The 72089-nt window shown below is 32.9% G+C and overlaps 3 pseudogenes; all 3 read right to left on the bottom strand.

The window, feature by feature from the left end:
- Nucleotides 1–4016: 4016 nt before the first annotated feature.
- LOC149565769 (putative ripening-related protein 4) lies at nucleotides 4017–4622 on the bottom strand (annotated as a pseudogene).
- Nucleotides 4623–24781: 20159 nt separating this feature from the next.
- Nucleotides 24782–45994, bottom strand: LOC149565768 (S-adenosylmethionine synthase 4-like; annotated as a pseudogene).
- Nucleotides 45995–51546: 5552 nt separating this feature from the next.
- Nucleotides 51547–52316, bottom strand: LOC149565767 (putative ripening-related protein 1; annotated as a pseudogene).
- Between the last annotated feature and the right edge of the window lie 19773 nt (nucleotides 52317–72089).

Here is a 72089-nt window from a genome sequence, read left to right as displayed (position 1 = left end):
TCGAAGTGCTAAAATCTCAATCTCCAACTCGTTCTAAACCAAATTTGGAGAATGTACTTGGCACGGAGGGCAGAGATGGAGATTGTAGCTATGCCACCAATTCTTTCATGTTAAATAAAACACACTTTAATTCCCGTGGAATATTGAATAATGGTCTTCTTTTAATGTCACAAAATATTGCAGTTTAAATGTGTGCCTAGTTACTATACTCTCTAATTATTATACTATACTAAATCTGGCATTGGAAGTTTTGTGGTCCAAATTTTGATACTTTATTACTCGACAATTGGTTTACATCACATATGCCAGAAGGGAAGCCAGTAAAGTCATGTTTGTTGAGAAGTTCGATGTTAGCCATAAAATTAGGGCATTCATTGTTTACTATTGGCCACTTATGGAATGGAGAAATAAAAGATCCAGTGGAATATGCAAATATTTTTTTTTTTGGCGGGGGAAATAAATGCATCTCAACGTGTAAAATGGTTTCCTCCTCAACATTTCCCAGGAAACTGATCCCATATCATATTAATGTTTTCTTATACATTTCTGTGTACCAATCGCTGGTTGCCAGCGTAAGACATATTTCCGGTAAGGGCTTTGTTGAATGATATTATAGCTTCCACGAACACTTGTGTCCTTACCTTGATGAGATCTGTTTCCTGGGTGTCATTATCAGGCTTTCAGCGTACACGTAGATCCTTTAGTTCTAGTGTCCAATAAGAACGATGAAAACATAGATTCTTTAGCCTTCACTTTCACTCTCTTTCACCCCTTCTTTAAATAATTCCAATTAAGACGGCGACTTAAACATTTTAATATAGTACTTTCAGAATTGAAAATTTTTTATTTCTTATTTCTTATTTCTTTGCGTTGATGCACCCTAAATTATCAAATTTTGTACGCTACTGTCTGCTCACTTATACTTTAGCTTAATCAGGTATGATTGGATTTATGTTTCTCATTCCTTTCATTTCAACAATTCCAATCAAATATCAAGATCATCAACTTACCAGCTAGTATACACACAGTATGACTCTCATGCATCTCGTGGGGGATTTGTTGGGTGATGTGACGCGCTCCCCTGCCCACAGGTGGTTAATTATGTGGTGTTCCATGTTCACTAATAGTCATGGCTTTTGGTGCAACGGCAAATGGGCCCTACAATTGGTATCGGAGCTTGGTTTTGACTTGGTCATGGGTTCAAATCTCCCCGGTGCCTTCCCGACCCGCATAAGCACCTAGTATGCGTGTCGAGGGGGAGATTGTTGGGTGATGCGATGCGCTCTCCTGCCTACAGGTGGTTAATTATGTGGTGTTCCATGTTCACTAACAGTCATGGCTTTTGGGGCAACGGCAAATGGGCCCTACAGCTTTCTCCCATGTGGAAGTTGGAAAAAATTGAATGAGGAAGGAGTATTGCTTGTTATTATGTTTCATAATGTGTAGTTATGATTTTCTTGTTTCCACTTTGTTTTATGATTCAAAGATTATTATATGATTTAAATTAGTTTTGAAGGTGAATTTTAAATTTTCAGACCTACATTTTTCTTATGAGCATCTTAGTATACATTCTATTTGTAGTTTTATGAACAATTTTTTTGTGATATAAGTTGATTAAAAGGTTTCTAATGGTGACTTGCTTGTATAATTGAAAATGAAAAAGAAATAAATGCAAATTCCTTCCAACCTTTTGTATATATGCTTTCAAAATTAAAATAAATTATAAGACATTTCTCAATTAAATTGATTGTTAATATAATTCATGAACTATGAAACTAGTTAATTCCTTGTGTTTGTGTATGATGTAGTTTCTATCTTATTATACCTTTGATTCTTCTATACAATAAGAAATATAGCTTTATCTTTCTCTTTTTTCCTTACTTATAAAGTCTGTATAAATAAATGATTCATACCTTACTGACAATTTCCAACAAAAAAATTGTAGTTTTACTCCTATCACACAAAAAAAAAATGTAAAGACTATTAGAATGATTGTTATCATTATTTTCATTTTTATTAGGAGAATGTGTAACAAAAAATTCAAAGAAGAGGGAAATTTAATATAATAGAAATGAGGTGTTTGTAGGGATCACAAGCCCTTCAATGGATGTAGTGTGATCTAAATTCTTGTTAATAAAAAATTTAATAAATTTGTTCAAGTTTTCTCTTGCACTAATAGTTTAATATTGGTTGATTAAATTTTTTAATTAATCAATATTTTGCTAGCTTTTTTGGAATATTTCAATATTAAATAGATTAGCAAAGTCAATACAAATTATATTATGGCTATAAACATAGAATAAATTAGAAAATATAATGTACCTCTATATAACATTTGAAAAAATATTAAGACATAAGAAAACTACTATAAGATCATTATATATAGTTTATATTGACAAATGATATACATAATACAATTTTTAAAAATAAATATTCAATAATTTTATACAGAGCTTAAAGATAATGATAGTTTGTTTGTGCTTATATAATATATGAATGAATAAAACCAAAAAATAAATGAACTTCTTTCTTACACTAGTTCTTTTTATCTACTTTCATTACATGAGTTTTGAACTTTATAACATGTACATCTTGATGTAATCTATTTTTTTAAGGTTCAGCCTCCTTTTCTACACTCTCCAATGTAACTAAATTGGTTCTTTTTGTTTTTGACCCCCTTATATTTAATATAAAAATAATTAACTAATTTTAAAATTATATAAATTTTTAATTGTTTAGTTAATACTTTTAACAAATATCATAATACTTGTGTTTTGATCTAGTGAATAAAGGACAACCTTGTCAAAATAAATGCATAAATTAAAATTAAAATGTAAAACATTAAATTCTTAAAATTATAATAGTAATTTTTTAAAATTAAATATAAAATATATGTATTATTAATAATTGAAACTAAAAGTTAATAGATATATTATTATACATAAAGTCAATATCTATACAACATTAAAAGTAAATTTTCTTTTAAATAACTTTAAACTAAATTGTGGATGAGAAAAGTAAATTTTTTCTTTTTTTAAGTTTATCAATTTTTAATCTATATTATGTTTCATACCATCCTTTTTAGAAATTATTACTACTATTAAACTACACTTTATACAACATAATGTTTACTAGGAACTATAATTGTGCAATTACAAATGATGCTTTAGAAATAGGACGAGCAAAAAAAATGAACATCATGATTCTATTAACTATTTGTTTATGTCAGAATGAATCATAGTGCATGGAGATTTTTATAAGCATCAAGTGACGAAACTAATGCAACCAAATATTTGAATATTAATAATGATGGATTTTGGAAGGGTTGTGAAGTTTGACTTTAGACCTAATCATTGTGTTTAGTTTTATATTTTCAAATTATATTTGGTCAAAAAAATATGTTTGTGCCTATATTATAATTATTGTATTTTATGAGACTGCAATAATTTATTCAACAATTATGGAAATGGAGAACTCAGAACGTCCATTAAACTATGCATATATTTACAAGGATCTAAAGTAGCACCAAAATGAAAGAACCTATGCATCCATTTACAAGGATCAAAAGTAGTACCAAAATAGAAATTTAAAGGAAGAAAGACAATTAGACTTGATTATCTGCTAAAAGTTTCATCATCATTGTAGTGGCATATGATTATGTGTACTTTATGAATTTGGATCTTATGAAAATATGAATGTTGATTAAAATGTCCTTATTTTGTTTTCAACGATTTTAGTAATCTTCTTCACATTTCTATAAGAATTGTAATAATCGTAGAATATTTTGATCAATTTTGAAGTTTATATGAAACATCATTATAATAATTTAAATTTGATTTTATTATAATATTCAACACAACGACACCATTAAAAATATATAAAACTATGGGCTGAACCTTGCACCTATAAAAGGTTCAAGTGCTAGTAGTATCAATATTGACAACATTATGGTCATAATCTTGGTAATGGGGCGAGCAGTAAAGGTTTCATCAATAACAAGGGAGAAGAGGGAGAAGTCAGGCTTGGGACCAGGTAATGGTCATCTGGCCAACGTCGTCAGGGTTGTGGACTCCGAGGGCCTTCCAGACGCTCGGGGAGGCATCGACGATGTTGTTGATGCAAGAGGGTCAGAAGTCGTTGTCCTCGTCGCAGCCAGACACGGAGTCGCACTCGTCCACCACCATGGCCCGCGTAGTTCGTCCACCGTATACCATCCAGTAGAGAGAGCGACCACCAGAGAGTTGTCATCGTGGTAGTCCTCGTCGCAGTCACAAGGCCCTCCTCCGTCTTCGCCCTTAGCGAAACCATTCAGTGTGAGCGTGGCTAGAGTTTTGCTTGTCACCGGGGGAGAACATTTGAACTGAGGGTATCTCTTCCCCGACTCGCAGCAATCCGAACCGTGCTCCCGATTGCACTACTACACGGCAGAGCTATTTAGGACGATAAATAAAGACAAACTTTTATTTTCGTCTAAAACATATTTCATATTTTAAATCATATTTTTTAAATTTTAATTGTTTTTGAATAAAGACAAAAACGCGTTTGAGTTTAATAAATTTATCATTATTATAATCTTCAACTCTTGAGCGCACTAAACTGTAGGTGTCGACGCTGGAACTCATCGTCTGCTACATCTCTAACGGCAAGGACTGAGGCTAGACGATCGCCTGATTTTATCACAGAGGCGGAAACGGGTCATCATGCAAGGCCGTGATCTTGTTATATGTAGGAGGATGCCATTTTTTATTTTCTATGCCCTAGTTGTATTCTTCCATGGTTCTGCGCTTGATTCACGACCAGGCAGAGGGGGCACAGAGTTAATCATATAAGGCAGAGTGAGGGGCACAGGGGTAACCAGGCCTTCCTTTTATGTAATGCGCCGGTGAATCAGACAGGTATAATATTTCCTTACGGACCTGTAAATCTCATGTGTTTTCATTTTGTAATGTTACATTTGCACATGTATTAAATTTATTATCAGGGTGAAACCCCTTTTTTTCATTTTACAGTAGGTAAGTCAGAACAGTGGAGCTATTCACCGTGGGAAATCATGATATTGTGGAAAGAAACAGAGTGTCGAGCAGTATACTCTGTGGGAACCGACTGTGGTCTATCTAAAGGTCAAACGCTGGCGATCACCTGTTCAGGAAGCTACATCTTTTCTTGGCACAGACATTTGAAAATCAGCGAGACATCTGCAATTGCTGGAAGATGGGTAATAGTAACCCTAGATTGGAAAAGGGCAAATAAACATCTATATCTAAAACAGGTCAGAACCGTAACCATTAAACTCTCGTTGAGACTTGATATCAATTTTTTCATTTGTAAGATGTCGGTAGCTGTTGACAGAGACTTTCCTTTGATTGAATCAAGAATTGGATGTTGGGTTTTTTGAAATACTACCTTAAGTGTTTTCTTCCTTCTGTATTTGGAGAACTGTGATCTGTTAAGATCTATACATAGTTCTTTAAATTTGTTTTGTACCCAACTTGACGACATATAATCATATAGAGAATTCATATTACTTAGTGTGGAACAAGGAGGCCCATTATAGAGTTCCAATTGTTTCTTTCCTTTGCCTTTGATTTGTATATATTTATATGTGTTATGAGAGTAGAAAACTAATGTGATTCTTGGTGAACTAGATTTGTGTCAAATTGCTCCACTTTAGTTACACACGTCTTATAAATAGGAATATATCTACATCAAGAAGGTTGTCCTCCTTGATCAAAGCATCAGCGTTTTGCATTTTTGGTACTCTGTTTTTGGTCTTCTGAATTATTTTTCTGTCTCCATTTGTGGTTCTAATATGGCTGAATAGCAGAAGAATGTATGAAAGCCAGAAATACTGCAGTGTAAAGTTGTGAACATAATTCTATAAGCATTGATTGTCTCATTTTCAAGGGACATCCTATTTATATGATTAGCTCTGTACAGGATGCTCATGTTGGCTCCTCTCATGCCAAATCACATGTTTAGTAATTCACAAGATTTTTTTTGAAGTTAAACAACTTCTATATGCCTTATTTGCCCGAGATTATCGTGATTACCTTACAATAAGTGCTATGTTTTGTAATTTATACCAAAACGTTGCTTCTTCCATGCAAGCCGTGTCACCTGTTTTCTGGATTATTGATATGGGTAGGGTGTGGAATGATTAAGGCTTGATCATTGGGTAACTGTTTATTTATCATCTCTAAGTTTTTTAATATATCCTACTTTTGAATTCTTTTTTGATGGGATATCACTTAAATATGGAATAGTGGGGTTGGGAGGGAGGCATGGGAAGATACCCGAGGAAAGCAATTGGACATAGCTCATGCTTTCGAAGGATTGTGAGTAGATGTAAAAACTGGGGTCTAGGCTAGTTCCCTTAGAATAGTAAGGTGTTTCAATGAAGTGGGTGAGGGTAAGGCTTCCTAATTTGGATCGATGGATGGCTGTATAGACAGGGCTCAATAGCATAAATTCCATACTGTGAGAGGGAGGCACATTGCTCGACTATTTCATATGCAACCCCCTATTATTCTATGGCAAGAAGGATATGCTACCCCTAAAAATTCTATGCAACCGCTAAAATATAGGAAATGCCACTTGAAGGTGTCGGAGAGAAAGATAACAGTCATATTCACTATGTACCCAACTCCAAGCATGCACTGTTTGTTGTATGGCAGTGCTACATTGGAAGGGTAGCCATTCACAAGAGTTGGGGATGTAAACTATGTAATAAGATATTCATGGAAATTCTTTCACAAAAAAGAGAAAAATATCTCTAGGAGGGATGTCCACAAGTACTTAATCCTGTCAAGGTGCTTGTGGACGTCCATCAAGTACTTGGTACTCTCAAGGAGCTAGAGGATGGCTGTGTCTTTCCCAGAAAAAGAAGGTAACTATTTGTAATAATAAATATTATTATTTTCTTTCTATGGCCCAGTCCATGAAGCTTTTCCAGATTTTTTTTCTAACCAAACAAAATTCCTATGTTTTGATATTTCTTTGTGTTTGGGGGTTGTGTCCCTTCTGTTGGTGATACTATTACCAGTAACATGAATTGTTTGGAAGGGGAGGGAGAGCGGTGGGGTTGACGGGGAACATACACTACTACAGAGTGGATGTACTTACGACAGTTGTTGGAGACAATATTTTATTTTTGTCTTTAACACATGTTTTTATTTAATGAATTTTTTTTAATTTTTTAAACGTGTTCCGTAAAGACAAAAGGAAAAGGGCACTATAGTTATGAGTATCAATAATAGCTTTCAAATAATAGCGGTGTCATTTCGCATTTTCCTCAGCTCACGGCGCCCAAACTCGACCTCTTCTCCTATGACAAATTCATGGAACTGTTGCTTCTTCTGGAATCAGCGGCAAGCACTGTGGGATCATCGATGCAGGGAATTAAGGGTCATCATACAGCTGGTAGTTGTTCAGATTTTTGATGTGAGCACGGATCAATACAATTTTTTCCTATGCCCTAGCCACGTTCACGACCGTTCTCAATGCAGGGGTCCTTCATGAAGTGGGTTTTCCTTGTAATCCTCTGACCGCGCACTTAACTGGTGGTTGCTGCCAGAGGAACTCATTGTCTGCAATTTTTTAATTTTAAATTAGCGGCAAGGTCCAAGGCAAGAATAGTGGCTGAATTTAGCGGCAAGGACTGAGACATAATCGATAGTGCGGCGGAGAGGATATTAATCATGCAGAGCCTTGATCTGGCTATATGTAGGAGCATTTCAGCTATAATTTTATATGCCCTAGCTATATTCTTACATGGGTGTACAGGTGATTCATGACCAGGAAGAGTGAGGGGCAAAGGCAGGGTAGGATCTAAAGTTGGGTATAGTCAAGGACTATGCCCTAGAAATCTAGATCTACACATCAAAGAGGTAATAAATTTTCTTACCCATCTGTAGATCTCATGGTTTTTTTTTTAATGTTGGTATTCTGTAAATGTTATTATGTTTTATCACTTGTTGCGTTCACTATATGGGTGAAGTAAGAAAAAAAAACCCTTTTATTTTCATTTTTAATATTTGAAACCCTTTAGCTTGTTTCCTTAGTTGATTACACTAGTTTTCCTTTAACACCGAAGTTGAAGAACTGTTATGTTATGTCTTTGCTTGGCTGCTCTGGCAGTAGTAAGATTTTTTTTATAGCTTCCTTATACGCACATTTGAGTGTGATCATCTTATTTGCTTCTAGTTTATTCTGAGACTCTTCAAATATTGAGGCACAATTGTAGATGCAGATTTCTAGAGTTCTGTTTAGCGGGTTTAAAAGAACCACTGTGCACCAGTTGAAATTTTTTGCATGCCCACAATAGTTTCTCCCCGACCATTGAATAACTCGTAAGCTCATTTGTCTTGAATGATTGGGTGTTACTTTTAGATGAAAATGTGTCCTTAGCAATTGCCATGCCATGTAAGACTTCTGATCCTCCCACTTCTCCATTTATCATAGCTGTCAGCTTCCCCAACTCTGGAAGGATGGAACCAGTCAAATTATTGTGGGAGATATCTAAAACATGGAGACTTGAAAGATTGCCTAATGTATGTGGAATCCATCCATGGAATTTGTTTGACCTCATAACAAGTATCATCAACTTGGAAAGCTTTCCTAACCAAAGAGACATGAACCCGAACAAGAAATTCCTGGCCACATCTAAAATCTGCAACTTCCAATAGTTTTGAATAGTAGATGGCAAGTTTCCCTCAAGCATGTTATCACTGAGATGAAGCTTTTCAGGTTGGCTCAAACTTCCCATATGTGATGGAATCTCTCCACTCAAATTATTGTTTGGCAGATTCAATCTTTTGAAAGTTGAGCAGTTGGTTATGCTTGATGGTATTTTTCCTTTTAAGTTATTTTCTAATAGATCCAAATCCTTAAGATTTTGCAAAAGAGCAAAGGAATTAGGGATACCACCTCCTAAATCATTTTGAGAGTATGATAAGAACTCCAGCATGGGAAGAAGCGAGCCAATCTCAGCTAGGATGATACCAGTGAATCTATTCGGGGATAGGTCCAACAGTTCCAAATCTGATGCATGCACAGAAGGAATGGGAAGATAACCCATCAACATATTATTATGCAAGTCTATCCCTATATAGTAGCTTTTATGAAAGCTGGAGGGAAGTTCACCTTGCAAGATATTGTTTGACACAAAGAACTCACAAATATTGAAGGTCCCCAAGCCAATGTAGAGTGTTTCCATAAAGACGGTTGTTGGAGAGATCCAAAAACCACAAACTCAATTGTTTTGAAAGGAATGTAGGAATGGGACCCCAATATTACAAGAACCCAATTTCAATCTCTTAAACTGCATTGGAGGTATCCATGTTGGTCAGCATGAACAGTCAATTTATTGTTCAAAAGAGGTAACTCAACAAGCCTCTTAGCATTATCAAATAAATGGAGAAAAAAGTGGCCTTCTAAACTATTGTTAGAGAGATTTATTCTATAAATCTGAGTCAGATGTCCAAGAGAAGTGGGTATGGTACCATTAAGCTGATTGTTATCTAGATAGAGCTCTTCCAAAGAGTGAATCATTTGTAACTCAGAAGGCACATTGTCAACATATTAGTAATAATACACCCTACTCTATTGTCAACATTGTCTAATATTGGACCTTACCTCAATGGACCCCATGGTTTTGACCAACTGGCCATGTCAGTCCAAAGATCCGCATTAAGCCATTGTATAGACTCAAACCCTAGACACTTCAGTTCCCCCATATAAAACACCTTTCAAAAAAACCAACAGGATGAACTTGGGACAAACCTGTGCATACCCGCGTAGATCCATGGCGAACCAAGGTAGATGGGCATGGAAAAAAAGTTTTTCTTTTTGGAAGTCATGAACCCTCTTTGCTGTTTCTGAATACCGTTTTGGTGGAATTCATGAGCACACCATTTAAATAAGATTTTATATATAAGTAGTTAGCAGACCTAGATCTACTTGAGCATCTTGAGAAAAAGCTCCATTGCTTTACAATGGAGCCTTATATTGTCATTATTTTCAGCTAACAATGAATTCTGTAGGAGACTACACCTTATCCACATTGATCATAGAATGTTTTAATAGTGCCAAAGAAATCAGAATAGTTTCTGATATAATTTTACCATCTCGTTGCTTCTTCCTTTACAAGAGGCATTAATTTTAACTATTTAATTTTTGATAAAGTTTACCCTGCTTAAGAACTATGAAGTATAGATGGTCAGATAATTAGTAAAAACTATACATGTGTTTAATATATCTATTTGAAAAATGCTAGAAGATATCAATCTAGGCTTTCTCTAATATTTTAGATAACTTATCAGAGTTTTCCCATTTATGATGTATAAATAACCATTCTACTTAACCCTTTTCTAATACCCTTGTTCAAGCATTATATATGATATTAACTCTGCTTCTCTTGTTAAATGGCCCAATATTTGAAGTAAATGATGCTACAATGGTACGAACATTAGCTATGATTACATGTTTGTTGTGTGTTGGTAGTTTACATGATAGTATGTGACATTCTAATCTTATTTCACACTTCTAGACAAATAAATATATAATTTTTAGATTTTTTTTTGTACGGACCTATATATTGTTTTTTGTACAAACCTACATCACACTTCAAAATTTAGCTATACCAGTGAATTGGTTCCTTGAACCCAAATCTGAACCTGAACCAGCAACTTAGGTTTTAGACAAGATGCTTGGACATTTTGCAATCTGAATTTGTAAGTGTTGACTTTAAAGTTCCAATTGGTAGTATTGCAGTTGCACTCTTGACCAAGTCACCATCATGACTGTAGTCTTTACTGTCTTTGTATTTCCATAAGTTATTTGTTCTATACTTGTTTCTGTGTCTGAATCCAGTATATTGTTCAATGTTTGTTTTTTCATACGTTTTCTCTATCTAATATGGTCCTGCAAAACGTCAATAACACATGAACTGGGGGAAGAATTCTTTATTTTTTTTCTGAAAATGCTACTTCATTTGGCTATCTTGGAGGAAATTTTTCACTCTGGTAATTATGCCCTAATGACAAATGACATTGCATTATCACATAATAATGAAAACTTCAAAATTTGGAAGTATTCAAAGTTAATTACATCTTCAAATCGATCTAAATTATATATGTGTCATTTTAATTTGTTTCGCTCGCTTATTAATGAGGGTTTTATTTCCGATGGATCGGCTTGTAAAAGAATTATGACTTTTTTTCTTAAATTTGTGTGATTAATGGATCTTTGGACATGCTTGGAGTTTGAAAATGATGGTTTGCTGATTTTTTAATTTTAATCTAGAAAAAAATGGGTGGCTGGAATGTTCTCACATGTTAGAAGGTGTTGCATATAGGTGGTTTCGGACGTGTCTGGTGGTGGAAATCGCATAGCTTTGGACTAGCTGAATTTTTTTTTGTTGAGGTAAGACAGTTGTTGTAGCTGCATAAAATATGTAATGAGGTTTTAAGGGAAAGTTGTAATGAAGCATATGAAGAATATGATTAATTGACAGGTGACCTTTTCGAAGAGGAGGCAAGGGATACTGAAAAAGGCAAAGGAGCTTTTCGTAGTCTGCATTGCTAAGGTTCCAGACGTCATTATCTTAGCCAAAGGGAAAGTGTTCGAGTATGGCAACGTCAGGTATGATTTTTTATATAATTTCTTCTTTGCTTCAATGTGTTGTTATTTTGAATGATTTTAATGGTTTGTATTTCTTTTTGGAGAGTGATTGTTTAGTATAAATAGCTACAAAATGGTGGCATTCTTTGAAAATATGAAAAAAATAGTTTACATATGTGGAGAATTTGAAGGGATTTACGGTGTTTGAACAAGAAGCCGTGGAAACTTTGATTTATTAATGGCTGAATAAGTGTCTTTCTATTTTTAAATTAAATGTCTTTGTAAAGAGTGTTGTAAATCTTAGGGAATGGATGATTCTTTTAAGTAGAAATGCAGTATTTCGAAGGTTGTGCACTTTAAATATGTGAGACAACAGGAAAATGCTTTTTAGAAATTTATCAGGATTTACAGTAGTTGCTGGCATGAGTTTTTGATAGTCTTGATTCTGTTATATAGTATACTTTACAATATTTAATACTACCCTCTTCTTTTGGTTTAAATGATTGAGCCTTGTTTTTATTGTAACATATTATTCAAGTTGTGCCTTTTCAGTTTCCTATCGTAACCTGGCCCTAATACTACATTAATTTCCACGAATCAGCTTAAAGATTCAAATCCATAACCATCTGTCTTCTTTGAGGTTTTGGGCATGGCACTATTCTTCCAAATTATTTAATTGCTAAAAATAATGTCATTGAAATGAGAGTATACCTAAACAAAGGCCCAGTTGTTAGCAAACTGGAAAATGTATTCCATTAATATCAGGTAACAGTGAGCACAGGAGAAGAAAAATTCATCTTCTCCTTCAACCAGATTCATTTCCCGTCCCTGCAATACAAAAAATAGACTTATCACCCACCACAAAAGCTAAATTAATTTTGATTCTTTGTATAGGATAATTTTTGGAAATAAGATGTTCATGTTTGATTACGAGGACTTGAAGAACTTCTAGAAAAGGTACTAAGATTGATGCCAAATTGATGCTTCCCAAAGATGTTGGTAGGGCTCTCTGGAAAGAGAAATGAATGTTTTGCTGCATTCCCCTCAGATAAAACAATGCCAAAACCCTTGCGGTTGTGATGTGCACTATATTTCTGAGTACCTCCATCACCCATCCCAAACACAGTATGAACGCCATTATGCTCAAGGCTGTATATTTCTGGCTGCCCAATATCCAGAAACAGATCCATATGAATACAATAAAAATGACCCAATAAGAGGGGCATATCAGCTCCGGGTATTTCTTAGTTTGGGAAAGAGCCTTGGGGAGCAACTTTGATATATATTATATCCTGCAAGTGACATTGGGAAACAATTTATACATGAGAGGGTTTTGAAATATGCATGTCTGCTGTCTTACAATGAATATCCTGATTCCAGACAGGATATGTAGAATGCATTAAACTTCTAATCATTGCACATCTCATTAGTCATGCAGGAGAGGTAAACTAGAGTCACAATCACAACAATCAAGCACGGTATTGTAGTTGAGGATTAGAAAATCATTTTATATAATGTGATTCCTACAGACCATTTTGTTGGATTTGGATTACAATTTGTTTCATTACTAAATTGTTTTCTTGTGGTTGTGGAAATCTATTCTTTATAAAATAATCCTTTTGCAAAGAAAATTTCTTATTTTCTCTGGAAGAAACTCTTTTCTTATTTACAAGTGTAGATCTAAGTTACAAATTTTCATCATCCTATATAAAGTTATTACTCTGATATTGCCAGTTCAATATGTAAAAATGGTGAAATGAAATTCATTGGGTCAATAGATAATAAAAATGTTCACCTGTCATAGATAGTTGATTGGTTGAAGGTAAATTGTTTCTTTGCAATCTTGTTTTCCAATGTTGTATTTCAATGTATTTCAGTTTTGTATTCTTATGTTTCTCATCAGTGAAGATGCTTTCTTATTATTTGATCACATGCGTTTCTATTTGCCGTGGTTCACTTCATACATTGGCTTACTATAAATTGAATTTTTTTTCATCTTGCAGGCAAGAGGAGTGTTTAAGGCTGTTTGAATAAAACCAGCTCACACAAGGTATTTATCAAATCAAAATAAACTTCTCTTATGAATACAAGATCTAATGACTATGATATGAGGAGAGTGTATGTGTGCATGAGTTTGGACACACGAATGATGACTCCATTTCTTCATTCTAATGATTAGAATGATCGTAAACTCTATCAAGTTTTTTATTTTTCCTATTGAGTGTCATAGTCTTCCTAATCCAATTTTATTGTTGTAGCTTGCTATTTCGAAATATTCGTGGTGTCCACACAAAATGGTAGACCAGGTATTTATGTTGTTTTTGTACTCTTGATATCATTTTATTTAAATGAAATAGTAAATAGAATTTAATATTTATCTCATAGAGTAATATTTCATATCATCATTAATATGATTAAAATACTAAACTAGTTAGTTTTAGTTTTATTTAGAGTAATTTGCACTATTTATGAAATGTCTTTGTGACTGTGATGAAACCCTTGAAATTAGAAAATACCTTAAAAAATCTTACCATACAATGATTCTATGCGTAATAAGTTAGAAAAATACATTAATCTTACCTTTGGGATATTGAACCAACATAATCATAAGGTTTGAGGAGAGATTTTTGAAGAGAACTATGTTTTTTAGATGGTGCTTAGGTACAGTTGTGTGATGAGACGGTGGAGATGGTGCTTACCTATGGTCACATCCTTTTTTTGCTATAGAACTGTGTTAAACAACAATACAAATCATTCTAACATATTATCTCGAGTTAGCTAAAGACATAAAAATATACAAATTAGGTTTTCCAATTTTTGATTTTCTCAAGTTGCAATCATGAGCTCTTGAAGAATATATACTATGCAAGTTAAAAACTTAGCACACTTATTGTTGATAGTACATGGTGGACTCAGGAAAATAGGACATCGTCATCATCTGAATATTCAGATGAACGAGCACCAAGACCTGCTCCAGGTACAAATGCATACTTCAATGAAATGATATATTGCACTTGCAAAAGGTGTGAAAATAAGAAACTAAAGAAGCGACGACTTGTTGGTATCCATAGAATGAAATATGGAGTTTATATAGAAGAGGTACATTGTAATAACATATCTTATAATAAAAATTCATATGCATATTGTTTAATACTCTATTTCTGATCATTTCATTTGATTTTTTTATTTATGAAAAGCCACTTACAACTCTGAACATCATTGAAGAACCAATGAATGATACTGATGATAGCCAATCCCAAGATGAAGAGCAAGATGCATTTATGGATGAAAGCACTTCACAAATAAATGAGGCTGGAGTTAATGAATTTATCCAAGACTTCTACACATCTTCTGAAGAAGTTATTGATTCACCCATAGCTCAGTTGGCAAGGATGCCTCTATTTCTAAATGCAGACACTTCTATACTAGCGACACTTATGTTATTGTTGAACTTGAAGGTTGCACATGGATTGACAAATACATGCTTTACTGACATATTAAGGTAGGATATATATTGCTATAAATTAGTTCTCTTTGGTGTCTTCATTTATTTAAATATTTTGCATACTTATTAAAAAAATAAAATCATCATGTAGGCTTTTGGCAAACAAAATACTTCCAAAGGACAATAAGTTGCCTCATTCTCATAGAGAAGTATCTTCAATGATGAAAGACATTGGAATGGAGTACAATACATATGACGCATGTCCAAATGACCATATATTGTACTATGGAAAGAATGCAAATTTGAAGCAATGTCCAGTGTGTCAAACAAGTAGGTATCGCCAAGATCAAGTGTCCAAGAAGGTTCCACATAAAGTATTACGGCATATTCCACTAAAGCCAAGGTTTGAGAGAATGTTCAAATGCAAGGAATTGGCAAAATATATGAATTATCATGCAGATGGGAGAAGTCAAGATGGTGTCATGCGTATGGCCGCAGATAGCAAATATTGGACAGAGATTGAGGAAAAATGGCCACATTTAAGAAATGAGCCAAGGAATGCAAGGATCTCTCTAGCAATGGATGGTGTCAATCCTTTTGGAGATCTTAGAAAAACATATTCTGTATGGCCAGTTTTAATTATTAACAACAATCTTCCCCCATGGATGGCAATGAAAAAGGAGCATGCAATGTTAACTCTTATCATACCAGGTATTAGAACATATAAATTCAATGCTTTCTTGAAGATTTTATACAAATACTTCATTTTTCTTGAAACCAAATAATTTTGTTCTTTTATTTAGGGAAGTATCAAGTAAAGGATATGGATGTATACATGGAGCCCCTCATTGATGAGCTTCGCGAACTATGGAATGGTGTAAATATGTATGATGTATCAAGATCAATCAATGATAGAAACTTCCTCTTTCATGCAATATTGATCTGGACAATACATGATGCCCCTGGGCTCTCTATTTGTTGTGGTAATATACGAAAAATTTCATTTTGTAATTATTATTTTTGTTGTGCCATTCACTAACTCTAATTTCCATTCTTATTTTAGGACTACAAACAAAGGGGAAACATGGTTGTCCAACATGTGGGCCAAAAACCTTACACAGGCAGTCAAAAGATCTCAATAAAACTATGTATGATGAGTATAGACATTTCTTACCACAAAATCATTGCTATCGAGTGCGTGAGAAAAACAAGTTTAATGGACAAGAAGTGGAAACAAGAAAGCCAAGAAGAATGAACCCTGCTAGGTGGAAAGCAATGTATGACAAAAAGGAAGGGGCGAGATTTCCACTAGGAATGAAAAGGCTCTCAATTTTCTACAAATTAGAATATTATGAGAACTTGCCAATAGCCCATCTATTTGATACTATGCACATTGGAAAAAATGTGGCAGAATGCTTATGGAAACATCTAAATGGAACCAATCATGAAGCACAAATTAAGTTGCGGAAGGACTTGCAAGTTGCCAATATCATGCCGAACATGTGGTTACATGGAGATAACTCATATGTTGATGCTCCATGGACTCTTACGTCAAGCGAGAAAGATAACATCATTGAAACAATGAAAGTGATTAGATTTCCTTCTGGATTTGGTGCATCATTAAAAAACTTATTTACAAGAGATGGATCAGATTTATCAGGCCTAAAAACACACGATTGGCATAATTGGATAAAGGTAACTTTGTAGTATGTTACAAATATTTCAAACCTAGTTAGAAATTTGCATATCCAAGTAATAATATTAGGTCATGTATATTTTAAAATGGTTATTCATCAATGGTTGTGCAGTATGTGTTGCCCACAACAATACCAAGCAGTTTTGATCATGATGTCACATTAACAATATACAAATTGTTGAAATATTTGAGGTATTTTGAATTAATAATGCATAACAATATATTAATCTTATCATTTTAAGTGCATCATTACTTTTGCCTATGTACGAGCTAATCCTTTCGGTTTTGAAGATATCAAAAATCTTTATCTAATAATTGCAAATGTTTGTAGGTGGGTTTCATCTAAAGAGATACATCAGGATGACTTGAAGTACTGGAAAAGGAATATTTCACTTTTGATGTGTGATATTCAAATGTGCTTCCCTACTAGTTTTTTTAATTCTCAAGAGCACTACCTTGTACACCTAGTAGAAGAGATTGAGTTGTGTGGTCCTATTCATATTCAGACAATGTGGCTAGTGGAGAGATATATGAAAGTTTTAAAAAAATTTGTTAGGCAAAAGGCTCGACCAGAAGGATCCATGGTTGAGGGGTATGTGGTTTTCCAAGCAATGGTTCATTTGAGTGAGTACTTGCCTCAATTGCACCTTGAAGCTCCACAAGTATGGAATTATAACCAACCTCTATCATTTGAAGGAGAAAAATTAGAGGGGCAGGGGACATCAAAGCGGATAAAAGGTATGCAATAATTTTATGTTAAATTTAACAATGAAATAATTTAAATAATTATTAACTTATTGATCAATTTTGTTTTTCGTTGTAGATGCTAAGGAGTGGGAGGCATTACATTTGTATATTGCGTACAATTCTGACTTTATGTTGGAATGGATGGAGAAGTATGCTGAACAAAAGAAATTAGAGGATGAAAAGGCATGAGCCAACATATATAATAAACATGGTCAAAACACTTCTCGAGGGCTACCTGCAAGCCATAAAAGAAGATGGACAGATAGATGCTCATGGAATTGGCTAAAGACCAATATTGAACATGAGGCAACAAAAAAGAAGAATAGAGTGACACCACAACAATTAAACTTTGTTAAAGGATCAATGAATGGGGAGGTGATTCATATATATTAGCATATTGGATATGTTTATTGTGTTTTATTTTATTTTTTGTATAATTGAATCTAATTAGTTCTTATTTTAATGATTTTAGGTAAAATATTACAAAGCAATGTGGAATCTTGGTCATCATTTTCGCATTAGAAAAGTTGATGAAAAGAGACAAACCTATGATTGTGGTGTTTCAGCATCATTTGAGGTGGAATGTCGTTCACATGCAAATGATAGAGAACCAATCACAAGCACGCTTCAGTACTATGGAGTGTTGGAGGATATTATAGAGCTTGATTTTAGGTCTTTCACGAAAGTTGTTTTTCGTGTTGAATGGTACAGGCTAATCAAAATGGGTGAAGATAAAACAATCTTTTTGCACGATAATGGATTCTATATGATCAATACTTCTAGGTTTGAAGCCACTTCTGAACCTTATGTGTTTCCAAATCAATGTGACCAAATATTTCTCATTCCAAATTTAGAACAACTTGGTTGGTCATTTGTTATTGATTATGATCCAAGAGGGCGAAGAGTAACATTTTTTGAAGGAGACGACCATGGCTTACTTGAAGATGTAGAAGTCCCACTTGAAGACATAGATGACGACGATGGTGACGATGAAATTTTTATTGTCAATGATACATATGACCATGATGAAGATCTTGCTGATTTTAATGAAGTGCTTGAAACACATGAGGAACCACAACGACAACAAGTCCATGAAGATGATGACTTCATTGATTTTCATTTACCTATAGTTGAAGGTGATGAAGATCATGAAAGCAATAGTATTAATTTATTTTTGGATTTAAGGCCTACTAATGATGGGTTATTTATGCCATCAGATGAGGACATTGCATCTGAGGATGATATGGTTTGATAACCATGCTCACTTTAAGATTATTGTAGGTAATAAGTACATTAATAGACACTTGTATATGAGTATTGAGTTTATTTTAAAATAGTTTTATGTTTGGTGGAGGCACATGATATAACATGCTGGAAATTGTCAATTGAATATTTGGGAAACTTTACACAATCAAAATCTAGGAACTTTATGCAATCACCACCTACTCAAGATAAATGTAATATAAAAAACTCAAAAAAATGCATGTTGACCACTGCTTATGTTGATGATTAATGAAATTTGTATATGTTATTGTTAATGGGGCACTAAATTTGAATTTTTTACTAATATTGTTTGCATATGTTCTCTAAAAAATATGTTCTTATTTTTATTATATTGTCATTGTGTACATCTTCAAGAATGTGGCCCAAAGTGCTACAAATTCTTCTGTGGGGGATCCATTGATTTTAAATGCTTTAGTTGAAATGTTAAAAAATGGACAAGGGCAACAGATAACGATGATGGTGCAGGAGGTAAGCTTGAAAATTATTGTTTATAATATCAATTATCAAATGTTACCTTTTATATAATGTTATTTTATATCTATGGAATGCAGGCCATTTCAAAAGTCATTCCAACCCCTATTACATCAGTTAGTACATCTACTACTATAACACTGATAAAATATGATCAAGATTATTATGCATTTAATAACCTTATTTCAGTTTATCTAGTTACTATTTTTTGTGCTTTTTTATACACAAGAAATTTGGAAGTAACTCAATTAAGCATGTATTTTGCTGGTATGCAGGATTCAACTATGCCCACCAATACATCTATTGCTATGCCAAAGGTAGGATGACATGATTTTTTTGAGTAAGCTTGATTAAAATATTTAACTTATTATACCATCAAAATATTTATATTTGTACTTGCAGAATATTTCAAGGACAACTCCAAAAAGCATGCAATCTACTAGTGTATAGGCTCATGGTATACCCTCTATGTGTAGAACAAAAACACCTATGACACGAGTTGGATCAAGTGCAAAACCTCATAGCAAACCATCTACATCTAAAACAAATGTTCCTAACGAACCTGTTGAATCAGAAATGACTGGCCCTATTAGGAGCACATCAAATGTGGGTTCTTTAAGAATTCTTCCACCTACATTGGAACAAGTTTAGTTAAGGAGTAATAAAGACTCACAATTCCATCTTTAAAATAATGTTATTTTATATCTACGGAATGCAAGTCATTTCGAATGTCATTCCGACCTCTATTACATTAGTTACTACATCTAGTACTATATTAGTGGTAAAATCTGATCAAGATTATTATGCATTTATTATCTGCATTTTAGTTTCTCTACCTACTATTTTTTGTGTTTTTTTATACACAAGACATTTGGAAAGTAACTCAATTGACCATGTATTCTGCTGGTATGCAGGATCCAACTATGCCCACCAATACATCTTTTGGTATACCAAAGGTAGGATCTGATGACATTTTTGAGCAAGCTTACTTACATTAATTTCATCTTATTATACCATCAAAATATGTATATTTGTACTTGCAGAATATTTTAGGGACAACTCCAACAAGCATGCATTGTACTAGTGTAGAGGCTCATGGTATACCGTCTATGTCTACAACAAAAACACCTATGACAAGAGTGGGATCAAGTGAAAAACCTCATACCAGACCATCTACATCAAACACTAATGTTCCTAATGGACCTGTTGAGTTGCGAATGAATGCCCCTATTAGGAGCACACCAAATGTGGGTTCTATAAGAATTCTTCCACCTACATTGGAACAAATTTCCTTAAGGAGTAATAGAGACTCACAATCAAGAATGTTAAGGATGTTACCAGATACTCCTGAAAATATTGGAATCAGACAAGAAATGATTAAACAAATTCAGCTATGTGATAGGGCATTACTGGAGACTGCAGGGACTACCTCAGATGAACAGGTAAAATTTCAAAGAGATATAATAAATTCTTGTTCGTGTGAAGTTCATATATTTTTTTAGAAATATAGATTTCAATTGTTGTTACTTTTAAATTTTCAGATATTGAAAGGATTGGTTTATTCTTAGATTTGATTTATCACTGTTAACTTGGTAGTGTAAGAGATATATTTCAAATGGAATTTGTTCTTTCTTTTGTTTGCTACTGATATCAATGAACTGAAATAATATTTTTTCCCCATCAATGACTTCTCCCACCAACATCATGTTAGTATAGAAATATATAGGAAAATAAATAGTCACTTGTTGATTAAATTAGTGCTGCTGTATTCAGTGATCAATACTTGCTATATAATTATTGAACGAGTGAAGGAGAATTGTTGCCGGATTGAAGATTTGATATATATATATATATATATATATATATATTAGATCAGTAATATCACTTCATATATTTATTAGCTATTATTGTAATTTTCTTTCTTTACTTCTGCACTTGAGAGTATAAGTTTGTATGCTCCAAATATATGTTGTTGCATATGGGTGTTTCGTATTTATATTATTTTACTGGTAGATAGACATGCCTTCTAGAACTTTATGTATTATATATATTTTTCAGATGTAAATAGCAAATCTGAAATTTTCTACAGCTCTTCGTGTAGCAGCAATATTTATTATATATGTGTGTGTATCAATGTTGACATACATGATATAATAGAGTAACAAGTATTCCTTTTTTGGCACATGATTATTTGTAAATTAATTCATATCCTTAGTATAGTCTATTTGTTAGCATTGTCTTTTCTTTGATTGCTCATTTATGGATGATATCTTTGCACTTGTTCTGGATTTGACAATAGTTTAATATTTTGGTTGGGGTTTAACTGATTTCAAATTTTAATTATAAATACAGGAAGTAAATGAGCAAGTGACTGATGTGCCTATAAGGGGATTTGTCTCAACCCCCAAGACTACAAAAGTATCATTAGTAACTACAAAAGGATTGCAAGAACTAACAATATTGCTCACCTCTGAAGGAAATGTGCTGAAGGATGAAACAAGCCTAAAATACTTTCACTTTATATATCGTCGTGTGGAAAATTTATTTGGAGATACCATCCAAATGGATTGGAGGAATCAACCTATAGATAAAAAGGAAGAACTCTTTAATGATGTCATTACAACATTTGGCGATCCTGGTTTTAATAAAGATGTTATTCTAGATATAGCATGTAAGTACATACACTCAAAAAGAGATAATTTAAGGCTAAAATTGGTCAAAAACTTGAAGTATCCGCGTCCAGCTTGGATCACAAATCAAGTGACATGGGATGAACTTGTGAAAGATGCCAAGTTTAAGAGGAAGGTCGACGAGAATCCAAACTACAAGGCATCTATACAAGGAAGTAAAAGACGCCTTCGTGATACAAGCAATGCAACCAAAGCTCGAGTGTCAAGGATCGGTTCTCATAAATTAGGATCTGGTGGATATAATAGCATTCGTGCTAGCATGGTAAGTGAATATTTAATCTATTATATTCACTATCTTAGTAATAATTGTTTAAGTTAATTCGATTGTGTTAGTCATTGTACCTTATAAGTTTATTTCTCTTTGTTAATATAGGTTCACCATTTTGAAAAGGAAGCAGTAGAGAAGGACTTGAAGTATGCTTTGCTACATGGTTCACAAGGCCTTCGCCAATATATGATTGATCGAGGGGACAAATTAATCAATAGTGAAAAATTTGATGTATGTAATTTATATATTTTATGACATGGATTAAATTAATGGGATAAATTATGTTTTAATACTTAACTTGTTTTGTGTATAGGAAGCTGAAAATTCAAACTCGTCAACTGAAGCATCTAGTAGTGAGCATGAAGATAAGATGCATTCACACGATGCAATAAATGTTCCTGAAACTCAAAAGTCAACCATCATTGAATCTGAACAAATGGGAGAGAAGAATAATGATGAAAATGTTCAATGCAATGAGCAATCTGAAACGACAATCCGTCTAGTGCCTCGTAGAAAGAGAACAAAAAGGAAATAGATGCATACAAATATTTCGTAGAAGATAACATAAAAATAGATTAAATTTAATACAACTTTGCCTTTTACTTATAAAAATAATGCATGCATTATTTCTAGGCTTTGTTTCTACTACTGTTATTTGTGCACGTTGTGCTACATTCTATTCTTGGAGTTGCAAAAAACTTTAATAAATATGTTACACTAATGAAGTAGCAGTAATTTGTGGTGTTTGAGAACATTCAGTTGGTAATAGTCTTTGAACTCTTTGCATATAACATATCTAATTTGATTGTTGTAAACACATTTTTTCATTAAATTGTTGAGGTTAACAGAAATTAGAAGAGATCAAGGTAATATTGCTATTCTTTTCTATTATTGTTTTGGGTTATTATGTAGTGTTGGGTACAACTTGCAGTTTTTAGTATGGGAGGTAATTTGAAAATAGTTGTTGTAATTTTATTTGGGTTTGACACATTTTTATTTTTGTTATAGATCATTTGGTTAAGCTCTCAAATGAGTTTGTGTTGACTGTACATTCATAGGAAACATCAAATTCTACATATACGAGGCAGTAGATTCTATCCATTATCTACCTCTCTAGTGAAAAAACTTCCATACTTCTAAATTTTAGAGAACATATTGGAGACACTCATACAAGGCTGAGAACTGCAGAGACTAACCAAGATATAAGTTGTGTGACTGGGTTGCAATAAATATGTAAGCAATTTTTGGAAAAGTTCAAACAGGTAAGCCATTACGCATTCTAATTAGGGCATTCAATAAACATATTCTATTTTTGTAATTACAAGTGGGTCTCTAACCCTTTACCTTATCATTGTTTGATCTCAAATGGATGAATTCTGACTTGTATTTACTGCAGGTTTCCCTAGGAGATGATGGGTAAAATGCAAATGGGTTGTGTGAATTAGGCAGCACATTCAAATTGATAGAGACTGCAACAAATCATTTTAGGTAGTTATTTTAGATTCCTCAACTATGATATATATGAGTTATAAATGTAATATTGAACTATTCTTATTTAATACAGTTATTTGAAGAGATGAGGTGGACCACGTGTGTTGGACTTGGATATGAAGTCCACAATGACTGGTGGTGTGCAAGATATCAATGGAGAAGATGTTGTAACTCAAAACCACATCATTACTCGTTGGAGTACATTACTATTGTCAGGCAATTTCATAATCACATTTCTTACTGCTAACATTATATTATTTTAGAGATCGATGATATATAGTTTTACTGATTCTGAATTTGATTGTCTTCACTTGACAAGAGATCATTACTTACTGTTTGTAGGTAACTTCATCATTAATTTTCTTTCTGCTAACATAATCTTAACTTAGAGATGGCATCATTTTACTAGATATGTATATTACTAATTCTGAATTTGATTGTCTAGATTTAGTTACATCTATCAGTTCCCTACAATATATAATATATTAATGTAATGTTAACTTGATGTGTGTATTTATCGTTGATATGGACAAAATATTAACATGAAAGCGTTTATCAAACAATCAATGGGCATGACCAACCTAATTATGGTATCTTTAGCATTGCCAGTAACTGGATTATCATAATTTACAGACTATTAATTGGGATCAGCTTTTCAATATATATATATATATATTTTTTCGTAAAAGGTCCATACACCCGTACTATTATTAGATAGAAGAAAACATTACAACAGTAGGAATGTTTCCAAGCACAGTCAAAACAACATAAAGTACAATGTCATAATGAGACTGTCATTTAGATCATCAAGAGGACAAAGAAGACTGGGATGCTTGCTTACACATGGCGAACCCTGTATTGTCATATCAGCATTTGTTTAGATCTCGCTCTTTCAACACAACCTCTGAGCCATTCTGAAGGTAAATGATTAGAAAACCCAAGGGAGGAATCAAATCTCTAAGTAGAAAATCTGCAGCTACAAAACTCGACTAGATAAGACTCTGCTCTGTACTCACATTAAAATGGGTACGATAGTTGTGATCCAACAGACACATTGGGTGTTGAAGTTACTAAACCTTTTGAAAAGCGGAGACCATATGAGAAGCAGGGGAAGGTTGTGATTTCAACATACAGCTGCACTCTACCTTCGAAAGAGTACCCTCTATGGTAAATGTAGGTTGCACTACTCCCTCAGGTACTGCTTGAACCTCCATGGGAAAATAATTTTCTTTCCCAGAAACAAAAGTGGGAATCTCCAAATCTGCCCCAACCTTGGCAAGTCCTTTGACTGACCTACTCTCGTCAGAGGGTGAAGAACTCATAACAGAATCCTTGACCTAAAAATGAAGCCCCTTGCATGATGTAAGTTGAAAACTCAAATCTGGGTGCAACAGTTGAAACTGGACTTCTAGGGGATTTTGAAGCTGCAAATCCTCCTCTGCCCCCCTCAGATGGTAATTTATAACATTCATAACCTCCTGTTGGTTATTGATAACGTTCAAATTCTCCTGATGGTTATTGATAACATTCATGTCCTGAGAATCACCATTACCCAATTTGACATGATGTAAAAGACCCTCAGGATCAATATCCCTGGAATTTGTAGTGATAAGTTGACAAGACTTGTTCTGATCATCGTGGGAACAAGGGACTTTTTGTGGGGGTTTATTTCTTGAACACTTTTGTGCAAGAGAAGATGGATCAGGACAAAATCAATACCCTCTGCTGGAACCCCACACTCAAAAACCAAATGTCCCAGTTTCATTTGTCTGTCATTGACCATGTTAGGAGGATGAATAAAAAAACATTCAGCCAAATCTCTCATCATTGATTTGAGAATGATTACAGCAGGCCATTCAGCCAAATCTCTCATTATTGGGATCATGATGCATTGTTTCACAATTTGATATATGGTGATGTTTAAATTAGAGTACAACAATTAAAGTTTAAAAGAGACGTACAAGGGAAGACATACTGAGATTCTAGATTAATTTGGAATCTGGGTATTGGCTGCTGTATTTGGAGTCACTATAGAGTTGTCATGTGTAATGGCTTGAGAACAAGCCATTTTTTGGGGAGTACTGCTGCAGTACAACTTACCATCCATCAGTTAGAATCTTCCACTTTAAGCATTGTATGGCTATGATGCAACTTCTTTTGTAGAACAGATCTCATTGATAGTAGAGTACCTAGTGCTCAAGATTTGACTCACCAAATGAAAAATATTCAGGAATCCAATTAAGAGAACTTCCAACAAGCCCAAAGTGGGTAGAACTTGTATGCAGATGGACATCAGACAGAGAAAGCATTTAAGAGGACAATTTGGTGCTTCTAAAGTTGCAGCTTTTAGACAATTATCTATGCAGGGAAGTGCGAAAGAGAGGCTTACACCATATTCCTATTGCACTTACCAAGTGATTAAAAAAGTGGTACAAGTTGCTTATGAACTAGAATTACCTCCTGACAACAGCAATCACTATATTTTCCATGTTTCACACTTAAAAAAAGCTCTTTCACAATAGATCAACCTATCCAACGAACTCCCTTCACTAGTTTCTGAAGGAAAATTGATACTTGAATCCGTTTTGGATGTAAGGGTAAAGAGAAAGCATAGTAAAGCTATTCCTAAATACTTAATCAAGTGTAAGGGACTACCACTAGAAGATGCAATCTAGGAAGGAGTTGAAATCTTCAAACACCCTAACCTGAAATTGACTGAGTTCAACCAATTAGGGGATGGGAGGATTTTGATGAACCCATAAAGTTGAGGCCACCTAATCTGGATGACAGTACTATCTTCCAACTATAAAATTTTGTTTCCTTACAGAAAAATCATGAAAATATCATATTGGTGCCAGTCATGTGGTCTTATATTGTATAGGAAGACAATAATCAGATTTGTTTAAACTTCTTGAAGAAGCCCAGTTTTTTTTTCCTCTAGTGACACTGTGAATGCATGAAGCGTTCATGTATCAAATTCAAGTTTATCAACCAATGACCACCCATTCCCTACATATACATGCCACATTTGATTTATCTTGGCACACAATTTATATAACATGGGTTGTGAAACTTTTAGACATATCTTTAATTACCCACTTCACACATAATCTCCCATCCTTGTTCCCGATTGATATCATACATTCTCTATCAAAATTTCTTCCTTTCAATCTCATATTATATGATCATGTCTTATCTTTGAATTTGGAATATGATAGAGAGGTGGTTAGAGTAGCTTAAATCATTGAATGAGATGCTCTGAGATATCCCATTCACCACCTTCAATAGAAATATACCCAACTTCTGTATATAATTTTTATTCATTTGTAGAGCATGCGTTGTGACCTTAATGTTGGAGAAAAAACAAAGGACATCAGGCTACTAGAATTGTTCCTCACGAGTATTATTATCTTTGATGCCTCCATATCATAGGATTTGTCATTGGTACATTCTTTATTCTGTCATTAATTAAACTTCATAGCATCTTTTCATCGTCACTGCATATCATTACTTTGATGATTGCTCACAAGTCACAATAGATGGGCCTCTGTATTAAATCTTTAAACAAACTATTACTTACCATTAATTTCTATTTATGTTTTTCTGATATTGTATATATTTTCAACCAGTGTTCCTTAGTTTTTATTCAAATCTTTCAAATCACTGTTCCACATGATGCCTGATAATAATATACCTATTATCTTTTGAAGCCTCTTATTTTCATGTACTTACACAGAAAAAATTAGTCACAAACTCCATGTCCACTCACAGTAGAGTATGAGGGCAGAGTATGAGGTAAAGCATATAAACTTTCCTATTTCTGAGTTTCCAGTTTCATTCTCTGATATGCATGTAGATTAAATTACTCCCTCAATCTTGAGATACAACTGACTAGGATGTGATCGTGAAGTTATTGGTATCTATGTAATACATTAAGTACACAATCATATTTTTTTTATATAAATTCATCAATATGCTTTGCCGTCTTACTGTTGACATCAATGATGAAGATCAACAATATCATGAATGCCCTTGAAATCCTTAATACTTCATCAAGTCTCCAATATTATCTCTCAAATAGAGGCAAAAAATTTGGGCTCCATCACCCTTGAGGGCCATTACAATTTCCCAATTGAAATCCTGGTCATCTCTTCCAAATTGGCCATAGGCAGAAATCTTTTGGAACCTCTGATCTCTTCCCCTCTTCAAATCGAAGTTGATTGCAATCACGTCAGGCCTGAAATCAATGGTCTCCTCAAGTACGATGAGGATTTCCTTGTTATGGATCTTTCCAGTTCTCTGTGTGTCCACAAATATAGTCTGTGACACCACAATGCCATATAAAACTTGCATGATGCATCGTCTTGCAAGCCCAGTGGCCACAAAAATTTTGCCAGCCTGTCTGATTATATATGCTCCACTAAAATCCACCTTGGTTAGATCATTTCCCAAGAATGCCCCTCCTCCATGAGCTCCCCAACCTCCATATCTATCACTGAATGGGGTTCTATCAGAAACTTTCCTGATGGATTCAAGTGGAAGATAGTGTTCTCATCCAGGTACTTATCTGGGATCATTGGTTTAATGACATGCTCCTTGAGATCTGCCACAATCTAGTCATTGGTGACAGTTTTGTCATGCTGAGTGGAGATAAGAACGGTGTGCTCAACATTCAAGAACCATGACACCTCCTTTCTTTATGTACTCCATGGTGACCTGGGTCTTACCATCATGCGTCAACCAAGGGTAAGTACCGTACTGTTTGACCTCTGTCAGCTTGGCACTCAACTTGGTGGCCAAGATATGAGCGAGAGGCATGATCTTGGGCATTTGATCAGTTGCATAGCCAAACATGTGACCCTAGTCACAAGCTCCACTTTCCTTGGGCCTCTTGGTAAGATGTTTGTGCACACCCTGGGTAATATCAGGGCTCTCAGGGCTCTACTACTTAATGTTCATTTGCACCTTGCAGTTATCAGCATCCAGATCAACATCGTGGACAGTTGGTGTGTACTGAGCCCATATCTAGGTTTCTCACTATGTTTTTAACTTTGATTCTGATTAGGTAACTGCCCATCGATCTGAACTGTACATCTTGAACTTAGTGTAAATCACCATAATAATCCATCTTTGCTATGATTAGTACGATCATCTACATATGGAGCAATACTGTTGATAATGCTCAGATATGAAGGTTAGTTAAAATTAAGAATGGAGCACAATAAATTATTCAAAATAACACCAGATGCACAAAATATTCAGTTAAGTTCAAGGAGACCAATAAGAGAAACAGAGTCTTTTTAATCATTATATATGATTAAATATGGAAACATGCATATATTAAAGTTGTCTGTTTTAAATATGCCTGTCTGTTGTCTTACAAACAACATCTAGAATCCACACATGATATGCACAATCCTATTAAACTTCTAATCATTGCACATCTCATAAGTCATGTAGGAGGTAAACTGACATGGTTTAAGTATGCTAATTACATAATAAAGTAAACATTTTGGATTTATTTTCTGAAATCTTAGATATGATCAGGAGTGCCTTTGAAGATTATGAAAATGCAAGAATTCCACGAGCCTCTGTTTTTGATGAAAAATCTCCCTCCATCGGTGTTAAATCAACTAATGCATTCTACAATTGTTTGTATTTTGTTGTTCTACAAGGCTAAATATTATAAGTGACTACAATCTGATGAGTTTCTTTTATAGTTATTTTTTCAGGTCTAATGGAATGCATAAGCAACCATCAAAGTTAGGCAACTATTGCTTGCAAGGTAAGTAAAACACAATGTATATTCATCCCACTCATTGACATACTACTGGCTATGAATATTAGTGCATTTTTTTATTATGGAATGGCAGGTAGTGTGCATCCACATACTTTAAATTGGATGGGTATGTTATAATAAAAGTTGGAGCATTTGTTGTGAAGATGAACAATTTAAAGCTACAGGATTTGCCCTTCATTTTACCTACATAAGGATAGTATGGAATAAGAATAATAACCATGGGGCACATTACCACAACTGCCAGAAGAGAAAGATATTCTTCATTGCCAGGTCAGTTCTATTGCATTTCATTCATTTTGCTTATGTCTATGTGATTCATACATAAATATGGTGCACCATTTGGTATTTGAAACAATAATTTTCAATATCCAAATTAAGTTGAGTGTTGAAGTATATGGTGTTAAAATTTCTGCTCAAATGGATGGGAATATTTTCCCCTCTAATCAAATTTCATTAAGTTAGGAAACATTTGAGATTGCACCATGGCTTTAATCATAGCTTTTTACTCTGTTGTATATCTACTTTGTTTGTTGTTATCAATTAAACTATACACATTGCACATTAATGTCTATCTTCCAACATCTAAATGTGATGAATGTTTTAATGATATCATTAGGTCTCCAGTTGCATCCTGTATTTGGGAAAAGATGTTTTATACTACCTCCAAAGACAGACTTAGAAGGGAGCTTGATGGTGTTCACTATGACTTGCAGGCCATAGACCTCACTGAGATGGACATTCATGTCATTAGGGACCGTGCCAATTAGATTGCAGTAAAAGTGCAGGAATTTTCAGATCTCATGAGCTTATAAAAAGAGTGACATACCACTCCAGAAATCTAAAGAAGAAATCTCCTTATCATTTTCTTCATAAAAATGTGTATTTACAGCAAGGATCTTTTGTACTACACCATTAAACTTGTTGGTCGTGTAATATGAAGGTGTTTGGGTTAGTTTAGGCACTTCACTATGAGGCTATAGAGTTAAGGGAAGTCATTGCGGTGGATATTTAATATCCATGATGTACTTTATTGGTTGTGGTGGAGCAACTCCACATCATTTTGTAAGAAAAGCATTGGAAATAAATAAATTAATACGAATTTTTCTTGTGAATTAAGTTTGTTATGGTACATTGTTGACTATCTTGTAAGAACTATTGAAAATAATTATAGTTAATATTTCTATTATTAAACAATAGATGTAGAGATTGTAAGAAAAAAATATTTTTAATAGATTCGTTTAATAATGTCTCTTAGAGACAATAGTCGGATGTAAATATGTATTGTCCCTTTGGAGACAATAGTTGGGATTGAAGTAAATTGTCTCTATAGAGACGAAATTACTTTTCATTCATATTGTCTTATAGAGACAATACTTTACGACAATTTTTAAGACACTCGGTTAAAGACAAGATGTGAGACGATACATAACTTTTGTATTGTCTCAGATAGAGACAATTGATTAAGGAATTGTCGTAACAAATGTCTTTATACCCCCTCCATGTTGTAGTGTTGCGATCGTGGGAGTTTCCATTCAAATATCCGCCGGATTACACGACGCCAGAACATCCCCGAGCCGTGCAGATCAGCAGCAGCATTACGCCAAGCGCTATCATCATCGTCATCACCATCTCCCCTGCAAAGCCAAACACAAACATACATGTATATAGTCAGCTCTGATTTCTCGTTGAATTCCCTGTCGCCGTCTAATAAAAAACATTAACTCGCCTCTGCTCTAAGTTTGCCAAACTTATACTCACTTCTATTCTCTTCCGCTGTGCGCTGTTTCAATGATTCGGCTTCATTGTATTTATAGCCGCTACTACCACTGGTGATTTTTGCCTTGGTGACATCCCTTCCCTAGCCGTCGTGATCAGGCTTGGAACGTACACGCGAGACCCTCTACTCCTACTACCCAACTGAGATGGCTACTTTTCCATTTTAATATAGTCATTCCAGATTTGAAAATCCTCTTCCTTGCTTTCATACGCCCTAAATTATCACTCTCATATGCTAAGACCCGCCAACTAATACTCAAGTTTAATCGGACATGCTTGCATTTATCTTTCCCATTCCTTTCATTTCCAAATCTAAACAAACTGATGTTCAGTATTCTCTTCTAACTATTCCCCCGAGGATATTTACAATGCAGCTTTCATGCATCTCGCATACACTATAGGCAAGCTGTCATGCTTTCTACTTTCCGTCGCTCAATGTAATTACAATGTACTAATTTGTAAGAGTAACAATGTCTGATTAAATTATTATCATATTTAGAGTTCTTTTTGTTATTAATTTTTAAGGCCTGTTTTAATGTAGATTTTCCTTATATAAACGTAAGTTTTTAAGTGGCATATTCATACACTTAGCTCCATTGGTAATCTTATTTTAGAGTTACTTTTCTTAGGGCTAACTTCTAAATATTTTTTCTAATTCCTACATTCTTAACTTGTCAATTCTATCTAGAATAGTTCCTAGTAGGAATCTTGCAAAAAGCTAGTATGTTTGAAGCTGAAGAAAGAGATGACATTCATAGTAAAAATACATAGCACTCTCTTTAGGCTAAAATAAATAAAATGGACATTCTAATTGATGTATATGATTGAAATCATAGAACCTACTATATCTCAACCTAGCACCAATTGTAGAGACTAAAATTTAAAGGAATAAAATTGAAGTTCCCATTGAAAGAACTTGCCATAATACTAGGGAAACACAACCATAAACATCAAGACCAACCTTGAATTATTTAATGAACAAATATGTAGCATAGATAAGTACAGAATAGAATCAGACAATGAGAAATGAAATATAAAGAGAACATCTGATATATAGATTGATATAATAAAATATTGTAATAAATACATGTAAGATACATTGAGATCATGATATGAAATAAATAAATGAATAGATAAACTAATTTCTTCATATCACTCAATATTATGATAGTGAAAAACAAATTCAATACATGGAATATACATATGACTTGTGTAAGGGTGTTTTTATTACTCAACCTTTATATTAATTTTGTTACATTTTTCTAAAGCTTATTACAGATGTTGTACTCCTAATCTCTATAGATGGCATGAGTTTATAACTATTAGTTACACATGTATGTGCACACACACGCGCAGGTGTTTGTGTGTGTGTGTGTGTGTGTGTGTGTGTGTGTGTGTGTGTGTGTGTGTGCGTGCGTGCATGCAGACACCCCATAGACTTAAGTATTTATGCACATGTGCACATAAATACACACAAATGAACCCACGTGTATTAAAAAACCCACCCACACTACATGAGCACACAAATATGCAAAAATAAATGTGTGTACATGCATACACACACAAACACTCGTTGTCAAAGAAATAACAAATCTAGGTGGAATTTTTATACGAGTAGGTAATGTTAGTAGGGTAATAAAAATTTTAAGTTGTGTAATATTGAACAATATGTGCCAACTCTCAAGGAACTCAAAATCTATCTTTTAAAAAATGAAATGGGAATTTTGAAAATATGTGAATGTTAGGATAATCTAGTTTGATTTATTGCAGATGAAAATTTGATCTATTTAAGTTTATGTTAAAAAAACTCATAAAGAAAGGTAATGCAAATTTGGCATAAGGATATTAATATAGTGTTCCAGATGAAAATTGGAAAATGATAAAATTATGGAGAAATAATATAGACACTTCAAGAGAATGGAAGTTTGGTTAAAATTGAGATTAGTGGCCCCAACAAGCATGTTTCTATGAAAACTAGATATGATACTATAGAGTGAGAAAAGTAACAAGGCATGAAAAGGCCCCAAATAGATAAATTCATTCCAATTCAATGGAAGACAACTTCTAGAAAGGGTGCATTAGACTTTAAATTAACATGGAATATTTATAAGTTTGTTGTTACAATTTCATAGTAACAAAAATATTTCTACCCTGCAACAATCTCCCACAACCCATAGATAAAATTGGACATACAAAAAATATAACCAAATTAGGTAAGAGCTTTATAAAATTCCTATCAAGTTAAAGGAATATTTAATTACTAATTGATGTGTATCTAGATGAATTGGTTAATAAATCATAAGGAAATTGATAAAATAGACAGAGTAAAAGAGGAAAATATATGAAATGGGAATATGAAACAAAGGTGTTTTAGTAGTATGTAGATCCAACCATGAACCCTTACCTTGAGTCTAATAGGTTTGCAGGTTATGTCAGGATGACATATACAATTTTTGCCTCCCACACACATACATGTTCATGCACATGTGTGGACACCCACCAGCGTGTGTGCGCGCGCGCGCGCACACACACACACACACACACACACACACACACACACACATCTACTGACCCAAAAACATACATACATGTGTGTGTGCACACACACATAGGATAGGTACACACATTTATGGGCATGCACATACACACAGAAATACTCATTGTGAGAGAATCAACAAATCTAGGGGGATTATTGCGAAAATTATTTTTATAGGAGATATCATGATTAGAATAATAATAGCTTTTTGTATTTTCTAATAGTGAACAATATGTGCCAACTCTCAATGGGCTTAGAATCTAGATTTAAAAAAATTGAAATTCTAGTTTTGAAGATATGTGAGTGTTAGGCTAGCTTGTTTGATCTATTATATATCTAAAACAATTTGATTTATGTAAGTTTATATTAAAAAAACTCATAATGAAAGGTGAGATGAATAGAGAAACATTAATTTTAATGATAATAGATTTGTATTTGAGATGAAAAATGAAAAATGAAAAAATCATGAGAACATAGACACTTGAAAAGAATGGAGTTTGGGTCAAAATTTGAGATTAGCAAGCCCCAACAAGCATGTTTCTAAGAACAATAGAGGTGACACTAAAGAGAATGAGAAAAGTAACAATAAAGGGCATGGAGAGGAACCAAAGAGATAAATTCATGCCTAATCAATGGACAACAACTTATAGAGACTTTTATACGAGTTAGATTAATATGGAATATATAGAAGGTTTTTGTTATGATTCCATAGTAAGACATTTATTTCTACCCTACAACAATCTTTCACAAACCGTAGAGAAATTAGACATATTTACAAATATAATTAAATTAGGTGGGAGGTTTATAGAAGTCCTAACAAGTTCAAGGAAGATTTTACTACTAAGTGATATGTATTTGTATAATCCTTTTTATTAAATGATTAGGAATTTGATAAAATAGAAATATTAATGGAGGCCAAAACATGAAATTGAAGTCCACAACCGGGGTGTTTTAGCAATAGGTAGAGTCAAGAGGAACATGTGCCTTGATTTTAATAGGTTCCTAGGTTTTGCCAAGTGGACATGTGCAATTTTGTTTTAAAGCCTTATACGATTTCAATGTCCCATATTTTGCATCTTATGATAATTAAAATCCCTCTCGAGTACCTTACCTCAAGGAAATGAAATATCCTTCAAACAACACTTGAAACCTAATTTATACTTCCACAAAGGTAACCAAAATTATCAAATAATATTCACTTCTATTTTATTGATATGTCTTGGGAGAAAAATAATTCTTAGTGCTTCATAAGATGTAGAATGAGGGTTGATCCCATTGACTAGGAGATAGGAAAATCATTTACTTAACACCCGACCTTATCAATTTAGCCTTGGTAGAGTTTGTATTATCTAGGTCATGCCTAAGAAATAAATGATCTTCTTAGGAAGGAGATCAAACATATCACAAGGGTTTCTGATGAGAGAAATTTATTTCCTAAATTATAACATTATTTATCCTTGTCATGTGCCTTAATTTCCATTTCTTTATGCCACTTCTACACCATTTCCCTATTTTATGTTGCATGTATTTCAATATGTTTTGAATACATCTAAGTTAATTTTCTTGGCTTCTAAAGGAGAGAATTTCTTATATAATGGAGTGTCATCTTCAAAATAAGTGTGATTGAGAGATATATTTTTCATGAAAATTTGTATATCCTACCAAATACGTAACCCATTTATATGCTATATAAGACTATTGAGAGACTCTTTGATGACAATAAAGAGGGATGGAGATATTGGATCTCATTTTTCACACCCAAATTTTTTTGAAATATTAATTACAATGTTCCATTAATAATCATTAATATATATATAACTAAAAGGCATAATTTAATCCATTTGGACCATTTTTATGAGAACCCAAAGCTTCACAATTCTTCGAGAGGAAGTTCTCATTCAATTTGTCATATGATCTCATCATATCCAATTTGGCATTGCAATATGCATGTTGATGTTTGTCAATTGGATGAAGCACCTTAATGAAAGCCAAAGTACCATGCACCATTTCTCTACCTAATATAATCCTCCATTAGTCTAGTGATATAGATTTTTCTTATTTAATGTTAAGGTCTCATCTATATATATATATATAGCCTTAATTAGAGATATTTTAAATATTATTGTTGGAAATCTAATTGAAAAAGCTCATTGTTGAAGATCAAAGAGGGAGATTGTTGTAAAGAAGGAAGATTCTTGTAAAAGAATGTTTTCAATTATTGTTTTTTCATTGATGTCAAACATGCTACTTGTAGGGATAATATTTGCTTATAAGATCCAAGCACTATCACTTAGTTGATTGATGAAGAGGATTTGATCAACAAGATGTAACAAGAGCACCTAAGGGAAAGGTTGATTTATGATGTTGTAATGAACTACAAGGATCAGTTAAGACAATGGTTAAGTAATTTATTGATGACATACTCAAAGATACAGAGGTTGGTCACACTTAGAATTATTGGAGGGAAAAGTTGTAACAAGGTTGACTACAAACCTTAAACTAAGATCATTAGCGAGTGCCAAGAAAGTTAGTTGAAGCCAAGCAAATTTTTAATAGAAGGTGAGTAATAGACAATTCTAGTGTGTGCCAAGTGATCTTCATGTGTTGAGGGAAGATCAAGTGCTGAGCATCAAAAAAATTTCAGTTGGTGCCGAGTGATCTTCAAGTGCAGAGCATCAGGAAAAACACAGTTGATGTCGAGTAACACAGTATGTGTTGAGCACCATTATTTCAATAGTGTCGAGCTGCTGCATTATTTCAAAAGATAAAGACTCACCAAATCTAAGCTGACATAGTGGTTACATTTAATTTTGTGAATGAGTTGGAAGATAAGGATGATGAGTTGGTGGCATAGAATCCTATGTAAACCATTTTTGGGAAAATTCTAAAGAAATATTCAAGAAGTTTCTAGAGGAAATAGAATATGGGTTAGATGCAATGAATCCTACCTAATACATGAGAATTGAAATTGAAAAATGGAAGAATTGGGCAGGAAAAGGTACTCCAAGACTTTTATTTAAAAATTCATAGACCAAGAAGCAAAGAGCTACTGATATTGTTGCTTGAAGAGCCAAATCTGCAAAGTCCTTAGAAGAGTGTCAAGGAGGAGACATCTAGGAGAAGGAAGAGCACAGAGGCTCTTCTTTTATGAGTGGTCATGAAGAGATGATTGCACTAGTACATTGAGCATGGAGACTCAGGAGGACTAAGCTTGAAAGAAGGACAAGCTGTCAAGAGTTTCAAAGATTGAAGGCTAGGCAAGGGTATGAGCTAAGAAGTGATCTAAGATCTGTAAGATAAGTTGTAAGTTGTAGTCAGGTCAAGATTTTCTAATATTCAATAGCAACTGTATTAGATCTAAAAATCCTATGCACTTAGGTTGGCCTAATAGCTATTTGTAAATCCTTTAACAGGGTGGCATTCCAAGTGATTGTTCTAAAGTCCTCTAACCAAGCCCACTTCTAAAAAGATGGTTAAATCATCTAACAAGATCACATTTAATAGTGTGTTGTAAGCCTTTAACAGGGTGGGCCTTTCATAGGGCATCACCTCAAAAGAGTGAGAATTGAGTAGCATGTTACTGGTGGTTTTTCTCAAATTGGATTTCCACATAAATCACTATGTCATGTGTTGATTTCTTATGTGTTATGCTTGTATGTTGATTTACAGTAACTTGTTGATTAGGTAAGTTAAAGCTTGGATTATTAAATGATTGAATGGGTTCACTACACTTAGTGAAAAGTTTGAACAGTCCATTTGGACCTTTAATAACTAATTCACCCCCCCACCTCTCAGTTATTCTAAAGAAATTCTAGCAATTGGTATCAAAGCCTTCTACTAATTTAGTTTCAAGGCACTAGAAGTAGAAAGATCAAGATGTCCAAAAGAGAAGTTCCCAAGCTCAACAAAGACAACTTTACTACATGGCATAGTCTGATGAAATTGCACCTTGGATCAATAGGTGAATATGCAAAAATCTCAATTTGAATAGAAAATGTAACTCCAATAGGACCTCTTACTACAGATGATTTGAATAAAAAGAAGGAGCATAACCAAGCAATGTTGGACATTGCCTTTGCACTCAAGTATGCGGAATATGATGATATCAGAGACTATGACATTGCATTCAAGATATGGAAAACCTTATCAAAAATCTATGAAGGAGATCAAAATGTCTAGAGAGAAAAGAGAGAAAGTCTAAGAGAAAAGTTTGATGACATGAAGATGGAAGAAGGTGAAAATGTTGCTCAGTATGCTGCAAGAATGAAAGAAGTGGTGAGTGCAATAAGAAGTCTAGGTGGACAATTGGAAGAAGAAATTGCCATCATAAAATACTTAAGAACTTTTCTCGCTATCTATGCTATAAGAGTTTGAGCCATCCAAGAGCTGGGGTGTGTGCAAGGGAACACACTAACCATTGAAGGAATATTTGGAAGACTTGCTACATTTAAGCTATCCAATTTTGACAACTACAGACTTGAGAATCTTGAATCTACTTTCAAGGACAAGATGACAATAAAAGATACTGAGGAGGACACATCAAGCAAGAAAAGAAGAAAAGGAAAACATGCATCCAGTGATAGCATCATATATGAGGAAGATGTGGAATAGTTAGAAGCACTACTAGCTGGGAGATTCAATAGAGGTAAAGGAAAATTCAAAGTTAATCTCCCTATCATATGTTTCAACTGTAATGAAGTAGGTCATATAGCTACAAGATGACCATAGAGGAAGAACTACAAAGAAGGAAAAAAGTACATGAACAAAAGAGAAGATGATAGTAAAGAGAAAGGCAAGAGATGCTACATTGTTGAAGAAGACTCTGATGAGAATGATGATGAAGTAGTCTATGTAGCCATGAAGGATGAATCAGAAAAAGATGAAGATGAAGCAACAACATTGGTTACCTGTGTGAACAAGAATGGCAAGCGGATCATAGATAGTGGATGCTCACATCACATGATAGGAGATAAAAGTAAGTTCATTACCTTTACTCAATATGATGGAAGTAGTGTTAGATTTGGTAATGATGCCCCATGTCAAATCAAAAGAAAAGTCTCTATTAAACTTACAGAGAAATGCCCCATGTCAAAATATTACCTGTGTGAACAAGAATGATAAGCGGATCATAGATAGTGGATGCTCACATAACATGATAGGAGATAAAAGTAAGTTCATTACCTTTACTCAATATGATGGAAATAGTGTTAGATTTGGTAATCATGCCCCATGTCAAATCAAAAGAAAAGTCTCTATTAAATTTACAGAGAAATGCCCCATGTCAAAATATTTGGTTGTAAATGCTATATTCTAAAAGATACTAGAAATGGTAAGTTTGATGCAAAAAGTGATAAAGGCATATTTCTTGGATACTCCATTAGAAGTAAGGCATATAAGTGTTTGAATGCTAACACTAAAAAAGTTGTGGAGAGTGCAAATGTAAATTTTGATGAGCATGCAAAAGTTCAGGTTGATGAGTCAAAACAAATAGAGGATTAAAGATCACTTGTATACTTCTATGAAGGAATGATAGTTGAAGACAATGATGCAAATCAAGTTGGGAATCAGCAACAAACTTCAGTATCCGCCGAGTCTCAGCCTATGAATGTTGAGTTGCATTCAGAAGCCGATCTACAGAATGTAGAAAATGCACATTCTAATTCTGAAAATAGTATGTAAGAAAGGAATGATGAAATGCCAGATGAAGAAGAATGAAATGACCGTGAATCTGAAGGATCAAACATGGAAAGAAGGACTAAACCTAAATTAGCCAAGTATGTAAGAAGACATCACCCTACAAAACAAATCATTGGTGACAAGGATGCAAGACCAATGACAAGGAATAGGCTCAGGAATGAATCATGTCTGCTAAGTAAGGTTGAACCTAAAATAGTAAAAGATGAACTACAAGATGATGACTAGTATAAAGCCTTGGAAGAAGAGATAGATCAGATTGAGAAAAATAAAACATGGTCTCTAGTTCCTAGACCAGCTGATAAGAATGTGATTGGTACAAAATGCATGTTCAGAAAAAAAAACTTGATGAGAATGGTGAGATAACAAGAAACAAAGCCAGACTAGTTTGTAAAGGCTATGCACAAGAAGAAGGATTGGATTATGGAGAGATATTTTCCCCTGTTACAAGAATGGAAGCAGTAAGAACATTACTTGCATATGCTACATATAAAGGTTTCAAAGTCTACCAAATGGATGTGAAGTCTACTTTTCCAAATGGTATACTGGAAGAGAAAGTTTACATAGAACAACCAGAGGGATTTGTAGATGAAAAGAACAAGGACATGGTCTACAAGCTACACAAAGCATGGATATAATATTTGGAGAAAAATACGTTTTATATGACAAAAACAACTTGTACATAAAAGTTGAAGAAGGTAAAGACACTTTGATATCAAAAATTTTTGTTGATGATATAATATTTGGAGGAAAAGATGTTTTATGTAAAGATTTTGCTAATCAAATGAAGTATGAATTTTAGATGTCAATGTTTGGAGAAATCAAATTCTTTGTCAGATTAAAAGTACATCAATTGAAGCATGGAATATTTGTGACCCAATCCAAATACATCAAGGAAGTACTCAAAAAATTTGGGCTAGAAGACTCAAAACCAGTTAGCACAGCAATGCCAATGGGCCATAAGTTATCCAAGAATGATGAGTTTGCTAAACTAAATCAGACATTGTATAGGTGAATGATTGGAAAGCTACAATATGTTGTACATAGTAGACCATACATTGCATTAGTTGTTGGAATAGTAGCAAGATTTTCTACAAATCGAAGAGAAAATCACTTAATGGCAGTGAAGAGAATACTAAGATACCTAAAAGGAACTCATGACTTTGGTTTATACTACAAGAGAAATGAGAAGTTTCAACTAAAAATGTACACTGATGTAGATTGGTTAGGTAACATTGATGATATAAAAAGCACCAGTGGAGTTGCACTTTTCTTAGGAAAAGGGTTGATTACTTGGACCAGCAAAAAGCAAAGCTACACCTCATAGTCTACTGTTGAAGCTGAATATGTGGTTGCTGCTATAAACTGCACCAATGTTGTATGGATCAAACATTTGCTGCAAGGTATGAAGGAAGAGTTAATTGAGCCTGTGATACTTTATTGTGATAATACAAGTGTTATCAATATATCAAAGAATCGAGTAATGCATGCTATAACTAAGCATATTGTAATCAAGTATCACTATGTAAGAGAGCTAGTGGAAGACAAACAAGTGAAGATGGAATATGTTAGCTCAAAACAATAGATTGTTGATATCTTCACAAAAGTATTACCAAAAGATGCTTTTGACTATCTTAAAGGTAAGTTAGGGGTGATACCCCTAGCTAAGGCTACTTGAACCAAAAAGCAAGTATGTCCTGCATCAAATAAGCTGAATGTTGAAGATTTTATACATTGATGCAGAGGATTTTTACTTTGGGATCCATGCTTAAAGTAGTAGAAGTGCTAAAATTTTAAATCAGTCACAAGCAAGGTGACAAAGGGAGACATTGAATAAATTTGTAAAAGCTACACTTGCATATTAAAGATGCTAATATGCCTTTGGCATTATTGTCAAAGAGGGAGAAGTAGGCAACTAATCAACAACTATTGCAGATAAAGAATCAGAAAAGAGGGAAAAGATGTTTAAAACTAATCAAATAAGATAGAAGGACAAGTTGTAAGATGTTGATTAGAATAGAAAAAGTTGAGCAATATTGAGGGAGAAAGACAAAGAACAAGGATACAATAGAAAAGAGGGAGAAGCTAAAATGAAGCAATCAAAATAGTACAAGGAGATGTAAATAGTACAAGGAGATGCGATGTTACAATTTACTTTTTCGCATTTGACTCACTATTCTAACCTAGCTGGCATTTGGTTGAATAGTTTAGTACGATGGTTGATCAGTTTGGTTTGCCATTAATGACAAAGAGGGAGATTATTGGAAATCTAATTCAAAAAGCTCATTGTTGAAGATCAAAGAGGGAGATTGTTGCAAAGAAGGAAGATTGTTGTAAAAGAATGTTTTCAATCATTGTTTTGTCATTGATGTCAAATCAGCTATTTGTAGGGATGATATTTTCTTATAAGATCCAAGTAATATCACTTAGTTGATTGATGAAGAGGATTTGATCAACAAGATGTAACAAGAGCACCTACGGAAAAGGTTGAGTTATGATGTTGTAATGATCTGCAAGGATTAATTAAGAAAATGGTTAAGTAATGTGTTGATGACATACTCAAAGATATAGAGGTTGGTCACACTTAGAATTATTGAAAGAAGAAGTTGTAACAAGGTTGACTGCAAAGCTTAAACTAAGATCACTAGTGGGTGCCGAGCAAGTTAGTTGAAGCTAAGCAAATTTTTAGTAGAAGCTAAGTAATAGACAATTCTAGTGTGTGCTGAGTGATTTTGATGTGTCGAGTGAAGATCAGGTGCTGAGCATTAGAAAAATTTTAGTTGGTGTTGAGTGATCTTTAGGTGCCGAGCATCAAGAAAAACATAGTTGATGTCGAGTAACATAGTATGTGCTGAGCACCAGTATTTCAATAGTGCCAAGTTGCTACATTATTTCAAAAGATGAAGATTCACCAAATCTAAGCCAACATAGTGGTTACATTGAATTTTATGAATGGGTTGGAAAATAAGGATGATGAGTTGGTGGCACAAAATCCTATGTAAACCATGTTTGGGAAAATTCTAAAGGATTATTCAAGAAGCTTCTAGAGGAAATAGAATATGAGTTAGAAGCAATGAATCCTACCTAATCCATGCGAATTGAAATTGAAAAATGGATGAATCGAGCAGGAAAAGGTACTCCAAGATTTCTATTTAAGAAGTCATAGACCAAGAAGTAAAGAGTTGCTGATACTGTTGTTGTTGAAGAGCCAAATTTGTGAAGTAGTTAGAAGGGTGTCAAGGAGGAGACATGTAGGAGAAGGAAGAGCGTAGAGGCACTGCTTCTATGCGTGGTCATGAAGAGATGATTGCACTAGTACATTGAGCATGGAGACTCAAGAGGACTAAGCTTGAAAGAAGAACAAGCTATCAAGAGTTGCAAAGATTGGAAGCCAGGCAAGGGTATGAGCTGAGAAGTGATATGAGATCTTTAAGATAAGTTGTATGTTGTAGTCAGGTCAAGATTTTCTAATACTCTCTAGCAATTGTATTAGATCTAAAAATCCTACGGACTTAGGTTGGCCTAACATCCATTTGTAAATCCTTTAATAGGGTGGCATTCCAAGTGAATGTTCTAAAGTCCTCTAACTAGGTCCACTTCTAACAGGGTGGTTAAATCCTCTGACAAGGTCACATTTAACAGTTTGTTGTAAGCCTTTAACAAGGCAGGCCTTTCACAAGGCATCACTTCAGAAGAGTGAGAATTGAGAAGCATGTTACTGGTGGTTTTTCCCAAATTAAACTGGTGGTTTTTCCCAAAACACTGTGTCACATGTCGATTTCTTATGTGTCATGCTTGCATGTTGATTTACAGTAACTTGCTTATTAGACAAGTTAAAGCTTGGATGAATGAATGGTTGAATGGGTTCACTACACTTAGTGAAATGTTTGAATAGGACATTTGGACCTTGAATAACTTATTCACAGCCCCCTGCACCCCTCACCCCAGTTATTCTAAAGCAATTCTAACAATTATTGCATAGAAAAATAGGGAAAAAAAAGATTTTTTTTGGATCTCTTACCTTAAGAATGCTTCAACATTAGTAACACTAAAAATCTTGAGATTTAGGATTTTACAATGTTATGAATCCTCTTAAGGCTCCAATTTTTTACACATAAATACTAATTGATTTTGTACTTTTCTTAAATGTACTCTCAAATTTATTTTTTGAGGATTTGACTTCATAAAATAGGAATATATGTATGCAATAGAAACATAAATCTAACACATAATTAGAGTGAGATTGTTAAGGGCATTCATTCCCCCAACATTTAATGAAATCAGCCTCATTGTAGTCGAGAATGAAATCATGCTCTCTTAACAATTTTAGTAATGGATAGAATTTGACTTTTTTTTAAAAAACTAACATTGAATTTTTTCCTTTCTTATTAGTAAATATAGCATGTCAATAGGGATGATATAAATAATCATACAAGCATGATAATAAGTGGATTTTGAAGAAATAAATTAGATATCCAAATATTTTAGGATTCTATGTGTGGTATTGAAGATTAATTCTACTAGTTGTAATTGAAAGGAGCATATTGTATAATTTTTAACTTTTCTAGAGAGAAATTCAAGTACAAATGGGTTAGCTAAGATAATAATGACATTTGAAAATATTTGGAATTTAGAAGCAAAATCTAGTCTAATTGACTTTAAGGTTGCTTCACACATAGGTCAACCAAGTGTATAATGTATAACAAATATCTTCATATATATTGGATCCATAATTTAAGCATATGTATGAGATTAGTTGTAGTTCTTTAAATGAAAAAAAACAACATTTTATAATTTGTAACTTTCTACATGAGATAATTTTTTTATTTCTAAATACAAAAATTCATCACATATTCCATAGGAAGAGCTAGAGTTTGAATTAAAATTTCTAAATATATATTGAATTTGTTAATTGTAGTTATGCATAAAACTATAATTTTCTCATATATTTTTATTCATCATCCATAATTCCAAATAACTCTAGATAAATAGGTAAGATCAATTAAATTGGTTTTCCATGACCATTTAATCATTTGACACTTGATCATGTGATAAAAATTATTTGATTGAATAAAATAATTTATCTACCTTTATAAAAATTTATTCATTTTTTCCTATTTCCTTTACTTTGGTATATTTTATTTTTCTTGCTTCTAATTTTCTTCAATATATTATTATGAATTACTGTGTATTGTAGGAATTAAGAAAGAAAGTTCAGTGCATAGATCTCCCTTGTGGGTAGAAATATGTAGTGATATTACTGCATAGTCTAGGCCACAAATTTGGTTCTGATCCTAATGCTTCTAAATACTATATATAGTTACAATTCAAAATTAAGAACACACATTGACATATAATAGATTTTGCTGGGTTTTTTTGACAAAAAACAAAAAATTATATCAAAAAGGAAAAGGCCACCTAGATCTCAAAGAATAATTAGAAGTCTGAAATGGAAAGTGTTAAAGTAGATTTTTGTCAAAATTAAGGACCATGAACATAGAATACAATTAGGAAATTTACCTAGTATATGGATATTAACTAAATAATAACTGATGCACCAAGGAGAATATTGATGTAAATAAATGATGAATATATAGTATTATATTGAATTTTCATCCCCAAGTGTTCTTAGAATTTTACATCAATTTAGATTACTTATATACTTTAGAATAATAAATAATGAACATAGTTAATACGAAGTTGCTTCTTGTAAGATAGTTATGAGACAACTAATAGATTTTTAAGCCAATGATATGCATTATTTTAAGCATCATATCAAGTTTATTCCAGTTTATATGTCCTTTTGCAATTATTTCGGCATCAAGTTGTGATTGCCTATTTTTGCTATGGAAGCGACAAAGTCCTATTCTCTATAGAAAGGAAAATCTAATATAGAGAATGATTTCTTGTTGAAAACCTTGCTTCTATTGACTTCGATAGAAGATAAATGCATTCATATCATGTTGCTTGATTGCAACCTATGAACTGATGTTAGTTTGGGGAATGGTTATCAAGCCAATACAAACAATACAAATGTTGAGGCAGTATAGACAAACATACTTTCTAACATATTTATTATTATTAAGGGGAACATGCTCTTCAGTTGAAATATTAGAGTGGCTTGACATTATTTCAGTAAAATTAAATTAATGGAGCATTATGAAAATATTGCATAGCTATTTGAAATCAATATCAGATACATGTAGAAAAGGCCCAGACAGGGTAACCAAAAGTTAGAATTGGGAAGAGAAATCTAGTAAAACCAATTTTGAAGTGTAATTGCTATGAAGCATTCGATCATTACGAACAGTGGATATGATGTGGAGCAAAAATTAAGGTTTCGTCAATAATAGAGGGAGAAGTTAGGCTTGGGATTTTGAGGGCCTTCCAGACGCCTGAGGAGGTGTCAACGATGTTGTTGTTGCAAGGGGGTTGGAAGTCATGGTCCTCGTTGCACTCATCCACAACCATGGCCATCGTTACCAGGCTTGCAATGTACATGCGAGACCGTCTACTCCTACTGCCCGATTGAGATGGCTACTTTTTCATTTTAATATAGTCTTTCTAGATTTTAACTTATTGCCCAGTGAAAAAGAATGAAATCAGGCATACTTTTAACTTACGTTTGGCCTTCAAATTTATCGCTCTCTCCCTTGAGTAATTCCAAATAAGATGGAATTTTTTTCATTTTAATATAGTCTTTATAGATTTGAAAATCCTCTTCCTTTCTTTAATACGCCCTAAATTATCAACTCTCATACGCTTCTTACTGCTGACAGATACTTTTGCTTGCAGTTATCTTTCCCATTCCTCACAATACCCAAGTGAGAAATATGTCTTGTGTTCTTGTCTAACAATTCACTCGAGGATAACTGCAATGTGGCTTTCATGAATGTCGTGGGCAGTATAGGCTATTGTCCTTTATGGATACACATCTCAATATGCTTAAGGTCTGTTTGGTTAATGGAATAGGAATAGAAAAATTGGAATACGATTTTTATTTTCTGTTTGGTTGATGGAATAGGAATAGAAAAAATTGAAATATGATTTTTATATTCTCATTTTGCCTTTAAAATGAGCATATACCCATTCCAAAAAATAGTTGTTATTGGAATAGCCATTCCTATTCCCAATATTACATGCCTATTCTACATTCCTCTTTCCATGGCCAAACCGGTGCTTACACACTAATCATTTATTCTTTTTATCTCAAATTTATATGTGAGTACTAAATGAAATATAAAAATTATTAATGAATATACGGACAAAGGCATTGACCAAGAGACATATGGTCATCATATGAAAAGGAATTGTGTATCTACACTTTATAGTTAATGTGTCATTTTATATTATTAGCACTTTGCACTAATAAAGTCTAATGTTGTGTAATACATTCAGAGTGGCATATGTTGTATGGTATTTAAGAGATATATCTCTATAAAATTAGTACATTAAATAATATTAATAAAATTTAAATATAACATTAGGCTAATAAAAAAATTTAATTTAATTTAATTTTTTGTTTAAAAAATATTATATAATATTTCTTTTAATTGGAGAGAGAGAGGGAGAGGGAGGGAGGGAGGGAGAGAGAGAGAGAGAGAGAGAGAGAGAGCATTCTCCCAACTAACAAAGAGACATGGTACTCTTGTTTAAAAACATCCTTTTGGATTCAAATATCACATCTATGTATGAAAGTTTGATGAAAATAAGAATTTTTTTTCAAAAAGTATATATGACCATAAATTGAAAAGGGAAATTGTTTTATTTTTATTATTCATGTATAATCAGTCTGAGTTCAACCATGTAAATTTATGCAAATATGTCGAATAATTGAACAAAAGGAATTCTATTAACATAATTTAGATGAAAGACTTAATCTAAATTTTAATCCTTTTGTGTGTAAAATAGTTTCATCAAAGATTTGCATTTACATTTTGTCCATTATTGTCAATAACCATTTTCTCTATTTATTTGAGACTAATGATTAACACATTCTTCAGTCAATGTTTCACTATTTTCAATAGCTCTGTAATGTTCTTTCCCACTTTAGATATTGATATTCAAGTTATTTGTCATAGCCATGTCACTTGATCTGCATGCTCACCTCTTTAAAGATAATTAAATTGGGGTCAAGTTTAATGTTTCACTCTTTGGATGAGGAACTTAAGAGTATGAAGAGGGAAGTGGCTAATCACTATTTGGGACTATAGTCTATAGATGTAGCATTTTTCTAATTGCATAGTACCAATCTATATAAAATTTTTGACAAGTTGAAAAACCACACCAAGATGTTATTTTTTCTACCTACTATTTTGATTTATGCCATGTCTTTCACTAGAAGCTTGATCATTTTTAGCTAGTAACAAAAATTTCAGATTGTTATAGTATTTTCAAAGATTGTTGGTTCGAGGAAGGGTAGTTCCTTATTTGTTCCAAATGATATTACAAAGTATGCATCAACTTTTATTTTCAACATGAACATTTTTTGCTGCTCACTCTATAGATTTTCTCAAAAGTTTTGGTTGGCAAAAAAGATGAAATGAACTAAACAATGTAAAGTGTTGGCCCATAACTTTAACATTTTTCTTTGCTTCCTCATAATTTGAAATTACAACCATTAACCTACAATCTCTTCACAAAAGCTATAGTTGGGCAATTGAGCTAGGATGTCGACAAGGAGGAATAGAGTGTTGATCCTAACCATTTACTTATCATAGAGTTGAGATTTTGTTTTTTAATTTTAATTTTAGTTTTAAATAAAATAAAATTGAAGTAATAACTTTAAAATAGCACAACTTATGTCATGTAGCTCCTATTTGAAGAATTCAAAACATTGGATGTATCTGGGCACACAGTGAAGACTTTATACTCACAACACTGCCCAAATTTGATAAATTATTAATTATTTTAATGTTTAAGGTTAGATGTTACTTTACCTAATTTGACTAAATTTTTTAAAATTTCATCAGGGAACAATGACTAAGATATTGTTCTAATTTTTCACCAGATGCTTCTGGTTTTTTTATTCCTTATTATGACTAGGAGGAGGGCACTAGTAAGAAGGTTTCCATGTAATAGATGAAAGTTCTTTTCATAGATGAATGTGAAGATTTATTGCACAATAACATTAAAATTTAGCATTATAGTTTCCAACATGAGATACTATGGGTTTGATATTTGTATGTTTTAATTTACATTGCAGACTTAATATTTTTTATTAGCATATGTAGACACATTTACATAATTTTAGCTTTTCGGTATAGGGTTGATCTAATTCAATTTGATATATAATTAGTAAAATCAATCTAGTTTGATATAAATGCCAAAGATGATCTATACCAACCTCTATGTGGTCATCAATTTTATTATACTACTCATTTTCAAAAAGTTTATATAATAAAAGTTTAATTAATAATCATTTTTAACATAAGTTCTATTATCCTTTGAATTTCTTTGAGTTTCAAATCTATAAATGGTTTCATATCAAAGCTGAGTATTTGGTTTCAAACAAGTGCCTCTACTAAGCATATAGTAACAATTCTGCATATCATTCTGAGGTTACAAATAATATACATGTTCAATTTTATTTATTATGACCATCACTTTTATTTTTTGGCTAATTACATAAGTTTGGAAAAATTAAAAAGAGGGGTTAAATGCTAGCTTCATGTTAATTAAAGAATGTTGAATTTTTTTATTTTATTTTAATGGAGATTCAGCTTTTTCACCTAGTCTCTTTGGTTAAGAACCAAGGACTGAGGGGTATCCATTCTGCCAAATTCACCTAGGGCACAATCTTGGCATCATCCCTTTTAGATGTTAGGGCCTTGCGCTCAGCATGACTTGATCCTTGGTGGGCTCTTTGTGAGCCTTTCAACTTCACCAATACACCAAGTGCCCTTTGATAAAATGTTGAATTTTGAGTTATTCAAAGAAAGTAAAAACTTAAGTCACTTGAAGTGGCTAACTTGTGGCTAGAAATGTATTCACAATGCATGAAAGATGTAATTTTTATCAACATGTTGTGAGTTGAATTAATGATGTAAGTAATTAAGGATATGATCAAAAGAAGATATCATCTATTTTGGAGCATCATTTTTAACTCATTATTTGCTACATTCATCTTTGGAATTTCTCAAACAAGGGTACAAAATAGTTTCGATGAGAAGTTTGCAATACTTGTGTTGGAATATTTGAGCTCAAGATGAATAACATCTCACATGCAATAATTATAATGGTAGTTGGTAAAAAAGATTCTTTAAAAAAATTGAAGAGTTAATTCTTGGCAGTAATGTTAGGCATTTTTTATAATCTTTGTTATTGTTTAGCCATGTCTTATTTTTTATTAACTTATATAATATTTTTAATTTAATTTTTAGTGTCAAGTTTATGTTAGCCTTAATATTTAATATTATTATTTCTATATTTATAATATAGAAACTAGGGCTGCGTGTGGCTATAGTATCTGCCTATATTTGGATAGGAGAAAAGAATTTGGAGATTGGTTTTGGCAAGTGGATGACCGGACAATATCTAGAGACCGATCAACTAAGTTTAAATACATATAAGATATTTGTGGCCAACAAAAAATCTATAGTAGTGTTTTTTATACAACTTTGAGTGACAATGATGCAACTTATCTTTCATCAAGCTATCACAAGTTGTATTATGTTTTGATTTCCATCTATTGTTGCTTGTTCCACACTATGAAAGTGATGCCAAAATACCAATAGGACTGGGTGGATTCCTAAGACCAACACCTCCTCATGGATATTGAAAGGTATTGGGGATGAATGGTATGGTTGTATGGGAATAGTGACGGCATGTTGCAACACTAGCAGTTGGAATGATCACTCTTAATTGGGAAAGTACCATAGGATTGGAATGGTTTAAGAAACATAAACAAATGAGCTTTCTATGTAAATAATAATAGCAAGTCAATATGAAAAGCAAACAAAATGGAGCAAAGATAGGCATATAGAAAAATAAATCCAAAACTCCAAATCAAAACTAATGTCTCCTTAGATGAATATTTGAAGGTACAAAGATCTAAGCATTGACAAACCAAGAGTTCCATAAATGTTTACGTGAAAGAGCCATTAGATCTATGAACATTAAGTTTTTTAAAGACAGGACACTCATAAGTCCAATTGAGTTAAAACTAGGTGCAAGTAAATTGTCAAGAATAGTTCTTAAATTTGTGAAGCTAAGATTGTCTCTCCTCGCTAGCAGTGATGGATAGAATGTTTACCTAGCCTTCAAAATAAACACTAAAATTCTGCTACAAAAACAACCTTCAAAAATCTAGAAAACTTAATCAATAAGATGAAAACTATGGTTGGAATTAAAAAGTTCATGACCTTGTTGGTAGATTCATAAGCATCAAAAGCCAAGATGTTTCTGTAGCACACAATTCCACTCAAGCTGCTTCCACTCTTTCTTTTATGTCATTCAATATTGTAAATGCCATTGCTCACAGCTGTGATACATTTGGCGAAGTCACCCACTCATTTGAAGTCCCATTCAGCAGCACTGAACCATTGCATTCCTATCAAATTCATACCCAGAAGAGTTGATTAACACATGAAATACCTAAAAAATACATGTAACTAGGGTATTTATCAAATGACTGCTCTTGCATGAAGAAGATGTGGAAATGTAGCCTGAGCAAGCCAGCCGCCTGTGTAATGTCTTGATTGAAATAGAATTCAATACATTCTCTCAACATTATTGAGATCGATGAATAAAAATTATACTCCATCTTTATATGACTTGATCATATGTTGACTTGAGAGTAAATAAAATTAATCATTGAAAACTCTAGCCTCCTGCCAGTCATATATTTATTTTATCAGATACAAGTAGAAACAAACCAGCTAGCATAACCAAAAGTTGGAATTGAGAAGCAAAATCTAGTAAAACCAACTTTGAAATGCAATTCCAATGAAGCATTCGATCAATATGGACAGTGGATATGGAGCGAGAAGTAAAGGTTTCATCAATAACAGATGAGAGTGTGCATCAAGTCAGGCTTGGGACCAGGTGATGTTCATCTGGCCAACGTCGTCGGGGATGTGGACTCCGAGGGCCTTCTAGATGCCACGGGAGGCATCGACAATGCTGTTGTTGCAAGGGGATTGGAAGCCGTGGTCCTCGTCACACCCAGACACGGAGTCGCACTCATCCACCACCATAGCCCTCGCAGTTTGTCCGTTGTCTGGATTGGTGATAACTATGAAGTCGTGGCACCGGCTACCACCGGCGTACCATCCAGTAGAGAGAGCGACGACAAGAGAGTTGTCATCGTGGTAGTCCCCGTCGCACTCAGAAGGCCCTCCTCCGTCTTCGCCCTTGGCGAAACCATTCAGTGTCAGCGTAGCGGGAGTGCTGTCCGTCACCGGAGGCGAGCACTTCTATTGCGGGTATCTCCTCCCTGACTTGCAGCAATCCGAACTATGCTCCTGATTGCACTCGTGGGAGTTGACGGATGACACGACGTCAGGATTCCCGCAACATCCCCGAGCCTCGCACATTCCGCTATGGATATGGCCGTACAGCTCAACAGCGGCATTAACCCAAGCGCTATCATCATCCGCATCATCATTTTCCCTGCAAAACCAAAGACAGGAAAATGTATATAATCAGCTCAGATTTCTCCTTGAATTCCCTGTCACCGTCTATTTATTTCTTTAACTCACCTCACTTCTAAGTTCTCTGCCAATTGCCCTAATTCTCTTCTATTCTCTCGGATATCTTCAGCTGTGCGCTGCTGTTGCTGTTGCTGTTGGAAACACATACGGCTTCCCTCTATTCATCGCCGCCGCCACCACTGGTGATTTTTGCCTTGGTGACATCCCTTTCCTGGCCGAGATTATCAGGCTTGCAACGTACACGCGAGACCCTCTACTACTACCCAACTGAGATGGCTACGTTTCCATTTTAATATAGTCTTTCCAGATTTGAGAATCCGCTTCTTTGCATTGATACGACCTAAATTATCTACTCTCATACGCTACGACACGCCAACTAATACTCAAGTTTAACCGGACATGCTTGCAATTATCTTTCCCATTCCTTTCATTTCCAAATCTGAACTAACTGATGTTCGGTATTCTCTTCTAACTATTCCCCCGAGGATATCTACAATGCAGCTTTCATGCGTCTCGCATACAGTATAGGCGGGTTTTCATGCTTTCTACTTTCCATCTCTCAATGTAATTACAATGTAATAATTTATAAGTTTAACAATGTCTGATTAAATTATTATCATATTTAGAGTTCTTTTTGTTATTAATTTTTAAAGCCTATTTTAATGTAGTTTTTCCTTATATAAATGTAAGTTTTTAAATGGCACATTCATACACTTAGTTATGCTGGTAATCTTATTGTAATTACAATGTAATAATTTATAAGTTTAACAATGTCTGATTAAATTATTATCATATTTAGAGTTCTTTTTGTTATTAATTTTTAAAGCCTATTTTAATGTAGTTTTTCCTTATATAAATGTAAGTTTTTAAATGGCACATTCATACACTTAGTTATGCTGGTAATCTTATTTTAGAGTTTCTTTTCTCATGGCTAATTTCTAAGATTTTTATCTAGAATAGTTCGCAGTAAGGATCTTGCAAAAACAAAGCTAGTATGTTTGAAGCTGAAGAAAGAGATGACATTCATAGTAAAAATACATAGCACTGTCTTTAGGCTAAAACACATAAAATGGACATCCTAATTGATGTGTATGATTGAAATCATAGAACCTACTATATCTCAACATAGCACCAATCATAGAGACTAAAATTTAAATGAATAAAATTGAAGTTCCCATAGAAAGAACTTTCCATAATACTAGGGAAACACAACCATAAACATCAAGATCAACCTTGAATTATTTAATGAACAAATATGTACCATAGATAAGTAGAGAATACAATCAGACAATGAGGAATGAAATTTAAAGAGAACATGTGATATATAGAGTGATATAGTGAGATATTGTAATAAATACACGTAAAATACATTGAGATCATTATATGAAATAAATAAATGAATAGATAAACTAATTGCTTCATATCACTCAGTATTATGATTGTTAAAACAAATTCAATGCATGGAATATACATATTACTTGTGTAAGGGTGTTTTCATTACTTAACCTTTATATGAATTTTATTACATTTCTCTAAAGCTTATCACAAATGTTATTCTATATAGATGGAATGAGTTTATAACTACTAGTTATACATGTATGTGCACTCTCTCTCTCTTTCTCTCTCTCTCTCTCTCTCTCTCTCTCTCTCTCTCTCTCTCTCTCTCTCTCTCTCTCTCTCTCTCTCTCTCTCTCTATCTGTGTGTGTGTGTGTGCACGAATGAAATCAAGCATACTTTTAACTTACCCTTGGCCTTCAATTTTGTTGCTCTCTCCCTTGAGTAATTCCGACTAGGATAGCAACTTTTTCATTTTAATATAGTCTTTATAGATTTGAAAATCCTCTTGCTTGGTTTCATATGCTACTTACTATCGACGGATACTTTGGCTCATAGTTATCTTTTCCACTCCTCACAATGCCCAAGTGAGAAAGATGTCTCGTGTTCTTGTCTATCAATTAACTTGAGGATAACTACAATGTGGCTTTCATGAATCCCATAGGCAGTATAGGCTATTGTCCTTTTTGGCTACATATCTCAATACACTTATGCACTAAACATTTATTCTTCTTATCTCAATTTTATACCTAAGTATCGAATGAAATATAACAATTATTAATGAATATACAGACAAAGGCACTAACCAAGAGACATATGGTCATCATAAGAAAAGGATTCAATATATAATTTCTTGTCAGGTCTAGAATCAGTGAGATATAGAATCATTGGTCTCCATGATTCTATATCTCACTGATTCTAGAATTGACAAGCAATTAAATTAACCTAGGTATCATATCTTTGTGCCATAATGTTCTCATCAACATTCTAAATACTAGAGTATAATTTCTCAATATATTGCTTTGTTTGTGTTACTTCTCAGTTTTTTTTCTATTGTAACTTCATAGTCTCAAGTTCATATTTCACTTTGGAAAGATTGGATATCATATTTGTATTCTCAAATATCAAATTTTTTTGGCTTGTCTTCTCATCTTGAACCATCATGCTGATCTTCGAATTTGTAATTTCAAGTTCATGTTACCAATTTCATTCTCCTTCTTAAGCCTTGAAACTACTTTACTATCCTTGATTTGATGACGTGACTCTTTATTTTTTCATCTAGATGATTAAATTTTCACTTTCAAATTATGAATGAAATCTTGTGCCCCTTTAAGTTTGATAATTATTATTTTTTTTCCTCTAAAACACTATCAAGTTCTGCAAGATATCCCTCACAATTCTTTTGCAATTCAACCATATTCATAGAGATTTAGAATATGAGACTTAATTATATATGGTGTATCAGTACTAATTCATCCATTTTTTCCATTTCATGATTGTAGGCTCAATTTTTTCTTGGGATGTTTTGATCTACCAAAGTAGTAATATGTCAGTAAACAAAGTATCAATATAACACTTAATCTAAGTGAGTTTGTGAGGGGAATCCATGCACCTAATATTTTATAAAATCAACCTCATTGTAGTGAAGTAGACAAGCACGATCTCATCATTTCTTATGTCTATAAATTTATTCAATAGAGCTTGAATATCTTATATTAACACCTAAATTGGTTTTCTAGATCTTCTATAGACTCCATGACCTCTATTCAATGAACAAGGATACTCCTTGTATTATTTTTTCCTCCCAAGTCCTTTATTTCTCTAATTAAGGGTTTATTTTTCAATACGTGATCTATTTCAAGAACTTCATCCTCCATTGTAACCTCTTTCTCCTTGTATTTTATCTCTTTCAAAATGACCTTTACTGTTACTCTTTCTATCTTATTTTCAACCTCACCAAACTTCATTTTTAACTCAAAGATTTTCTTATAGGAGTCTATTCTCTTCATCTTGATCATATACTATCTTTTCCAATTCAATATTGGTCTCCATGATTCTATATCTCATTGCTTCTAGAATTGACAAGGAATTAACTTAACCCAAACCTTTTAGGCTCTAATATAAATTATATAGTGAGGCTATATCACTAAGGTTTCTAATATTTCTCTTCTTCACTTCTAGGACACTCTAGGGATTGTATCCAAGTACCAGAGCCTATTATACTAGGAGATTTGAGCATATTTATATCTCCTCTCTCAGAGCTTCTCTATAAGCTCAAGAATAATTCCTTGTTGTTTAAGCTCACTAGGATAAGCTTAGGAATCAACTTACTAGATTCCTTCAACATTTACCTTGTAGGAGGCTAGGGCTTGTAAATTAAATAATTCAAACATAGAACATTACATTTAGCTTCATTTCGTAACCGTTTTCTTAAAAATTGCTTGATCTTTCTATTAAGGTCAACTAAAACATTTAGGTTAGGAATTAGGCCTTTGTTTGAGGTTAGAAATTCATTTGGTTCATGACCATGAATACAAAAAATGGTCCTTTCTTTATACCATTTCCATTATCTCAAGGCCAACTCCAATACTAATCTTTTCTCATATTTTGAAATTATGGTTGTAGTCTATATAAACCTAAATTTTGTAACAACTTCCTCATTGAAAATGGTAGAAACTCTAGCTATGTTTAGCTCTTAATTTAGAATGGTTTTAAATGGCACTTAGTATGGACATCACTTTTTAAAGGTTGGTTGGTTGAATAAGTTTGGAAAAAATAAAAAGAAATGTTAAATCCCACCTCTATGTTAATTAAAAGATGTTGAATTTTGAGTTATTCAAATAAAGTAAAAACTTAAGTCACTTGAATTTTGAGTTATCCCAAGCATTGTAATCGTCATCATCATCATCTCCCCTACAAAAAAGAAGAAGAGAAAATGTATATAATCAGCTCACATTTTCTTTTGAATTCCTATCTCCATCTATTTTATTTTTTGACTCATCTTAGCTCTGTGTTCTATTCCAATTGCCCCAATACTCTTTTATTCTCTTAGATATCTTTAGTTCTATGTTGTTGTTATCCTTGTTGGAAATACATACAACTTCCCTCTATTTATGGCCGTCACCACCACTCATCATTTTTTCCTTAGTGACATCACTTTTACAAGAGACTATGGCAATATGGAAACTTTTCCCTATAAACAATGAAACTTTGGCAACTTGACTCCACAAATTTGCCAAAAGATATTTGGATATTACCTTGAGCTTCTATTGAGCCATTATTGCATTCTAGGACTGATTTAAAGGTCAATAAAAAAAAATGGTAGGGAATTTGACAAGTACCAATGTGCTTCTACACCATTATTCTCAAAAGTAGAATTCATCATGGGACTGTGGGGGAAATCAAGTTGAGGTCTATGTTCTTGTTCTCAAAATGAAGCTTTGGTTATACACATTTCATGTCATATATTTAGTCAAAACACGCATAGCAAACATCATAATTTTGTTTGGATCTCTTACCTTAGGTATGCTTCAATGTTAATAACGCTAAAACTATTGAGATTTAGGATTTTATAACATTCCTAATGCTCTTAACACTATGAATTTTTACAAATGGATAATACTCAATTTTGTACTTCTCTTGAATGTAGACTCAAATTTACCTTGTGAGATTTTGACTTCATAAATTAGCTATATATCTACAATAGAAACATAGATCTAGCACATAATTAGAGTGAGTGTATTGGGGACATTCATGCCCTAAACATTTCATGAAATCAATTTTATTTTAGTCGAGAATGATATCACACTCTCTTCAAAAATTTATTAATGGAGAGAACTACATTCAATATAGATTGTATCCCAACATAATTGGCTTTTTTCATTTGAAGTAACTTTGACTTCTTCCCTTATTTATTGGTAAATATAGCATTTGAAGTAAATCTTGGTTGGGCCTCCCGAGAGAAAATATTGGAAGAATTTGATGACTCCACACAGGCTTTGAAGGATAGGCTGAAGAAAGTAGAAGAAGGGTATGAAAAGAAGTAAAGAGAAATTCGAGCCTTATGTCAATACATCAATAACTTGCCTCATCTAGTAAGAGAGGAAGGTCCATCATTTGTCCCTCCAAAAGGTGTTTCCAATGAAGTGGTAGGTGATATTGACAGAATCAAGTAGATTGCTCAGGGTGCAAAGATTTGGATCGAAGGAATTCAAGAGGCAGCCTTCAAACATGTAGAAGAATTAGTACAAGTGCACAATAGGGCATTGGCTGCAATCTCTAGGATCTAGTGCATGGAGGAATCATGGGTGGATGAGCATATTTACCAAGAAGAGGTGATTGCCAACATTCAAAATCTAATGGAGACCCTCAAAGCAAGAATTGATTGATGGTCGAGTTATCAGCAAGGGGGATGTCTATGATTTTATTTGATGGTACAGTGCAGTGATCATGGCTAATGAAATGTTTGAGAGCTTTACCAGGGAATCTAGTTGATGGAAGAAGATTGTTGATAACATCAAGCAAGGAATATCAAATGCAGTTGCATCCTTGTTATCAAAGAGATTGGTGGAAGAAGAAATGACAACTGATAATCTGAAAGTCAAGTTAGAGGAATTCTTTCAACTAAATGTATATGGAAGAGATGATTTTGAGAACTTCTCCATCTTCTCAAATACAATGCACACTACTAAGGACTTACTACCAGATTGGGATGAAAGTTTGGGAAAAGTAGAAAGAGCAATTGCAGTTCTAGAATTCAAGCAAGAATCTACACCAAGCATTAGTACAGAGGAGTTGGAAATAGTGTTAGATCGATTTTGATCCTTCAAGAAACAAATCAAGGATAGATGCATTAAATGCATAGTGGGTGTGCTTAGGGATCATTTATTACACCCCACTCCTTCCTAAATGAGCATGCATAGTGGGCATTTATTACCCACTACAGTAGTGGATTCCTTGTGGCATTAATGTAGATGCCTTTCCTTTGCCCTAACCCTAATTAGGGTTGATGTGGAACAATCTTGGCCATCAGTTATTGTGATCATCCGAGCCACCCGTTGTAATCGAGGACCTATATAAAGACCTCATTTCTCATTTGTAAAGGGAAATTTTTATGAGATTGTTGCTATGAGTTACTGAGATAATAAAGTTTTCATTGGAGTTTGGTGAATACTTGACATGTCTTAGTGCTTGCTTGTTCTCCTAAATTTCTTCAATTATATTAAGTTTAGCATAGTCAATGTGTGGTGATTACAATGAAGAATATGATGGTGTATTGATGAGTTCCTTTGGTTCATACTTTTGATGTTTTAGTGATTCTAACTTGTTGTCTAAAGTTACCCTGAACCCCTTCCATGCATATGCTCAACTTCTATCATTCATATACATTTTTCTTTATGATGGTGTATATAGTGATATGAAAATCTTTGGCATAACCCTTGAAGATTGTACCAGTTCACGCTTAGTTGTAGTATAACTTGGAGAAGCAGAATTTGGTAAATTGAGGAATTTGTCCACTAGAATACTATTTTTTGTTATCACTACCCTTAGGATTAGAATAGAATTCCTGAACTCCATCTTATTTAATTTCAACATATTTTGTGAAAACTCCAAAAAAGTACTTCATTGCAAAACCTTAAGATAGCTCCCACATCTAGTATGGCTTGAAATGAATCTAAATACACATGTAAGGCCCCTTGTGATCATCATAAAATCACATCAACCACCGATCTTATCCACAGTCAAGACCTGGCACTAAAGGAACCTTGAAGTCATTGTATGATCTTCTAGCAATCTTAGCATACACACGACTTTATTCAAGAGAGGATAAGATATTTTGGTATTTTTTTCTACTATTTGGTGAGTCATAAAACACACATCAATAGGTATCAGAGCCAATGGTTAATGATCCAAGAGTCTAAAGAGCTATGACTGAAATATTATGATGGAAAAGTGTAGAGGGTTGCTAATGGTTTGTAAAGAAGACTGTTGCTGCGAGAAGGCTGCCCATTACATAGTTGAATAGAAGATTGGTGAATATTAATTTGTTAAGTGCTATACGGAAGTTGTCTTAGGAAGATTGTTGATAAGTAATCAAAAGTATTGTTGTTGTGAGAAGCTTGGAGTTTGTGTGTTTTGGAGAGTGTGCCTCAGATTATTTACTACAGCTAGAGAGTTGTGCATTGTTGCTGATTTGAATAAAGATCAAAAAAGTGTTAAAGAGTCTAGAGAGCAAGAAGAATATGAAGGAGTGTTGATTTGAAGTGTTGGTTTCCATTGATCATTAGTGGCTTGTGGAGTACCTCTATGCAAGCGGGAGTGCCAAAGTGTATATACATATTTCTTGTGAAAAAAAAAAGAAAAAAATGTGTGAGAGTATTTGATTGAGTTGTTGTGAAGAAAGATGAACAACATTTGAATGGTAGCTCATTGATGGTGCAATGTGGTCTTAGAATAGTGCTTTGTGAAAAGAATAAATCAAGAGACTATTATGAGACAAAGAGAAGCAATGAAAAGAAGGAAGATAAAGTTGAAGGTGAAAGCTAATTTTTTTTTTTATTAATAGTATTTTATTATGTGCTTTTGTTTGAAATATGTGTGGAGTATTAGAAATCAGTTGTAGGAGTTAGCGTTCATTAAGAAATGAGATGGCATGCTAGAGTTTTTTGTCATGGTGAAAAGGTCTCTGTGTGTGTTGATTGGATAAAAATGTTGGAAATTGGAAGTGAGAATTTGTTTGTCTAATTTTCAAGGATATGATGTTCTTGATAGTGATCATGTAATAGAAGTTTTTTGCATTGATATCCCCCAATCAAGTGATGGAGACTTAATGAGAATTTTTTGTTGATGGGCTATATTAATGTGAGGGGTGCATTATTGGTTGTATCTAACACCCTAAAGTTTGGTTAATGCATTGATGAAACATATACCAAAAAAGAATTTCTATTAAACTAGCAAGTATAGTGTTTGGGCACCCATGTATTTTGGTAGATAGATTTCTTTTTATATGGACTCAATAATTAGTTTGATGTAGGTACAAAAGAGAAAGGTCTAGAGTGATGATAGTTTTCTCATAGTGATGATTTCTAGTCATTAGAACTAGTGAGTGCTTGGTTTGTGGTAATCTAAAATCACTTGACTGCTTGAAGTTTGTGGTGATCTTAAAACCACTTGTGTGATGTTTGAGAAGTTTGTGGTGAACTTAAAACCACTTTTATATTGCATCGGTTATGGGCAAATCTATACAAAAACTAGAGTGATTATGATGAGGGAAACAAGAAGAGTGAAAGCATTTGATAATTTATTGTAAATGGGTACCTAACATGGCTTAAGGCCAGGACCCATCGTCTCTAGATTACGGAGTGATTTATAAGAAATGAAAAATATGATAATTAATTTATGGGCAGATGTTAGAATAAATTAATTATTTCCCAAATAGTTAGCATTTTCAAGAATGTTCAGTCGTCGATGGTCAGCACAAACCACTCATTTTCCATGTGTAGCTAACCATTCAACCATCCATTTCAACTGTCCATTATAAATTTCATAGCTAACTTCTTCCTACGGTCTACTAAACATTAATGATGTATTTCTATATAAATTAATAGATTGGGTTTGTGATCACCAGAGCCCATTTTGGGTTTCTCCATGGCTTCTCCTCTCTATTGCTTGCTCTCTTGTTTTCTCTATTCTATTTTTTATCACAACCGAGATGGCTACATTTCCATTTTAATATAGTAATTCCAAATTTGGAAATCCTCTTCCTTTCTTTCATATGCCCTAAATTATCACTCTCATATGCTAAGACACACCAACTAATACTCAAGCTTAATTGGACATGCGTGTATTTATCTTTCCCATTCCTTTCATTTTCAAATCTAAACTAACTGATGTTATGTATTCTCTTCTAACTATTCCCCCAAGGATATTTACAATGCAGCTTTCATGCATCTTGCATATATTATAGGTAGGTTGTATTGCTTTCTACTTTCTGTCTCTCAATGTAATTCAAATCTACTAATTTATAAGTTTAACAATGTCTAGTTAAATTATTATCGTATTTAGAGTTTTTTTTGTTATTAATTTTTAAAGCTTGTTTTAATGTGGTTTTTCCTTATATAAATGTAAGTTTTTGAGTGGCATATTCATACCCTTAGCTCTATTGGTAATCTTATTTTAGAGTTTCTTTTCTCATGGTTAACTTCTAAATATTTTTTCTAATTCCTACATTCTTAATTTGTCAATTCTATCTAGAATAGTTCGCAGTAGGAATCTTACAAAAGGCTAGTATGCTTAAAGCTAAAGAAAGAGATGACATTCATAGTAAAAAATAGCACTCTCTTTAGGCTAAAACACATAAAATGGACATCCTAATTGATGTAGATGATTGAAATCATATAACCTACTATATCTCAACCTAGCACCAATCGTAGAGGCTAAAATTTAAACGAATAAAATTGAAGAACCCATTGAAAGAACTTGACATAATACTAGGGAAAAACAACCATAAACATCAAGACCAACCTTGAATTATTTAATGAACATATACATACCATAGATAAGTAGAGGATACAATTAGACAATGAGAAATGAAATGTAAAGAGAATATGTGATATATAAATTGATATAATGAAATACTGTTATAAATACATGTAAAATACATTGAGATCATGATATGAAATAAATAAATGAATAGATAAAATAATTTCTTCATATCACTCAATATTATGATAGTTAAAAAAAATTCAATGCATGAAATATACATATGACTTGTGTAAGGGTGTTTTTATTACTCAACCTTTATATGAATTTTATTACATTTATCTAAAGCTTATCACAACTATTTTACCCCTAATCCTTATAGATGGCATGATTTTATAAATATTAGTTGTGCATGTATGTGCATAGACACTCTCACAAGCGTGTGTGTGTGTTTGCAACCCATAGACTTACACATTTATGCACATGTGCACATAGATACACACAAATGAACCCACATGTATTAAAAAACCCACCCACACTACATGTGCACATAGATATACAAAAATAAATGTGTATACATGCATGCACACAAATACTTGTTGTCAAAGAAATAACAAATCTAGGTGGAATTTTTATATTAGTAGGTAATGTTGTTAGGGCAATAAATTTTTTAAGTTGTGTAATATTGAAAAATATGTGCCAACTCTCAAGGGTCTCAAAATCTATCTTTTAAAAAATGAAATGGGATTTTTGAAAATATGTGAGTGTTAGGATAGTCTAATTTGATTTATTGCAAATGAAAAATTGATCTATTTAGGTTTATGTTAAAAAATTTTATAAAGAAAGGTAATGCAAATTTGGCATAAGGGTATTAATATAGTATTTGAGATAAAAACTAGAAAATGAAAAAATTATGGAGAAAGAATATAGACACTTCAAGAGAATGAAAGTTGGGTTAAAATTGAGATAAGTGGCCCCAATAAACATGTTTCTAAGAAAACTAGAGGTGATACTATTGAGAATGAGAAACGTAACAAGGCATTAAAGACCCCAAACTGATAAATTTATTCCAATTCAATGTAAGACAACTTCTAGAAAGGGTGCATTAGATTTTAAATTAATGTGAAATATTTATAAGTTTGTTGTTACAATTTCATAGAAACAAAAATAGTTCTACCCTACAACAATCTTCCACAATCCATAGATAAAATTGGACATACAAAAAATATACCCAAATTAGGTAAGAGGTTTATAGAATTCCTACCAAGTTAAAGGAATATTTAGTTACTGATTGATGTGTATCTAGATGAATTGGTTAATAAATTGTAAGGAAATTTATAAAATAGATAAAGTAAAAGAGGAAAATATATGAAATGGGAATATGAAACAAAGGTGTTTTAGTAGTAGGTAGAGCCAAGAATGAACTCTTACCTTGAGTCTAATAGGTTCCTAGGTTATGCCAAGATGACATATACAATTTTTTCCTCCCACACACACACACATTTACTGACCCAAAAACATACATACATGTGTGTGCACACACACACATAGGTACACACATTTATGGGCATCCACATACACACATAAACACTCATTGTGAGAGAAACAATAAATCTAGGGGGATTATTGCAGCAATTATTTTTATAGGAGATATCATGATTAGAATAATAATAACCTTTTGTATTGTCTAATAGTGAATAATATGTGCCAACTCTCAATGGGCTTAGAATGTAGATTTAAAAAAATGAAATTCTCATTTTGAAGATATGTGTGTTAGGCTAGCTTGTTTGATCTACTATAGATTTAAAACAATTTGATTTATGTAAGTTTATATTAAAAAAATTGATTTATGTAAGTTTATATTAAAAAAACTCATAATGAAAGGTGAGATGAATAGAGAAACATTAATTTTAATGATAATAGATTTGTAGTTGAGATGAAAAATGGAAAATGAAAAAAAATATGGAGAGAGAACATAGGCACTTCAAAAGAATGGAGGTTGGGTCAAGAATTGAGATTGGAAAGCCCCAACAAGCATGGTTCTAAGAAAAATAGAGGTGACAGTAAAGAGAACAAGAAAAGTAACAAGAAAGGGCATGGAGAGGCACCAAAGAGATAAATTCATTCCTAATCAATGGATGACAACTTATAGAGGCTTTGCATAAGAATTTAGATTAATATGGAAGATATAGAAGGTTTTTGTTATGATTCCATACTAAGACAAATATTTCTACCCTACAACAATCTTTCACAAACCATAGAGAAATTAGACATATTTACAAATATAATTAAATTAGGTGGGAAGTTTATAGAAGTCCTAACAAGTTCAAGGAAGATTTTACTACTAAGTGATGTGTATTTGGATAATATTTTATAATAAAATTGTAAGGAATTTGATAAAATAAAAATATTAATGGAGGTCAAAATATGAAATGGAAGTCTACAACCAAGGTGTTTTAACAATAGGTAGAGTCAAGAGTAACATGTGCCTTGATTTTAATAGGTTCCTAGGTTATGCCAAGTGGACATGTGCAATTTTTTTTTTCAAAGCCTTATACGATATCAATCTCTCATATTTTGCATCTTATGATAATTAAAAACCATCTTTAGTACCTTACCTCAAGGAAATGAAATGCCCTTCAAACAACACTTGAAATCTAATTTATACTTCCACAAAGGTAACCAAAACTATCAAATAATATTCATATCTATTTTCTTGATATGTCTTGGGAGAAAAATAATTCTTAGTACTTAATAAGATGAAGAATGAGGGTTGATCCCATTGACTAGGAGATAGGAAAATCATTTACTTAACACCCAACCTTATCAATTTATCCTTGGTAGAATTTGTATTATCTAGGCCATGCCTAAGAAGTAAATGATCTTCTTAGGAAGGAGATCAAACATGTCACAAGGGTTTCTGATGAGAGACATTTATTTGCTAAATTAGAACATTATTTATCCCTATCATATGCCTTAATCTCCATTTCTTTATTCCACTTCTATACCATTTTCCTATTTTTTGTTGCATGTATCTCAATATGTTTTGAATACATCTAAGTTAATTTTCTTGGCTTCTAGAGGAGAAGATTTCTTATATAATGGAGTGTCATCTTCAAAATAAGTGTGATTGAGAGATATATTTTCCATGAAAATTAGTATACCCTACCAAATATGTAACCCATTTATATGCTATATAAGATTATTGAGAGACTCTTTGATGACAATAAAGAGGGATGGAGATATTGGATCTCATTTTTCACACCCAACATTTTTTGAAGTATTAATTACAATGTTCCATTAATAATAATTAAAAATGTATACCTTAAAGGCATAATTTAATCCATTTGGACCATTTTTATGAGAAACCAAAACTTCACAATTCTTTGAGAGGAAGTTCTCATTCAATTTGTCATATTATCTCTTCATATCCAATTTGGCATTGAAATATGCATGTTGGTGTTTCTCAATTGGGTGAAGTACCTCATTGAAAGCCAAAGTACCATGCACTGTTTCTCTACCTAATATAATCCTCCATTAGTCTAGCAATATAGATTTTTTGTATTAATTGTTAAGGTCTCATATATATAGCCTTAATTAGAGATATTTTAAATATTATTGCATCAAAAAATAGTGGAAGAAAATGATTGTATTTTGGATCTCTTACCTGAGGGATGCTTCAACATTAGTAACACTAAAAATCTTGAGATGTAGGATTTTGCAATGTTATGAATCTTCTTAAAGCTCCAATTTTTTACACATAAATACTGCTCGATTTTGTAGTTTTCTTAAATGCAGACTCAAATTTATTTTGTGAGGATTTGATTTCCTAAAGTAGGAATATGTATGCAATAGAAACATAAATCTAACACATAATCAGAGCGAGTATGTTTAGGGCATTCATTCCCCCAACATTTAATGAAATCATGCTCTCTTAAAAAAATTAGTAATGGATAGATTTTTTTCTTTTTTCTTTTGAACTAACGTTAACTTCTTTCCTTTCTTATTAGTAAATATAGCATGTTAATTTTGATGATATAAATAATCATACAAGCATGATAATAAGTGGATTTTGATTAAATAAATCAGATATCCGAATATCTTAGGATTCTATATGTGGTATTGAAGATTAATTCTAGTAGTTGTAATTGAAAGGAGCATATTGTATAATTTTTAACTTTTCTAGAGAGAAATTCAAGTACAGATGGGTTAGCTAAGATAATAATGACATTTGAAAATATTTGGAATTTAGAAGCGAAATCTAGTCTAATCGACTTTAAGGTTGCTTTGCACATAGGTCAACCAAGTGGATAATGTATAACAAATATCTTCATAAATATTGGATCCATAATTTAAGCATATGTATGAGATTTGTTGTAGTTCTTTAAATGACAAAAAACAATAATTTTTAATTTGTAACTTTCTACATGAGATAATTGTTTTATTTCTAAATACAAAAATTCATCACATATTGTATAGGAAGAACTATAGTTGAATTAGAATTTCTAAAAATATATTGAATTTGTTAACTGCAGTTATGCATAAAACTATAATTTTCTCATATATTTTTATTCAACATCCATAATGCTAAATGACTCTAGATAAATAGGTAGGATAAATCAAATTGGTTTTCCATGACCATTTAATCATTTGACACTTGATCATGTGATAAAAATTATTTGATTGAATAAAATAATTTATCTACCTTTATAAAAATTTATTCATTTTTTTCTGTTTCGTTTACTTTGGTATATTTAATTTTTCTTGCTTATAATTTTCTTCAATATATTATTATGAATTACTGTATATTGTAGGAGTTTTAAAAAAAAGTTTAGTCCATAGATCTCCCTTGTGGATAGAAATATGTAGTAATATTAGTGCATAGTCTAGGCCACAGGTTTGGTTGTGATACTAATGCTTCTAAATAGTATATATGGTTACAATTCAAAATTAAGAACACACATTGGCATATAATAGATTTTGCTGTGTTTTTTTGACAAAAAAAAAAAAAAAAAATTATGTGAAAAAGAAAAAGGTCATCTAGATCTCAAAGAATAGTTAGAAGTCTGAAATGGAAAGTGTTAAAGTAGATTTTTGTCAAAATTAAGGACCATGAACATAGAATACAATTAGGAAATTTACCTGGTGTATAGATATTAACTAAATAATAATTGATGCACCAAGGAGAATATTGATGTACATAAATGATGAATATATAGTATTATAGTGAATTTTCATCCTCGAGTATTCTTAGACTTTTACATCAATTTAGATTATTTACATACTTTAGATTAATAAATAATGAACATAGTTAATAGGAAGTTACTTGTTGTAAGATAGTTATGAGACAACTAATAGATTTATAAAGCCAATAATATGCATTATTGTAAGCATCACATCAAGTTTATTCTAGTTTATATGTCCTTTTGCTCTTATTTTGGCATCAAAGTGATGAAATCTTCCTTGGTAAGTTTATTTATCTGTATGGGGTAAACAAATAAGCGTATGTAATCTATCAAGTTGTGATTGCCTATTTTGGTTATGAAGGTGACAAAGGCATATTCTCTATAGAAAGGCAAATCTAATATAGAGAATGATTTCTTGTTGAAAACCTTGCTTATATTGATTTCGATAGAAGAGAAATGTATTCATATCATGTTGCTTGATTGCAACCTATGAACTGATGTTAGTTTGGGGAATGGTTATCAAGCCAATACAAACAATACAAATGCTGGGGCAGTATAGACAAACATACTTTCTAACATATTTATTATTATTAAGGGGAACATGCTCTTCAGTTGAAATATTAGAGTGGCTTGACACTAATTCAGTAAAAGTTAAATTAACGGAGCATTCTACAAATATTGCATATCTATTTGAAATCAATATCAGATACAAGTAGAAAAAGCCTCGCCAGGGTAACCAAAAGTTAGAATTGGAAGCAAAATCTAGTAAAACCAATTTTGAAGTGCAATTGCAATGAAGTATTCGATCATTACAAACAGTGGATATGATGGGGAGTGAAAATTAAGGTTTCATCAATAACAGAGGGAGAAGTCAGGCTTGGGACTCTGAGGGCCTTCCAGACGCCCAGGGAGGCATCGACGATGTTGTTGTTGCAAGGGGGTTGGAAGTCATGGTCCTTGTCGCACTCATCCACAACCATGGCCATCATTATCAGGCTTGAAACGTACACGCGAGACCGTCTACTCCTATTGCCCAACTGAGATGGCTACTTTTTCATTTTAATATAGTCTTTCTAGATTTTAACTTATTGCCCAGTGAAAATGAATGAAATTAGGCATACATTTAACTTACCCTTGGCCTTCAATTTTATTGCTCTCTCCCTTGAGTAGTTCCAAATAAGATGGAAACTTTTTCATTTTGATATAGTCTTTATAGATTTGAAAATACTCTTCCTTTCTTTCATACGCCCTAAATTATCAACTCTCATATGCTACTTACTGCCGACAGATACTTTTGCTTGCAATTATCTTTCCCATTCCTCACAATGCCCAAGTGAGAAAGATGTCTTATGTTCTTTTGTAACAATTCACTCAACGATAACTACAATGTGGGTTTCATGAATGTCACAGGCAGTATAGGCTATTGTCCTTTATAGCTATATATTTCAATATGCTTAGGGCCTGTTTGGTTCATGGAATAGAAATAGAAAAATTGGAATATGATTTTTATTTTTTGTTTGGTTGATGGAATAGGAATAGAAAAATTTGGAATATAATTTTTATATTCCCATTCTTCCTCTAAAATGAGCTTATACCCATTCCAAGAAATAGTTGTTATTGGAATAGCCATTCCTATTCCCAATATTACATGCCTATTCTCCATTCCTATGTCCACGGCCAAATGGGCCCTTACATACTAATCATTTATTCTTCTTATCTCGAATTTATATGTGAGTAGTGAATGAAATATGAAAATTATTAATGAATATACAGATAGAGGCATTGACCAAGAGACATATGGTCAGCATATGAAAAGGAATTGTGTATTCTACACTTTATAGGTAACGTGCCATTTTATATTATTAGCACTTTGCACTAATAAAGTGTAATGTGGTGAAATACATTCATAGTAGCACATGTTGTATGGTATTTAAGAGATATATCTCTATAAAATTAGTACATTAAATAATATTAATAAAATTTAAATATAACATTAGGCTAATAATTTTTTTTTAAATGATTTTTTTTTTTTTTCTAAATATTATATAATATTTCTTTTAATCATTCAATTGTTTATGATTTAAAATATAAGCTAATATATACATTACATTATTACAAATAAACCAGTATGCACACTAAAACTCCAAATACCCATGTTTATTCTAAAAATAGGGTAAAATGATAATTTAAAAAAAAAATTGATTAATATCACATAATTTTTTAGAATCCTTGCAATCTTCGATGGTAAAGCCTCTTTTGGAACATTTTTACAAAAGCTTTTTTTACTAATCTAGTAACTTTGTGTGTGTGTGTGTGTGTGTGTGTGTGTGTGAGAGAGAGAGAGAGAGAGAGAGAGAGAGAGAGAGATGGCACTCTTGTTTAAAAAAGCCCTTTCGGATTCAAATATCACATCTATGTATGAAATTTTGATGAAAATAAGAAATATTTTTCAAAAAGTATAAACGATTATAAATTGAATGGGGAAATTTTTTATTTATTTTTATTACTCATGTATAATCAGTCTAAGTTCAACCATGTAAATTTATGCAAAAAATGTTGAATAATTGAACAAAAGGAATTGTATTAATATAATTTAGCTGAAAGACTTAAACTAAATTTTGATCCTTTTGTGAGTAAAATATTTTCATCAAAGATTTGCACTTACATTTTGTCCATTATCGTCAGTAATCATTTTCTCTACTTATTTATTTATTTGAGACTAATGATTAACACATTCTTCAATCAATTTTTCATTATTTTCAATAGCTCTATAATGTTCTTTCCCACTCTAGATATCGATATTCAAGCTATTTGTTATAGCCATGTCACTTGATGTGCCTGCTCACCTCTTTAAAGATAATTAAATTAGGGCCAAGTTTAATGTTTCACTCTTTTGATGAGGAACTTAAGAGTATGAAGAGGGAAGTGGCTAACCACTATTTGGGACTATAGTCTATAGATCTAACAATTTTCTAATTGCATAGTACCAATCTATATAAATTTTTTGAAAAGTTGAAAAACCACACCAAAATGCTATTTTTTCTACCTACTATTTTGATTTATGCCATGTCTTTCACTGGAAGCTTGATCATTTTTAGCTAGTAACAAAAATTTGAGATTGTTATAGTATTTTCTAAGATTTTTGGATCAAGGAAGGGTGGTTGCTTATTTGTTCCAAATGATATTACAAAGTATGCCTCAACTTCTATTTTCAACATGAACATTTTGAGCTACTCACTCTACAGATTTAGTTATTTTGTGCAATCATGTATTTAAACATTTTCAACATATAAATTTAGTTATTCTTATTAGTAAATAATGTAAAATGTCACAACTCTTAATTGATTATCTTAACATTTATGTTATGTTAGCCAAGGTTAATATTGTTCTTCAACCATTCATATAAGAGCACTGGTACAGCTTGATGCCTTGTTCTAGTCTTTGTTTTTTTTTTTTTCATTTTTTTTTCTTTTTCTTTTTGAAGTGTTTTCTCCAACTCCTTTCTTAGTTTATTACTGAGTTTATAAAAGTATATAAAATTATTTGCATTATGGTGGTTAAAACATGTTGAATTATTAAAACATGTCTACTATTTTTCTTTTGTGTTTATAGCTTAAATGTTATTGTAATTTGCCCAATAGTGGAACATCTAAATCTATTATAATCTACAAGCATGCTTTCTCAAGTCTTTCTACAAGTGTACTTATTAAATACTTTCATAGAGATCAATCAATGTGGAACATATGAACGCAAAATTATGATTGTAGATTCCAATGTTCATTGTAAGAGAATCATCCTCAATAATACCAAAATTTGGTAAGTTATAGAACATGAAGAAATGAAACCATTTTTTTCATTAATAAGTGTATAATCTTTTATTTAAGCTACAAGCTAAGAAGACTCAATTCTATATTTATATATTTATGTAAAAAAGAATTTAAAACAAAAAAAAGAATTATATATTTTTATATTTCAAAATTTAAAAAAGGAATTAAATTATTAGTAAAATACAATCTTATCAAACAAATAATTATTTAAATATTTACACTGAAAGTTCTATCAAATAATTTAAATCTTCCAATGATTCCACATACTATATGGGTTCACAACATAGCATTTCTAGTTATAATAGCTGATTATGCTTCAATGGATGTAAAGACCCTATTGAAAGTCTCCATTTAGACACATGCAGGAAGGACACTTGCCTTTACATTTGTCAATTGCATTTGCTTGAAAGCTTTTAAAGCAATCCTCAAGAGAATGGTATTTGTTTATCAAAGACACTTTGTTAACATGTTTATAATTATTATTGTTAAGGGGAACATGTTGTTCAGTTGAAATATTAGAGCAGTTTGACACTAATTCAGTAAAAGCTAGATAAATAGAGCATCCTTAAAATATTGCATATCTATTTGAAATAAATATTAGATACAAGTACAAAAAGCCCAGCTAGCATAACCAAAAGTTAGATTTGCGAAGAAAAATCTAGTAAAACCAACTTTGAAGTGTGATTGCAATGAAACATTCAATCAATATGAATAATGGATATGGAGCTAGAAAAAAAGGTTTCATCAATAATAGATGAGCATGCGTCAAGTTAGGCTTGGGACCAGGTGACGGTCATCTGGCCAATGTCATTGGGGTTGTGGATTCCGAGGGCCTTCCAGATGTCAAGGGAGGCATACGTAGTTTTAAATTATGACCCTTGGCCTTCACTTTAATTGCTCTCTCCCTTGCGTAATTCCAACTAAGATGGCAACTTTTTCATTTTAATATAGTCTTTCCATATTTGAAAACCCTATTCCTTGCTATTCATACGCCCCAAATTATCAACTCTCATACACTACATACAGCCAACGGATACTTTTCCTTGCACTTATCTTTCCCATTCCTATCAATTCCCAAGTGAGAAAGAT

Source organism: Cupressus sempervirens, chromosome 3 (assembly GCF_028749045.1).
Source record: "Cupressus sempervirens isolate cs-2001-9-10 chromosome 3, ASM2874904v1, whole genome shotgun sequence".
In the NCBI taxonomy this organism is placed as follows: domain Eukaryota; kingdom Viridiplantae; phylum Streptophyta; class Pinopsida; order Cupressales; family Cupressaceae; genus Cupressus; species Cupressus sempervirens.
The sequence above is the reverse complement of the archived record's forward strand: the minus strand, read 5'-3'. Positions and strand labels throughout refer to the sequence as shown.